At 39.6% G+C, this 72,089-nt stretch overlaps 4 protein-coding genes across 4 annotated transcripts; 2 read left to right on the forward strand and 2 right to left on the reverse strand.

The window, feature by feature from the left end:
* Nucleotides 1–950: 950 nt before the first annotated feature.
* Nucleotides 951–1,895, reverse strand: LOC101597646 (olfactory receptor 502-like). The gene has a single exon (XM_012950653.2). It carries the CDS (start codon nucleotides 1,893–1,895, stop codon nucleotides 951–953), a length of 945 nt encoding a protein of 314 aa, XP_012806107.2.
* Nucleotides 1,896–13,916: 12,021 nt separating this feature from the next.
* On the reverse strand, nucleotides 13,917–14,861 carry LOC101604801 (olfactory receptor 502). The gene has a single exon (XM_004650894.2). It carries the CDS (start codon nucleotides 14,859–14,861, stop codon nucleotides 13,917–13,919), a length of 945 nt encoding a protein of 314 aa, XP_004650951.2.
* Nucleotides 14,862–29,360: 14,499 nt separating this feature from the next.
* LOC123459500 (olfactory receptor 10T2-like) lies at nucleotides 29,361–30,326 on the forward strand. The gene has a single exon (XM_045146139.1). It carries the CDS (start codon nucleotides 29,361–29,363, stop codon nucleotides 30,324–30,326), a length of 966 nt encoding a protein of 321 aa, XP_045002074.1.
* Nucleotides 30,327–48,402: 18,076 nt separating this feature from the next.
* LOC101597060 (olfactory receptor 1030-like) lies at nucleotides 48,403–49,341 on the forward strand. Its single transcript, XM_004650692.3, has one exon. The coding sequence runs from the start codon at nucleotides 48,403–48,405 to the stop codon at nucleotides 49,339–49,341; it is 939 nt and encodes a 312-aa protein (XP_004650749.2).
* Nucleotides 49,342–72,089: the final 22,748 nt, after the last annotated feature.

The raw sequence follows: 72,089 nt of genomic DNA on the forward strand, positions 1-72,089 counted from the left end.
AGTCTCCCATGAGAAGGTGACTGTGGTGATGCAGCTTCCTATACTCCAGGAAGTAACCCCAAACTCCCTGTCCTTAGCACATCAATTTTTTTACAGTTGTCTCTGGTTCCTTTTTTTCTCTAATTTTTCCTCATAATACTTAAGCCCTTTTCACAAAATAAAATACCTTTTATTTTGACAGTCTTGATCCTACATTAGAAGATAAATTTCAACTTTGACTTGTCACTAGTTATACTCATGTCCTAGAAAAGTACTTGAGATATAAATATCATTCAATATAATTCTGGAAGGTATGAAAAACTCATGCTCTTGGTTCCATGGGGCAAAGATGGAATTTGTTTATAAAACACTAATGGAAAGTAAAAAGAAGTAAAATATGGTAGTCATCAGCACCTGAAGGTTTATTGTAGTCACAGTTTCAAGTGAGAAACAGCTAGTCTGTTCTAACACACAGAGCTGAATGTGGCTCTGACCATGAAGTCACTCTAATATTTAAAATCCTAGTGTCTGCAGAGACTGCATGACTCCAGTGAAAAGACTAACAGCAAGCCCTACCTCTTAAAGGGTATAGCAGTTCTCAAGAGTATCTCTCTAGGGAACAAAATTTTTACCAACCACCTGAACTTTTGGGGACACTTAAGAACCCATTTATAACAATATTAGCTTGAAAAACTGATAAAATTTAATAAAGCTTCAAAGATCTTTCAGCAGATTATGTATGTGAATCAACTTATGGTTTTAATTAAAAAATTAATTTGAATTTATTAAAGGTAACTTACAATGAACATCTTACTATATAATCTGAAATACAGACCCTTATGTTTATTGTAATGATCCTTCCTTGAAAATTATATATCAACAAACTAATTTCAACCATGGACACTTTCTTTTTACCATGATATCTATGGGATATAATTACTATATCAAGTCCTACAAAACAACTAATGTCTTTATGAAAATATTTTCCTGCCGAGTGCTCTTTTCAGAGCACCCTTAATCTCATTATTTCTCAGGCTGTAGATGAGGGGGTTCAACATGGGGATCACCACCATGTAGAACACGGACACCACCTTGTTCTGGTCAGTGGAGTAGCTGGACTTGGGCATCACATAAATGAACGTGATGGTTCCATAGAAGAGAGTGACGGCAGTGAGGTGGGAGGCGCAGGTGGAGAAGGCCTTGTGGCGGCCCTCCGTGGAGCGCATCTTCAGGATGGTGATGAGGATGTAGATGTAGGAGACGGCTATGACAGACACCGTGACCACGATGATGGAACCAGCCAAACATGAGGAAACACCTGCAGGGACACTCACATCAGAACATGAAAGTTCAACTAAAGGAGTAAAATCACAGAAGAAATGATTGACTCTGTTTGGTCCACAGAAGAAAAAAGAAAAGAAGGAAAGGCTATAGGAGGAAGCATTAGTAAAACCACCTGTGTAAGCTACTACAAACAACTGGACACAGACTCGTGTGGACATTTTGGTTGGATAAAGCAGTGGGCTGCAGATGGCCACAAAGCGATCATAGGCCATGGCAGCAAGAACAAAGCACTCCACTGTCCCAAAGAAAACAGCTGCGCCAAGCTGGATGCCACATCCCAGGTAGGAGATGGTGTTCCTCTCCACCAGGAAGTTCACAAGCATGTTGGGTGTGACAGAGGATGAATAGCCTATGTCAGCAGAAGCCAAGTGGCTCAGGAAAAAGTACATGGGGTGATGGAGCTGAGAAGAGACCCTGATGAGAAGGACTATGCAGAGGTTTCCAGACACAGTCATGAGGTAGATGCCCAGGATAAGTATGAAGAGGATGACTCGCAGGACTGGGTCATCTGTTAAGCCCAGTAAAATGAACTCCGTCACTGCAGTGTGGTTCCCGTCTGCCAGGAAATCCATGGGGCAGTGCAGCTGCTGCCAACACACGGCTGTGATGAACACATGACGTGAAAGCATTTATGAACATGTGGTTTCATTTTCATCAATATATGTTAAGAATTATTATAAATAAATATATTCAAGTGCCAGTATATATTTATGCAAAATTATGGGCCTATCTATAACTTAAAATCTGAAAAATATTTCATACATACAGAACCCATTTTTAATTTTTTTGAGAAGCTTCCATAGTGACTGAACTAGTTTACATTCCCACCAGCAGTGTGTAAGGAACAAATCCTTGCCAGCATTTGATATTTGTTTTCTTAGACCTAGCATTCTGAATGAGAGAAGAAAATTCCATTGTCATCTTGACTTTCTTTTCCCAAATTGCTAACAAAGTTGAAAAGTTGAATTTTTATATGTTTATTGCTCTTTTACATGTCATCTTTTGAGAATTGTCATCTCATTAGCCTGTTTATTGATTGGGTTGTTGGATTACTTGTTTGGTTTTCTGAATTCGTTGTATATTCTAGATATTAATCCCTTGTAAGTGGTATGCCAGCAAAGAAAGTCCTTTCACTCAATTATCTGTTTCCTTTGATGTTCAGAGGCTTTTTAATTTCATGAGGTCCTGTTTGTCAATGGTGGGCCTTCTTTCCTGAGTGATTACAGTCCTTTCAGAAAGTCCTAAGCTGTGCCTGTATCTTGAAAACAGTTCCATACGACACAGGTCTACTAATGGGTATTTACCTGAAGGATTCCAAGTCTGCATAGCACAGAAACACACGCAGTGTTTATTGTAGAGCTAGTAACAATATCTATGTTGTGGAGCAAATTTAGGTGTCAAAAGAGAGAGGAATGGACAACAAAATGTGATATATATGCCCAATAGAATATTTTTGGCATTTTCAAGAAAATGAATATAATAAGAAATAATCTTACTGGACAAATTTATCAGTCACAGAAAGAAAAATAGATGACTGTTCTCATTTGTCATGCCTAGATTGTATATAGGTACATAATACCATGTCTGTACATATGACAGGAATGAAAGTATCCAAAGAAATGAAGGCAACTGATGAGAGGAGGGCGAAGTGAGAAAAGTGATGGTAGTGAAAAGTGATGCTCTCAACATGCAATGTATGCGCTATGACAACTTAAATATAACTAAATATTTCAATTTCTTCATGTAATATCTCTTTTGCACCAGACTAGCTGGAATGTAAACTTTGGGATTCTCTACTCTCCAGACCCCATCTTGCCATAGGTGCATTGGGATTATAGCACCTCAGGTACATGTCTAGCTTCAGATGGGTTCACTGGAGGCAAACTCAGGTCATCAGGCTTGAAAAGCAAGAGCTTAACACATTGAACCATGCCCCTACCCCTGTATATTTAATATGAAAATATCTAAGAATTATATTTTGTATATTTGTATATATAATTAAGCGTATTTTCCTTTATTGGTTTTTTGGAGGTAGGGATATTTTTCATTAATTATGTTCATTATTATTTTATAAGTTAGTTGAGTATGAAAGAGATTGTGTAAACTGTACACAGTCACAAAATAAGTGGTAAAAATCAGGATCTCCCACTTCTTTTCAACTGTGTGATGATAAAGTTTGAAAATTATCATCATAGTGTCCTAAATATCCATCATTGAGAGGGTGGTAGGTTTTGTAAAAGCCTCCTGACTGCTAATGTCCTAAAGTTACCTATGATGTTATATGCTTTAAAATGTCTATCAATTAAATATGATAGTTTTTAAAAAGAAGTTATAAAATTAATCTTGACACAATAACCAGACAGAAATTTTATATTAAGGTTACCAATGATGTTACTATCTTCTCTCTCTTTCTCTTTCTCTCTCTCTCTGTCTTTTGTTTTTTTGTTGTTGTTTGGTTGGTTGGTTGGTTTTGGTTTTTTGAGGTAGAGTCTTACTCTAGCTCAGGGTGGTCTTGAACCCACAGTGATCCTCCTACCTCTGCCTCCCGAGTGCTTGGATTAAAGGTGTGCACCAACCATATCTGTCTCAATGCTACTATCTTAAGTTTATTGAATATTTATGTATTTGAAATACAAAATATTATTTTACCAAATAATTGACAATATCAATGTAACCATCATTGAAAAGTTCATTCAAATGAATTAAATCACTTCCTACTGTAGGAATTTTTATTTATTTATTTATTTTATTTATTTGAGCAAGAGAGAAAGAAGCAGATAGAGAATGGGTATGCCAGGGCCTTTGGTCTCTGCAAACAAATTCCAGAAGCATACACCACCTTGTGCATCTGGCTTACATGGGTCCTGGGAAATCAAACCTGGGTCCTTTAGCTTTGTAGGCAAGTACCTTAACCATTAAGCAATCCTTCCATATCCAGGAATGATTTTTAATTGGAAAGAATATGTAATGAAATAATGTATTTTCTTTTTTAATATTTTTTAAAGATTATTTTTTATTTATTTTTTAGAGACAAAGAGAGAGAGGCAGAGAGAGAGAGAAAGAGAGAATGGGTGTGCCAGGGCCTTCAGCCACTGCAAACAAACTCCAGACATATGTGCCCCCTTTCTGCATCTGGCTTACGTGGTACCTGGAGAATCAAACCTGGATCCTTAAGATTTTCAGTCATGTGCCTTAACCACTAAGCCATCCTTTCAGCCCCAAAATAATGTGTTTTCAAGATAATATATGACTGCCTAAAGTACATCTATCTTTTTCTAAATCTTGTCTTGAAACTACATATTCATGTGCATAAAAGGTTAGTATTCCTAAACCGGGCATGGTGGCACATGCCTTTAATCCCAGCACTTGGGAGGCAGAAGTAGGAGGATTACCGAGAGTTCATGGCCACCCTGAGACTACATAGTTAATTCCAGGTCAACCTGGACCAGAGTGAGACCTTACCTCAAAAAAAAAAAAAAAAAAAGAAAGAAAGAAAGAAAAGGTTAGTATTCCTGTAAAGACTTACATATTTCCACTTATAATTATATCTGTATCAGCAAATGCCCAAAGCAGCTTGATGCTGGCATGTTGACAGAAACCAAGTTTGGATAATGCTGAAGGACCATGTGAGCTTGTCTTATGTGGAGGTCAACAGCAGTTCTGGTAACTTGGGTTACAACTGTTGCTTGTGTAAAACTGATGGTGGAAACACAATGAAAGTCAGACAAAATGGACACTGATGATGCAATTACATCTGCCCTTCTCCTCACTATGACTGTGAGTACAGATAAGAGAGGAAAGTTTCCTCCAATGAAAAATAAAAATCAATCAGTCAGATTCATTAACCAAAGCCAGCCTTACCTCTTGAAATGAGAATTCATTCATTTTACAGTAGCAAATCCAAGTCATGGTAGCCATATATATATATAGTCACCTTTTACTTTTTGCTCTCATATGGGGACTAATCTCAGAAGATGCTAAAAATTCAGATGTGAATTCAAGAGCATCATTATTTTCTGTGGTGTACATTGAGCAAGTCAATTCACAAGTGAGAAATTAGCTTCCAAGATTTTGTCAATTCTCAAGTGGTCAAATTATTTATTCTTTGGCTCTACTCTAGGTGTCCATGAATAGCTCTATAATATTTAATATGTGCCACAGCCAAAACATAACAACTTGTGTAAAGGCCAAGTTCACTTTGATATTTATGATTACTAATTGATACTAAACTTTAGGTATAAAATACCAACCTTCATTTCAATTATTCACTGTGTATTTATGTGTCAGTATTTTGTGTTGCTATCTGCAACACATGCTGTTAAGTACATTGGAGGTACATGAGGTAGAGCTTCCTATAAAGTTGAATTTTAAAGTTCAGAAAAATTAAAACAAGTACATTATCATATCAGAAATAAGACCATGAATGCCTTGAACGTTGCATAAAGAAGGCCAGTTTGAAAAGAGGCACAAATAACTTCCAGAAGATAAATTGTGTCAAAGTCATTTTTTTGAGCATAGGTTAATCATGGCAAATCAATGGATAGTCAGCCCAAGGTAAGCTTGACATATGGGCTCAGACTTTAGGTTTCTGCAGATCACTCCTCTTTCTAGAATGTCTATTAATCTCCCTGAAGGTACCAGACTTGAGCTCTGTTTTCTGCTGACTGCAATTTACAATGCTGTTTGTGTAAAATGTGCATATTAGTGGGGGTCCAAGTCATGTTTCAGTACGTTACACATTGTGTATCATTTAAATCAGGTTGAAAATATCTATTCCTTTAGACATTTCTTTCTTTTTTTAATTTATTTTTTTTTGGGGGGGGGCATGCTAGAGCCTTTAGCCACTACAAATAAACTCCAGACACATATGCCCTCCCATGTGCATATTTGACATTGCACACTTGCATCACTGTGTGTCTGGGTACATGGGACCTGGAGATTCAAACATGAGTTCTTTATTAGGCTTTGCAGGTAGGTGCCTTAACCACTAAGCTATCTTAACCACTAAGCTATCTCTCTAGCCCTATAGAAAGGAGACTGATGATGGTACCAACATGGCTGTTTACACACTGAGTATGTATGTAACTAATAAAGAACAAAAGACATTTATTTCTTTATTGTGAAAATATTCAACATCATTTCTTTTATATTTGAAATGTGTGGTACATTGTTATCATTAGCGGGAGTCACCCTACTATAAATAATTCATCAGCAATTTTGCTATTATACACTATAAATTACTACTCATTATACACTATAAATTTCTACTCACGAATCACCCAATCTGTTCAGAGTATTTATCCCATCCTTTGAGAAACACTGTTCCCAACTAACCTTCCATGACATTAGCTCTTTTTGGATTTAACATATGAATCTGTTATTAAAATAGAAAACCCTTATATTTTATATGTTGCTCTTCTCTTGATGTTTTATAATTGCCTGCATTTAGAATCACCTACAAAATACACTTCTGTAAATGCCTGTAAGGAAATTAACTGGAAAGGGATGACCCACCCTGAAAAGGGTGGCAACATCCCAACATCTTAGAGCCCAGATTGAACGAAATGGAAAAGGTAGAAAGTCATCACCCCACTAACTCTATGGCCTCAGCTGGTGCCCAGGTGGGGTGAGCTGGGCTGATTCTCTCCTCAGGTGCTGCATCCATCTGAAAAAGAGAAACAAATTCTCCAATGGAGAGTGAGGTCAGTGCAAGATACATGGATACTCATTATTAGTTTAAAGATAATTTAATAGGTGTAGGCTATTTTGAGCCCACAATTGGTGGGAGCTTGATATTGCAGAGCAGCCTTATTTTTGGATATGGTTCTGACTTGTTTCCCAGAACCAGCTATGGGTTCTGTTCCACTGAGCAGATCTGTTAGCCAAATCAAGAGCAGTTGGTAACCCACCATGGCTGTGTGCCACTATTGCACTTGTGTGAGCATAACATCAGACTGACTGCTGCTGAGTAGCTTAGACCACGAATTACCTAGACAGATATTGGCCATTTTCCTCCAGTCACTCATATAACACCTTCTGGCACTAGACAAGCTAATTGTCTGGGGATTGACTCTCTTCCAGTTTCTAGCCAGGTCGCTCCATGTTCTGTCCCAATAGTATATGGTGTCTTCGGCAGTAGGGTCTTACCATTAACTTTGTTGGGTCATCAAGTACTCTGACATAATTCTTTCTTCTTTTGGGAAACCTTGTAGGTCTCTCTGGTCAACAGCTCATTGTGGATGTTACCCACAGGCTGGTACTGGGAGTTACAGGTCAGTGCCAAGGGAGAAGAAGGAAGTAAAATATAGGTAATATAAAAGAAACTGGGACAAAAGATAGAGAGAAAAACAGGAGAAGATTGAGGATAGTCTTTAACATACCCTCTACAGGCCCCTGTGAATTTGATGTTCTCTTTAAGCACCTAATGAAGGTTTGACTTTTTAATATGTCTTTTAGGATGTAGGATTTTATGGTACCATTTCCATTTAGGTCCAGTTTTTTGCACCTCTCTACCCTTACCCTCCCCTCTCACCCCACCATCCCTATTGTCCAGTCCTTGAGATGTTTATTAGGTATGTCAGCATCACAGGCAGATTTAGGTTAGGAGCCACAGATGAGCGACACCATGCAACAATTATCTTTTTGTGATTGGGTGAGTTCGCTGAGAATGATCTGTTCCTACCAGCTGAAGCCATAGAGTTAGTGGGGTAATGAGCAAGAGATGCTTTCTCAGTGAACCTGTTATCAGCACCAGGGTGAAGGAGACAGACACAAAGAACACACAACTCCTGCCAAATCAGAAATCTAGAGACACAGAGGCTCCTAATAGATCATCATTGAAGTAGACCTAAAATGAACCCAGCATGGCTCAGGGAAATTTGCAGAAGTAGGGGTGGAAAGATTGTTAGAGCCATAAGTTGGTTCATTACAGAGACATTGCCTCTCCCCCATAACTGAAGGCTACCCCCACAATGCAATACCTACAATCTGCAGGGGGGAAGGCTAATGATGATACTATCATGGCTGTATACACACTATGTACATAACTAATAAAAAAAAAGTAGAAAGTCAGACAAGCACCCACATTGGCGTCTCTCTTCTGCTTCCTGGTCTCCTGAGATGTGAGCAAGCAGCCTCCTGCCACCACAGACAGACTGATCTACCACCATACCTTCTGAGCCGTGATGGACTTGCCTCCTGAGCTGTGGGCCAAAATAAACTCTTCCTCCTTTAAGTTCTTTCTTATCAAATATTTGGCTACAGCAATGAGAAACCAATTAGTGCAACAATTCTCTAAATCATTTTTCTGTAACATTTGAGAGCCTGCTTCTGTATTATAGCTATGCTTATCACTACACCACTACCACCACCCCAAAGAGCTTGCTTCTGTCTCATGTAGATATGGTTTATTTATTTCCTTTAGATGGATGTTAGTTTTCTTTTGTTAGATGCAGTAAATTTTCTGTTATTTCCTTGAAGCTTTTTAAAAAACTATTTATTATTCATTTATTTATGAGAGAGAGAGAGAGAATGGGTATGCCTGGGCCTCTATCCACTACAATACAAATGAACTCCACGTGCATGTGCCACTTTGTGCATCTGGCTTATGTGGGTACTGGGGAGCCTCGAACCAAGGTCCTTAGGCTTCATCGGCAAGCACTTAACTGCTAAGCCAGCTCTCCAGCCCTGAAGCTTTTTACCTCTTTGGAATTCTCTCTTTTGAAACTCTGTGCCCTGAATATTGTTTTCTTCATGTTGTTCCAAAGCTCCTGTGAGATTTCCTTATGCCTCTTTTCTTTCTTTCCCTTTCTCTAACTTTTAACCTTTAGGTCATGGCTGCTTCCTTTCTTTCATCTACTTTGAATTGATGCCTTCCTTCTATCACATTTTTCAGTTGGTTTAACATGTACTTTGCAGACAAAGGATTTCTGTTTCATGTTGTCAAAACACGTCAATCGTTCTGCTGAGTGGCTAATGTTAAATCTACATTCCTAAATTTATATGGATATAAAGATGGTCATCCTTTTCATAAATTACTGATCACATTAGCTGATATACTATAAAACTTTTCACCTTAATTCTGCTTAAAAAAATTGGACTATAATTTCCTTTCTTTAATATTTTTTGGACTTCAGTATTTTTAAATGTTTTATTCATTTTTATTTATTTGAGAGTGACAGACAGAGAGAGAAAGAGGCAGATAGTGAGAAAGGGAGCCAGAGAGAGAATGGGCACACCAGGGCCTCCAGCCACTACAAACAAACTCCAGACGCATGCGCCCCCTTGTGCATCTGGCTAACATGGGTCCTGGGGAATCAAGCCTCAAACCGGGGTCCTTAGGCTTCACAGGCAAGTGCTTAACTGCTAAACCATCTCTCCAGCCCTGGGTTTCAGTATTAATATATCCCTGAATAATCAAAGCCTAAGATACATATTAACACTATGTCTCAAAAAACTAAAAATATAAGAAGGAGAAAGAGAAGGGCAAGGTAAAAGAGAAGCAATGACTTTAACACATCCCAAGTATTGAATTAACATGTACACTCCTACCTCCATGAGTTTGTACAATAATGGAAAGATCACTTCACTGAATGCCTTGAATATGTAGGTAAATGTACTAGAGAGGATTCCTGTGTGTGCTTTTTCCTTAAAGAAAGGGTTTTGTTCTCTCTCTGTGTGTGTCACTCTCAAATAAATAAATAAAAAATGAACAAAAAAAATTTAGGAAAAAAAAAGGGTTTTGTAAATGGATTAATTATTAATAATGGTCAAAGGATCTCTAGGTTGTCTTTTTCTGCTTAATTTTCTCTCTCTCTCTCTCTCTCTCTCTCTCTCTCTCTCTCTCTCTCTCTGCATGTGTGTGTGTGTGTGTGTGTGTGTGTGTTTAAGGGCACATGTATGCCATAGCACACACCTAGAGGTCAGAGGATAACCTTGGGTGTCAGTCCTCACCTTTCACTTGAGACAGGGTCTCTTGTTCACCAGTGCACACACCAGGCTGGCTGATCGTCAGATTTCTGGGATTCTTCTGCCTCCCCCTCCCTTTCCACCATAGGAAGGCTTTGATCACAGATACTTGCTGTTCTGCCCAGCTTCATGTGGGAACTAGGGATCTGAACTCAAGTTGACATATTTGAGCTGCAGGCACTTTTGCTCTGAGTCATTTCCCTATCCTTTGGTTCAGTTTTGTTAGTGGATGATTTCCTAGAAATGCTATATTAAATTATCAAAAAATTACATAATTTTTATAATTAATCTTGCATCCCCATCTACCAATATCTGGAAAATGTAGTCATAGTTCCTGTGATGTTTCTTATATTAGTCTTCAGTACTTTCTTTTTTACTTTTTAAAATTTTTTTTGTTTGTTTATTTTTATTTATTTGAGAGCAACAGAGAGAGAGAGAAAGAGGCAGAGAGCAAGAGAGAGAATGGGCGTGCCAGGGCTTCCAGCCACCGCAAACGAACTCCAGACGCATGCGCCCCCTTGTGCATCTGGCTAACATGGGTCCTGGGGAATTGAGCCTCGAACTGGGGTCCTTGGGCTTCATAGGCAAGTACTTAACCGCTAAGCCATCTCTCCAGCCCACTTTCTTTTTTACTTTTACATGATAGGAGCCAACAAAAATCACTTCATAGAAGCAAATATTTGGCTATATTGCTCTCCTAGTTGTAGATTGACTATTTCATTATTTTCTGTAAGTTTACTCTTATGCTCTTCTACACCATTAGTCGTATTTCTCCACATCCTTGCAAGTATTTGCTTTCCTTTGATCTTTTTTAATGTTTGCTATCCTTGCTGAGGTAAGGTGGAATCTCACAGTTGTTTTACTTTGCATTTCCCTGATGATCAGAGATGATGAACATTTTATTTTTTTCTTTTTTTGTCTTTTTGTAATCAGTGAATACAGTCAAGTTGGTACCATTGTTAGCCTCCTCCCTGTTCTCTCCCCTCCACAGGGACCCTCCTCTTTGCGGTGTATGGGTAGTGCATTTTGGGGTTAGCCTGTAGTTTGGGGTAGGAGGAAATGTCTCTGTGTGTCATGACCCAACGTGTGGTTCTGACATTCTGCCCCCTCTTCTGTAAATTTCCCTGAGCCATGTTGGGTTCATATTAGGTCTGCTTCTGTGTTGAGATCTTGGGCTCCTCTGTGTCTCTGGATACCTGGTTTGGTAGGGATTGATTGTTCTGTGTCTATCTCCTTCACTGTTGTGCTGGTTCCCAGTCTTAAGTGTGTGTTTGCCATTTGTATTCCTTTCTCTGAGAACTGCCTGCCCAGTTCTTTGCCCCATTTTGTGAGTGGGTTGTTTGACTTTTTATTGTTTAGGTTTCTCAGTTCTTTGTAGATTCTAGAAACTGGGCCTCTGTCAGTTGGTTCTGCTTATTGTATGTTTGTCTATGAAGAAACTTTTCACCTTCATGAGATCACAATGGTTGAGTGATTGTTTAATTTCCTGAGCTACTGAGGTTTTGTTCAGGAAGTCTTTTCCCATTCCTGTATCATAGAAAGTTCCTTCTATTTTTTTCTTCCAGTAGTAGCAGAGTTTCTGGTCTTATATTGAGATCTTTAATCCATTTGGGCTTAATTTTTGTGCATGGCGAGATGTGTGGATCAAGTTTCATTTTCCTGCATGTGGTTATCCAGTTTGTCCAGCACCATTTGTTGAAGATGCCGTCTTTTTTTCCAGCCTACAATGTTAGGGCCTTTGTCAAATATCAAGTAGGTATAGTTACTTGACCCAAAGTCCTGGTCCTCGATTCTGTTCCATTGGTCTAGAATCCTGTTTTTATGCCAGTACCATGTTGCTTTTGTCTTTGCAGCTCGAATGCAGAGGTTTCTTTGCCCACTAATTTAAGCATCCGTTCTTTTCTTAACTCTTCCTTCTCATCTACATATATATAACTCGTTTGCCTCATGTGGTCCAATGTTCACATTCAATCTTGTGAACTCCATCATTTAAATCAACTTCCCAAACAGCCATGAGGCCCATCATTTTTGTCCAGGCTATAAAGAGGGCTGCTCCGCACCCCGCTGTCACCTGCTCCGGCTCCGGGTGTGCGGTCAGTAGCTGCGGCTCAGAGGCCAGCATCCCGGGTGCTCAGTCATTACCCAGGGGCAACCACAACCATAACCCGCTCAGCTGCAGATGCCGCACTGTCCCCAAGAGTGATTCTTGATGTTTATTTTTATCTGTATATGCTAACTGTACATAATAACGGGGTTCATTATGACATTTTCATGGATGTAAACATTGTGTTGTTATCACAATGACTCCTCATTATCTTCCTCCTGTTCCCCTCTCATTCAGGCTGCTCCCCTTCCTTTTCCTAAGCAGCCCCTCCCCTTTTAACTCAATACTGATTCCTAAACTGTAAAATGCATCTGGATTGGGAGGACCATGCATGAAACATATTCAATTTGTATATATGATTCTCTGAGGGTAGTGACTTTATAACTATAAACAACCCTTGCAGGGGCCCTAGAAAAATATTCTACTTTAAGATACATTGCTTCCAGTGAGAGCCACAGGGCTTGAAAGCCAGGATGCTCTTTTTCCTCTGGTGTCCATGTCAATGGTAACTAAAAACCAGCGAGGACTGTGCTCATCAAACACAAATACCTGGTATTACTTCTGGCATGGTGCATTTTTCTGTGATGGAGTTCCATATGATTGCTTTGTATATTATGTAGTCACTGTTCTTCACTTTCTACTGAATATATTTCAAGTGTCTCTTTTTTTATCAAAATGTTACTGTGTTCTGTGTGTATTAATTCTTCTACCATCAAACCTTAGTGGTTTGCTTTCCACTAAATGTTGTATTCACTGGATTCCTTTCGGCTGGTCATTATTTTCTTTGCATTTAATATGAATACTTGGAGTTTGTGCAGCTTATTAACTTAATGCAACTGTAATACAACTTACTCTTGATCAGCTTACATCCCAGTTCAAAGCCTGAGAATCCCTAACCTCTACGGGAGCTGTGCCAGGCTTGATTATTTAGTTTCCTGTTTTCCTTATGATGTAAGTGATGTCTATATATCAAACCTATCCCATGAACATGTCCTAGTATTTTTTAACTTTGGCCCCTCTTACAAAAAAAAAAAAAAAAAAAAAAAAAAAAAAAAGCTATCCAGGCTGATAAAAATTTTGTTTGAATTTTTAAGCACTCTCCCTGAAAAAGAATTCATGAGTCTGATTCCCTGGGTTCACACACTTTTTGGGCATGCTTATAGAATGGTTATCCTGCAAATGTGAACTTAATGCTGAAAATGGACTTCATATTTTATTTATTCTGGTTGTACTCACCATGGTATTGATTAAAATGACGATCACCCATTCTCTCTCTCCCCCTCTCTGTCTCTCACTCTCTTTGTCTTCTCTCTCTCTTACAAGTAAATAAAATATATATTTTTTAAAGGTAATTTCAATGAACATTTCACTATAGAACCTGAAAATTGAACCTCAGTATTTATTGAAAAACTATTCACTTTCTAAGAATATATTAACAGACTTATATCAACCACAGACTTTCCTTTTTCAGTTATCTATGAGATATCGTACTATATCCAGTCCAGTGAAATAACCAGTGATGCTAAGAAAATACCTTCCTACCAAGCTCTCTCTTGAGAGCACCCTTAATCTCATTATTCCTCAGGCTGTAGATGAGGGGGTTCAACATGGGGATCACCACCATGTAGAACACGGACACCACCTTGTTCTGGTCAGTGGAGAAGCTGGACTTGGGCATCACATAAATGAATGTGATGGTTCCATAGAACAGAGTGACCGCAATGAGGTGGGAGGTGCAGGTGGAGAAGGCCTTGTGGCGGCCCTCCGTGGAGCGCATCTTCAGGATGGTGATGAGGATGTAGATGTAGGAGACGGCTATGACAGACACTGTCACCACGATGATGGAGCCAGCAGAAAATGAGGGAACAACTGCAGGGACACTGGCATCAGAACAGGAGAGTTTCACTAAAGGAGCAAAGTCACAGAAGAAATGATTGATTCTATTTGGGCCACAAAACAGTAGGGAAAAGAAGGAAAGGGTAAAAGAGGAAGCATTAATAAAACCACCTGTGTAAGCTACTACAAACAACTGGACACAGACTCGTGTGGACATTTTGGTTGGATAAAGCAGTGGGCTGCAGATGGCCACAAAGCGATCATAGGCCATGGCAGCCAGAAGGAAGCACTCCACTGTCCCAAAGAAAACAGCTGCGCCAAGCTGGATGGCACATCCCAGGTAGGAGATGGGGTTCTTCTCCACCAGGAAGTTCACAAGCATGTTGGGTGTGACAGAGGATGAATAGCCTATGTCAGCAGAAGCCAAGTGGCTCAAGAAAAAGTACATGGGGTGATGGAGCTGAGAAGAGACCCTGATGAGAAGGATTGTGCTGAGGTTGCCAAACACAGTCACCAGGTAGATGACCAGGATGACCATGAAGAGGATCACACACAGGACTGGGTCATCTGTTAAGCCCAGTAAAATGAACTCCGTCACTGCCGTGTGGTTCCCATGTGCCAGGACATCCATGGGGCAGTGCAGCTGCTGCCAACACAAGACTGCTATTAAGACATAAAATGAAAGAGTTCATGAACTTATGATTTCCTTTTAGTGACATATATTTTTATAAATAAAAATATTCAAGTACCAGAATATACTTACAGTCATGGGCCTGTATGAAATTTAAAAATTATTTTGAGGCTGGAGAGATGGCTTAGCGGTTAAGCGCTTGCCTGTGAAGCCTAAGGACCCCGGTTCGAGGCTTGGTTCCCCAGGTCCCACGTTAGCCAGATGCACAAGGGGGCGCACGCGTCTGGAGTTCGTTTGCAGAGGCTGGAAGCCCTGGCGCGCCCATTCTCTCTCTCTCCCTCTATCTGTCTTTCTCTCTGTGTCTGTCGCTCTCAAATAAATAAATAAAGTTTAAAAAAAAAGAGCAAACTTCTTTGTATTGTCCTTACAGTGAATTTCTAAAAAAAAAAAAATTATTTTGAAACATGAAGTATTCTTTCATACATACAGCACTCAGTTTTTAGTTTTTTGACAAATGTCCACATTGCCTCGACTAGTTCATATTCCCACCAGCAGTGTATTAGGCTCCCCCTGTCCACATCCGCACCAACTTGTTATTTCTTTTCTTTTTTTCTCACTTTTTTTGCTTTGCTTTTTCGAGGTAGGGTCTCACTCTAGCCCAGTCTGACCTGGAATTCACTATGGAGTCTCAGGGTGGCCTTGAACTCATGGCAATCCTCCTACCCCTGCCTCCTGAGTGCGGGGACTAAAGGCATGCGCCACCATACTTGGCTTTTTTATTTTATTAAGCATGCCATTCTGAGTGAGATAAGTTAGACTCTCAATGCCAGTTTGATTTTGTTTCTCTGATAGTGAAGTTGATGGTTTTTCTTGTGTTTATTGGTTATTTGTACTTCATCTTTTGAGAACCATTCGTTAATTTCATTAGCCAACACAGTTATTGGATTGTTTGATTTCTTGTTCTGTTTTTTGTGCTCTTTGTATTTTCTAGATATTAATCCTTATTCAGGTATATACTAGCAAAGACTCTCTCCAATTCTGTTGTTTGTCCCTTCTCCCAATTACCTCTTTCCTTTGCTGTGCAGAAATCTTTCAGTTTCATGGGGTCCCTTTTAACAACTGTTAGTCTTCCTTCCTGAGTGACTGGAGTCCTTTCAGAAGGTCCTCAGCTCTGCCTATACCTGGTGGTGATTTCCCTGCTTTTCCTCTAATCATTCCATAATACACTGCTGTAGTGCTAGCTATTTACCCAAAGGATTCCAAGTCTGCATATCACAGAAATAACTTAAGGTGTTTATTGTAGAACTCTTCATAACAGTTATCACACAAATTTAGATAATTATCAATAGAGATATTGACAAAAAATATGATATATATACAACTGAATAGTAGGATATCTTCAGCCATAAAGAAGAGGAAAACCATGTTATATTCAGGAAAATGGATGCAACCAGAATAATCATAGTAAGTGAATTAAGTCACAGAAAGACAAATACGTGTCTGTTTTCCTTTGTAGTTACTAGATTTTATAAAGACATAGATAAATAATAACGTGAAAGTAGAAGTGAAAATTCCCAAGGGAACAAATGGGACTAACAGAAGGAGGAAGCAGGGAGAAGTGTAATGGGTGTGAGGTATGAAAGGAAGTGTGTGCAACATTCTGTGCAAACTTGAATGAAAACTTAAAGTAAATAAAATCTTAAATTCCTTCTTCTAATATCTCTTTTGTAGGTATTTTTTTCTGAAAGAGTAGATTAAATGCTTTTAAAGTTACATAATATAAATAGAAGACAGACAAGAATAACTGTAAATTCAAATATATATGTATTGGATTTTGTAAGAAAAAACTTGGATAACTGTGAATATGTTATTATATACTTTTTATTGTGTATACTCATGTGCGTGAATGTTGGCATCCATGTACCATGGCACACATGTGAAGGTCCAAGGATAACTTCAACTGTTAGCTCTCATTGTCCACATTGTTTTGGGACAAGGGCTCTCTTATTGTTCACTGCCACATTCTCCACCCTAGCTGGCATGTAAGCTTTGGGAGGTTGGTATCTCTGCCCCTCTTCTTTTCATAGATGGACCTGAATTATCGACTCTCATGCTCTGTGAGTTCAGGGGATGTGAACTGAGATCATTAGGCTTGCAAAGCAAGTGTTTTAACCATTAAGCCATCTACCTATCCCCATATATGTAATAAGCGAACAGGTAAGAATAGTATTTTATTTGTGCACATATAATTCAGCCCACTTTTCATAAATTATTTTCATTATTATTTTATAGAAATTTTATAATATGAAAGAGATCATGTAAGTTGCATATCTTTAAATAGCAAGTGGAAAAAGTCAGGATCAACCATTTCTTTTCCAGTATATAATGATAAAATTTAATAATTATTACCATAGAGTCCAAAACATCCACCAACAATTGGATAAGAGAATTTTAAAACCTCCTGAGAGCTAATGTGTAAGAGTTACTTAGACTGCTATATGTTCTAGAATGTGTATCAATTAAATAAGACAGTTTATTTTAATCTCTATTTATTTATTTGCACACGTGTGTGTGTGTGTGTGTGTGTGTGTGTGTGTGTGTGACATAAGAGTGGTGGGGTCTCTGGGAACTTCAAGAGAATGTGAGATGCAAGCCTTACTTTGCATCTGGCTTTACATGAGTGCTGGAGAATTGAACCCAGGTCAGTAGGCTTGGCAACCAAGTGTTTATAACTACTGAGCTATCTCCCCAGCCATAATAAGACAGTTTCTTAAAAAGAAAAGATAACATGATTCTTGATACAATATTCAGGCAGATAGGAATTTTTAATTAAGATTATTAATGATATTACCTACTATAAATTTATTGGGTCTTTTTATATATTTGAAACTGAAAATGTTATTTTGACAAAATTTGAAATATCAATGTACTCACTACATAAAAATCTATTCAAATGAATTAAATCTTTGCAACTGTAAGAGTGACTTCAGTTGGAAATTATACAAAATGAAATAATATATTGTCAGCCTAATGTATAACTGAACAATATATACAAAGCTTTTTCTAAACCATGCCTTGCATTTAAAGCATTCATGTGAATGAATCTTTCTATAAAGACTTTTACATCTTAACACTTTTTTTTTAATTTTTTTTTTTAATTTATTTGAGAGCGACAGACACAGAGAGAAAGACAGATAGAGGGAGAGAGAGAGAATGGGCGCGCCAGGGCTTCCAGCCTCTGCAAACGAACTCCAGACGCGTGCGCCCCCTTGTGCATCTGGCTAACGTGGGACCTGGGGAACCGAGCCTCGAACCGGGGTCCTTAGTTTCACAGGCAAGCGCTTAACCGCTAAGCCATCTCTCCAGCCCTACATCTTAACACTTTTAAATCCTTGATTTAAATTTTCAAATGTCAACAAATGCCCAAATCAACTCAAAGCTGGCATTGACAGAGCGCCAAGTCTAGAGCATGCTGGAGAGTGTGGGTTTGTCTTATGTAGAAGTAAACAGAGATCTTGGGGTCTTGAACTATGACTATTTGATCCTGAGATACTGATGGTAGAAAGAACAAGTCAGCCAAAATGCTCACTACCAATGATGGGATTACATCTGCTCTATCTCCTTCTCACTATTACTTTCAGTACAGATAACTCAAGAGGGGAAAGTTTCCTCAAGTAGTAAATGAAAGTCAATCAGTCAGATTCACTAACCAAAGCCAGCCTTACCTCTTCAAATGAGAACTCACTCATCTTCAGTAACAAATCTAAGTCGTAGTAGTTATATAATCATCTATTAGTTTTTGCTCTCCTGTGGGGATGAATCTCTGAAGATGCTAGAAATACAGATGTGAATTCAAGAGCATCATTACATTCTGTAGTAGATATTGAACAATTCAGTTCACAAGCAGAGTGAAACGAAGCTTTCCATGACTCCATCAATTCTCAAGTGTTCAATTTGTGCTTGGGTTCTACTCTTAGTTCCCATGCATGATTCCATAATCTTAATTTAATATTTACAATGGCAAAAATACAACAAATCATGTGATAAGCAAATATTAGTTCTAAGTGTACTTTGATGCTTATGATTAAGAAATAATACTAGACTTTAGGTATAAAATGATAACCTTCGTAGAAACCATTCAATATATATTTATTTGTCAGCTTTTGTGAGGCAATGGTAACATAAGCAATTGAGGACGTTGGTAGAAAATAAGGTTGAATTTCATTTAAAGCTAAATTTCAGAGAAGAAAAAAATTTAACATGTATACATTATCATATCAGAAGGAAGAAAAAGAATACCTTGGAATTTGCATAAATTTGCATTAAAAGTCTAATTTTAAAAGAAAGTTGAATGATTTACAGAAGATAAATAATGTCAAAGTCACCTTCTGATGGATCAGTCATGGAAAAATCTTTAACCCAAGGTCTCAATGTTTACCTGTTTTTCTGGTTAACTTACTTTAGAATGCATTGTATCCCACTTTTGAGGAAGTGAGTTTACAATTATTTCAAAAATAGAACCAATATTCTTTCAGATCTCCCTTTATGCCAACAACTATGCTAAATGCTTATGGTCTATTTATATAAGTGGATTTGAAAGCTATAATAGTAATAACACAGATAAAGTCTGAGAAAAATAAATGTATAAGGTCTTAGGATCTTTGTATTTGTGTAATTATTACATTACTAACTGAGGTAAAGTATGAACATTAATAAGTAACTATTATCATACTGAAAGCAATTGTTTTATAAGTAGTATAAATCATTTTATAAGTAATTGTTTTATAAATATGCTTAAAATGACAGTAGAAAAATTCAAACAACTTATAAGGGCAAGAAATGGGAAAATAAAAAATAGAAGCGGATAAAGAAAAGCAATATCTTTTTTTTTTTTTTTTTTTTTTTTTTTTTGAGGTAAGGTTTCACTCTAGCTCAGGCTGACCTTAAATTCATTATGTAGTCTCAGGGTGGCCTCGAACTCTCTGTGATCCTCCTACCTCTGCCTCCCAAGTGCTGGAATTAAATGCATGTGCCACCATGCCCGGAAGCAATATCATTCTTAATAGTGAAATTTTAAATGATTTCCAGCAATGTTTGGGGACTAGGTAAAGAGATCCATCCTCATCACTTTTTTAATTCTTTTTTTTTTTTTGAGAGAGAGAGAATGGGGGAGAGACAGAGAAAGAGAAAAACAGCTTCTCCAGGACCTCCAACTGCTGCAAACAAACTCTAGATGCATGTGCATCTTGCTTTACATGAGTATTGGGGAATTAAACCCAGGTCATTAGACTTTGCAGACAAGCACTTTAAACACTGAGCAATCCCTCCAGCCTGATCCTCATCGCTTTTATTAAAACTTATAGTGGAGTCCCAGGTATTAAAATGAAACAAATAAAGCATCATTTTAAAACACAAATATAAGGCTGGTGAGACAGCTTAGCAGTTAAAGTGCTTGCCTGCCAAACATAAGGACCCAATTTCTACTCTCCAGATCCATGTAAGCCAGACACACCAGGTAACACAAGCGCACAAGGTCACACAAGCACACATGCACCTGGAGTTGGGTTACAGTGGTTGGAGCACTGGTGCATCAATTCTCTCTCTGTCTTATAAAAAAGGCCAGTCTGTTGGACTTGCCTCAAAAAAAGAAGAAAAAAATGCAAGTATAGGGGCTGGAGAGATGGCTCAGTAGTTTAGGCACTTGCCTGCGTTCTCTCTTTTTCTTCTCTCTCTCCTTGCAAATAAATAGACACATTACTTAATTAAACTAAATAAAAACATAAATATAAAAAAGAAGTCGGACTCCCCATTTTATGCTGCTGCTCATGCAATAAATTCTAGTAAATCAACAAAACACAGACTGTAACTAATTTAGTAAAATAAGAGCAAATAGAATGGAGAAGTAGAGGAGTGGAGGAAGAGTTAATCAGAATTTAAGATGTTATATATAAACCACATGAAAACCTACTTTTCATTAGCAGATTATATATGTGTTAAAAAAGGAGAGGTTTGAGCTGGAGAAGATGGCTTAGTGGTTAAGATGTTTGCCTGCAAAGCCTAAAAACTCATGTTCAACTCTCCAGATCCCATGTAAGCCAGACACACAAGGTGACATAAGCACGCAAGGTCGCACATGCACACAAGGTGCACATGAGTCTGGAGTTTGATTTCAGTGGTTGGAGGCCCTGGCATGCAATTCTCTCTCTCTTTCTCTCTCATAAAAAGTACAAAAAGAGAGAGAGAGAGAGACAGAGACAGAGTTGGGGCAGATGTATCCTATGGAGGTAGACAATGGTGCATCCAGAAGCCATAGACTGTTGATAGAAAAAACTTCAGTGTCAAGAGTTATGCATCTTCCAGTGAGATTTTGGCCAGGAAGACCCCAGAAACCCCTCAAATATTACAGGCTAGTGCCAGGGCTCCTGCTAGCCCACCAAAACTGAATAGCAAGCCCCTATCGCTGAAGACTCCACACGCTTGGGTGAAGATCACTGAAAAATCAAGCTTGCACTGTGAACTAAAACCCACTTCTGTATGACTTAGTGAAGAAGAGTCGGGGTAACAAAGGACAGACCTGAATCCAAAGGCAGAAGGTGAGAAAGAGTTTTGGAAGTCACGAGAGAACTGACAGGAGAGCTTAAAGACACCGAGGAACATGGGCTGTGAGCAAACACTATGAAATGCCCGGTAGCTCAGGCAGGCTCCCCAGTAAGGAGAATAGAAATCACACCCACATACACAAAGTAAGCCAATTATAAACAAATAAATATTTTTGTCTGATTTATAATATTTAAAATTTTTGCCATTTCTGGTTTTTCCTTCAATTTTTCACTATTCTTATTGCATTTCTTTTTTTTTTTTTTTTTTTCTCTTCGAGGTAGGGTCTCACTCTGGCTCAGGCTGACTTGGAATTCACTATGTAGTCTCAGGGTGGCCTCGAACTCTCGGCGATCCTCTTATTGCATTTCTGATCAAAGTTTGTTTTTGACTTTCTTGTCAAGGTCCTTAATTGGCTTCCTTATTCGACTCATCTATTTGTTTGAATCCTATTTGATTTGAGGTTATTGATAATTTTTCTAATGAGTCTTTAAAATGATTTAACTAGCATGTCTACTGCTGAGGAGAACCAATTATAAATATTTATAAATTAATTAAGCTAGATATAATTTTAATTTACAATTTAAAAGATACTTTCAAGTTTTCATGTTTTGTGTGTTTGTTTTAAAATAAGCTTAATTTAACTTTTTAAAGAAATGTGTTGACTGATTTGCTCTAAGATATGCTCAAGAGAACAAATACTGATAGATAGTACATTAGGCGGTAGAAATGTAAAAAAAACTTGAGGGACAGATGATTAGAGAGGCAGTTAGTCATAAATGTCCCTGCAGCAATGAAGTTTAAATAAAAGTGGATATTCCTTTTAGGCCAAATTTCCCACAATTAATGTCCTTTTGACAAAGCAATAACAGTGCTCATATTGTGTGTTTATTTTCTTCCTATCTTCTTTTGTTTGTACACATAATAGTCTCATGGCACCCCATTTCTTTGCCATGTAAATATGGTAGAAGAGACCTAAAAAGTTGGCAAATTTCCCAAGTTATAAAATCACTGGTATTATGTAAGAAGTAAATATACCCAATGGAATTTCATTCCAAGATAGTTTTTAACAAATCAAATTTCAGTCAATTCCAATTATTCAGAAGGCTAAGAATAAAGATATACAAGTCCCTATGCTATGTGAGGGTTTAGAAAGTGGTGTTTTGGACACGTGGTATTGGATTATAGATCCATCCATAGTCCCAGGATTTCAAGTATCTGAAGCAGTCTCAAGCTAATTATCTCCAATGGCCCCAGGACTCTCATTAAAATCTCCATTATTCTGAGTTCCACCCTTACGGAACGGTGAAGATGCCACCTTTATATTATGAGACTCCAATGTCAGAGGGAACCAGCCATCAAAAAGGGGAAAATACTTTAGATCTTATCTAAAAATTATGAAATAGAAGAAATCACATAAAGACCCACAGAAAGTCACCTGAAGTGAAATTCTTGCTACAGCTTAATTTCTTCATAATTTTAAGAAACCAGAAAGTGGTCCCCCTTCTTGGTGATACAGGAGGGTTTTCCCACTGCTTACCGTGACCACAAGTTTATGGCTTTTAGTAATCAAGGTGCTTGTGATAGTTTATTGCCTGATAGAAGATATTTGGAGTAAAATGTGGGCAAAAATAAGCTAGAAGCTAAGAATGTTGCCACTTCCTCATTTTTTGTAGAGATGAAACAAAAAACTTGCTCAGAGTAAGATTTGAAAGCAGCGAACAGGATAGTAAAGGTCTAATGTAGTCTGGTGTGGTTCAGGGAAAACAAATGGAAGAGTTGGCACTATATTGCAAGCATCTAGTTCTCCAACGCTTGCCAGGGCTATGGGGGGACATTGAAATGATGTCATACTGACATAGCAACCATCACTTCAATGATGCTGTATTTGAAGAGTTTGAGGAATTAACATCACATTTATAAAAAGTATCATCAAAATCAAAGACCACCAGCAAATGTGACTGAGGAAGATTGTTCTAACTACACATGTCCTTTACCCTGATTTATCTTCTTGGAAACACCAGGAACACGGGGTGAGTATGAGTAGAAATGGGTTGTTTAGCACAACTATTTTAGAGATTCTGATATGTCTCTTAATAGACTCCTTTTGTGGATCAGGTATGATTTAATATTATAGCAAATAGGAGTAGTGTCTAGATTGCAAAAATAGTTTCCTTCTAGGTTCTAGGCAACCACTGCTAGCATTTTAAGAAGCTTTATGTTACTGTGTTCACCATTCATAAATTCAACTAAGCAAGACTGAGAAAAATATCTACACTTTCATTCATATTGCTAAGTGTGATGATTCTTGAACTCTATTAGGAATACCAACTAACTTCAGTATGTGACAGTAAACAAAGGATATACTAAATCTATCAAAGACTGTGCTGGGGAGGAATTAGTAAGTATACTTGAATAACAATCATGAAATTATTTCTGTAGACTAGCTTTTTCCTATAGCCACTGAACTAATCATAGGTAAAATCCTACATTGTTAGGCTTAGGAAGTCAAATGGAAGATATAACATTTGATGATTTGTTTCTTCCATGCCTGCAATGGAGATCAAGCTTGTAAAAACAATAAATAAATCTCATCAAGACTAAGTAAAGTATCATTCACAGCAAAAATAAAATTAAATTAAATCTCATCAAAACAAATTGGCAGGCTGGAGAGATGGCTTAACAGTTAAGTGCTTGCCTGTGAAGCCTAAGGACCCCGGTTCGAGGCTTGATTCCCCAGGACCCATGTTAGCCAGATGCACAAGGGGGTGCACACATCTGGAGTTCGTTTGCAGTGGCTGGAGGCCCTGGCGCACCCATTTACTCTCTCTCTTTCTTCCTCTCTCTCTCTCTCTCTCTCTCTCTCTCTCTCTCTCCTTCTTTTCTCTCTGTCTGTCACTCTCACATAAATAAATAAAAATAAACAAAATAATTTTAAAAAACAAAATGGCTTGATAATCCAGACAAAGAAATTATTAACACCACAAAATTAAATTTAGTGGGCCTTCTGGAGGGCAAGTGATATTTGGGTAGTCTTTTCAAGACAGTAAGATTTTTAGCAGGAAGAAAGGATGTTTTAAGTAAGACTGACCACATGTGCAAAGTAGAATGTGTTTGTGTTTGTTATATGTGGGAAACAGTAGAAGTTTTCTCACTATGGGGAACCTGGCAGCAGTAAGAGCATGCAAACCTTGGACTCATGATAGAGCAGTTGCACTTTGGAAAACTGTATAATCAACTAGATGGGCAGTTGTTCTCTAGTCTCTCAATGCCTTGCTGCAAATATAGCATTCAGGTGTACATACTGCCTATATCACCTTGGCAAATCAAGTACCTCTCTGAGCCATGGTTTGCTCACTAGGAGAAGAGCATTTTATTTTCTGGGGGGGGGGGGGGGGTTGTGTTGTTTTTTTTTTTGTTTGTTTGTTTGTTTGTTTGTTTGAGGTAGGATCTCACTCTGGCCCAAGCTTACCTGGAATTAACTATGTAGTCTCAGGTGTCGGGAGCCATTTTGGCTGGACTTGTATCCATAGCTCTGGGCTTCTGGCAGCAAGACATTAGCAAAACTATAGCAGCCTACATGTAAGCAAGATTATGTATATTCAGCCATTTGGCTGGTCTTTTGTACTGAGAAGTGATTGAAATGCAAAAACTCTGTAACAGGAAGGTTTTTTGATAGGAACTTGAAAAACTCATAAAATCTTTGTTCATGGAAAAATTGTTTGTAAAAAGATATAAAAAGGAATGTTATGAAATAAACTGCGTCTTCAGTCCTGGCTTGAGGCCTTGATTCAGCCCTGGACTGGAGTCCTAGCTTTCAGTCTTTCCTTAATCCTCACTCCATCAGGCTCGAACCCTTTCAGCTGGCAGGCTCCAGCACTCAGGGTGGCCTTGAACTCATGCAGATCCTCCTATCTCTGCCTCTCAAGTGCTGGGATGAAAGGCATGTGCCACCATGCCTGGCTAAGATCATTTTTACAGTACTTATCTGTTAGGATAGCTATGAAGATATATGAGTATATAACTGAACCATTGAATAAAAATTAGAAGCATTAACTGTGGTTTATCTCAATTGCTAGTTTTATTGAATGAGAACTAGAAGATTGCTAAAGCACCTTTCTATGTCTGTGAGTGCATTTCTAAGAGCACTAATCAAGAGGGAAAGACCTATCATGATGGTGAGTGGTACCATCTCATAGACTTGGGACCTGGATGGAATAAAAGAGGACAAAACATGGAAGCTAAGTGAGCACAGGCATCATTTCTCTTCTTCCTATCTACCACAAGGTGAAAAAGAACCTCTTCCACCTGCTCCAAACATTCTGGTGTTCAACCCTGTCTCAGGCCCTCAGAATGGAATCTAAAACCATGACCCAAAATAAACAATTACTCCACTCAATTTGCTCCCTGTAGTATTTTGGTCACAGCTATGGAAGGCTAAGTAATCCACAGACAGATCTAATATATAAGCAAAGGGTATCCAAGAGACTTCTATAATGAAAATCAGTAGCATGGTGATCAATTTGCTACAGAAAAACTCCTAGTTAGTAAAGTATCGGAGCGGGAGACCAGAGACTACAGGCTGTTACAAAAAATCTAAAGAAGTGGGCTGGAGAGATGGCTTAGCGGTTAAGCGCTTGCCTGTGAAGCCTAAGGACCCCAGTTCGAGGCTCGGTTCCCCAGGTCCCACGTTAGCCAGATGCACAAGGGGGCGCACACGTCTGGAGTTCGCTTGCAGAGGCTGGAAGCCCTGGCGCGCCCATTCTCTCTCTCCCTCTATCTGTCTTTCTCTCTGTGTCTGTCGCTCTCAACTAAATAAATTAAAAAAAAAAAAATCTAAAGAAGTGCTAAAATAGAATGGAGATGTTTATGGCTAGGATAGCAAAGTCTGGAAGACATGGACAGCAGTACAGAATGAGCCATCAAAGGAATAGCACCAAATGAATTAGAAAATGTATAAAACACTAATGAAGGAGAGGAAGGTTAGGCAGAGAGAACACTCTATGCAAAGCATAGAAGCGTAAAGGACCAGGGTGTTTCTGAAAAACCAAGGGTACTATCTGGATTGGGTTCAGTGTAAGTAAAATAAGCTGCACTAAGGAAATTTTCTATTCATTTGTAAAGAGTATTGAACCTCATTCTGGGACATTTGTATTTCCTCCTATAAACAGTGGACACTTCTGCACTATTTTGACACTATCAACTGATATATCCTATATGTAAGAATCTAAGCATGCGGTCAGATAGTGAGTAATGAAATGAAAATTAAGCATGCTGTGACTAATAAACTAACGGGATGCCATATTCTCCTCTAGAAATATCCAAGGCAATAACAAATTTAAAATAAATGTAAAGAATATAAACATCTAAATTTTTTTTTAATTTATTAGTTTTCTTTTCAGTAAATACAAGCAGTTTGGTACCATTATTTAGGCTCATCTGTGATCTACCCCCTCCCATTAGACCCTCCTTGTTAATGAAAATGGGTTGTGCATTGTGGAGTTAGCCCCCAGTTATTGGTATGATAAATGTCTCTGCAAATCTAAATTTAAGAAAAGATTTACTGGCTATAAAATTGAGAAAGGAGTAAAAACTAGCCATAGATAGCTCTCTGATGACTATCAATAACTCAAACAGGACATATAGGAGGAGCAATATGGTCAGTTACACTCTGAAAACTTTGTTTTTAATACTTGGAAGACATTTTGGCATTGGGGATGATCCAGAGAAATTTTGTCTTTTTTCCATAAAGATTAAATTATAATTATAAAAGGTAAGTACTAAGCGAAGGAACAAAAATTGAAAATATTTTCTGTTAGCAGTAAGTGCAGGGAAAAGTCCAGAGGAAGGCGTCTATGGCAGGGGCGCTCAATGATAAGCCATATCCATTTCAGTGAAGACTGCTTGAGATTTGTGCCCACTCTAAAGCCTTTGAATCAGCTGGGACCTGTGTCTGTGATGTTCTCTTCCTTATCTTCACACAGTCTTTGCAAACTGTCACTCTACTCATCATTGAAGTACCTTACGACCTCACAGAGTGATTTCTCGGCTGTGTAAAAACAATATCCATGATCTAGCACATCACAGAGATTCTACATGTTTGCTCCATGCTCTTTCCCCATGTCTGGTTCATCATGAGTATTTAGTCAATACATGTTGAATGAATTCATAATTTCTGAGAATCAATCAATAATTCTAACAAAACTTCCTTCTTTTGCAAAATCAGTGATTGTTCCTACCACATATCCTTGTGAATGTTTTATGAGACAGCATGGTCTGACCTCAGCCTATTTTGTAGCACATTATTAGTATTAAGTAGGTTATGGTTACCAAGCCTGACACCTATTATATTCTGTACCCAAACTACAATATAAATATCAAATAGATACTTGAAATAATAGAATCATCTGTTATCATCTTTTTTTTTTCTTTTAATCTCTATGAATACTACAGAATAATTTCCAGCTAGCACCTCTTTCCCTATCTGTTCTCCCATTTCTTCATTTTCTACACCTGATTTCTTATGGCTTTTCTTCCCATTTACCCTTAACAGTGACTGAAGTTAAAATCAAAATTCTATGGAGCATTGACCAATTATTTTTTGGTTGTCAACTTCTGCATGGCCTGGAAATTTAATGAACACATGAGTCATAAATATGATGTGACCTGAGGAATTTGAGATGAGTCTTTCAGGTATGTAATGAAAAGAAAATATTTAAGTATACTAACTGAAAAAAATGTCCTATAAGTTCAGTTAAAAAGTCAAAAGTTGGGGCTGCAGAAATGGCTTAGCGGTTAAGGCATTTGCCTGCAAAGCCAAAGGACCTCAGTTCAATTCCCCAGGACCCACATAAGCCAAATGCACAAGATGGCATATGCGTCTGGAGTTAATTTCCAGTGGCTGGAGGCCCTGGTGTGCCCATTCTCTCTCTTTCTCTCTCTCTCAAGTAAATAACCAAATAAATAATAAATAATGTTTAGAAAACTCAAAAGTTGAACAAATAATTACAACCAAAATTTGACATTCTGGAGTGTCTTCAAAATCAGTTACCTTATCACATTGTCTTATGTAATTGTAAAAGAAGTTCAAAATTATTGAGAACTACAGACACACCATATCACAAGCATTAGCATAGATTTAAATCCAGCTGAAATTACTTGTTAAATTCCTTTATTTCATCTCGTTAGTTGCATAATTATCACCCTTGGAACTAAGGAATGCTAGGGATCTCAGATAGAAATACAATTATAAAGAGAAAATTGTCTTTTAGAAATTTCCATTGTTTCTCCAAAATATGTAAATGTTATGTTAATTTTACATAATTTAATGAATGGGTTTTTATTTATGCAGTCTTGAGCATGCCAGGGTATCACTGAACATAAAGTGCATTTAAAAAATATGACATCAAAAAATCCAGTGAGGCTGGGCGTGGGCACATGCCTTTAATCCCAGCACTCGGGAGGCAGAAGTAGGAGGATTGCCATGAATTCAAGGCTACCCTGAGACTACATAGTGAATTCCAGGTCAGCCTGAGCTAGAGTGAAACCCTACCTCAGGAAAAAAAAAATCCAGTGTGTAAGAATACAGCAATTAAGTATACTTCCTCTCTCATGTACATCCTGATTGGAAGAAAGACATAAAGACTAGTTTCGTAAATAGAATCTAAGATGATACTTCTATGGAGTTTAAACAAATTCTCCTCATCACTTAGGCTCCTGACCTTGACTTTAACCACATGCATCTAGCTCCTTTTTGACGAACACTTTCATTCAGCTCTCTTACACCAGCCCAGGGGCTCCTGATGAAGGTCCAGGTGGCATCAGTGCAGAAGCTGTCCGCAGTCATCTGAGTCTTGACCTCACCAGTACTGTCCTGTGGGTGCAGCTGCTGGCAGGGGGAGGATGGGCAATCGCACAGCAGTGAGCACTTTCCTTCTGTGGGGATTCTCCAGCTTCCCAGAGCTGCAGCATCTGCTCTTTGTCGTGATTTTCCTTTCCCACATAACCATCCTTCTAGCAAATGCATCCATAATGGTGACCATCAGGCTCAACCGCAGCCTCCACAAGCCCATGTACTTTTTCCTCTTTGGCCTGTCTCTCTCTGAGACCTGCACCACCATGGTCATCATCCCCCGCATGCTGGTGGACCTGCTGTCAGCGAGCAAGACCATTTCTCTCCCCGAGTGTGCCACGCAGATGCTCTTCTTCTTCGGCTTGGGAGCCAACAACTGCTTCATCTTGTCTGCCATGTCCTATGACCGTTACACCGCCATCCGCAACCCACTACATTATCCCATCCTGATGACCCAAAAGGTCTGCTTTCAGCTCATGGGGGCTTCGTGTGTGCTCGGCTTCCTTATTTCTCTGTGCATTGTCATCATAGTATTTAACTTGTCTTTCTGTAACTCCAATATCATTCAGCACTTCTTCTGTGACATTGCACCTGTGGTCTCCCTTGCCTGTAACTACACCATCTTGCAGCAGATGGCTCTCCTTACATTCACTGCCTTTGTGTTGGTGGGCAGCTTTAGTTTAATTATGATTTCTTATGTCTTCATTGTGGCCACAGTTGTGAAGATGCCCTCTGCAGAGGGGAGGTATAAGACCTTCTCCACATGCTCTTCTCACTTCACGGTGGTGTTCATACATTATGGATTTGCTTGCTTTGTCTATTTGAGAACTAAGAACAGTGACTCCTTTGGGGAAGATACACTAATGGCAGTAACATACACAGTCCTGACCCCTCTACTCAACCCCATCATTTACAGTCTAAGGAACAAAGACATGCAGACAGCCCTAAGGAAAGACCTAGGCAATGTAATCAGGTTGTTCCCTCAAATAGTAGATAAACGAACCCAGAAAAATTAAAAGATTTATTTATACAGTGTTGGGAAAAACAGAGTACTTACAATTAAAATCATGAAATAGCATACAAAGCAAGTATTAGATTGTTCTCTAGTTCCCTAATATTTTCTAGTTTTAGTCTTCCTACTACAAAACCACATAGAATTTTTAAAATACTAAAATGTCATTACACATTTATATGTACATATATACACATGTAAATATACATATATGTACATACTAAACATATCAAAACATGTTTTTAAATACTATAATTTTATATGATTGACTCTGTGTAAGTAAAATATTATGCTAAAAGGAAAGAATGATAGTGAAAAGAGGAGGGAGAGGCAGGCAGAAGAGAAAAATGATAAGTAGAATAGAAAGATAACTGTAGTAAAAAGAGAATGAAAAGCTTCCCAAATTTAGAGTTTAAAAAGGTAATGATCACAACTGAGAGAAATTTCATTCAACTCAATTCCAGCAAATGATGAAAACAAGGTTAGAATGAATAAATTTCGAGCCGGGCATGGGTGGTGGTGCACGCCTTTAATCCCAGCACTCAGGAGGCAGAGGTAGGAGGATTGCCATGAGTTCAAGGCCACCCTGAGATGACAGAGTTAATTCCAGGTCAGCCTGGACCAGAGTGAGACCCTGCCTCGAAAAACCAAAAACAAAAAAAGAATGAAGAAATTTCTAGAATAAGCAAACTGTCACAAGGGACCTGAAGAAAAAAGACGAGCTTGGCATGATAGTGCATATCTGTATTCACACTACTGGGGAGGAAAAGGCCAGAAGACTGTGAGTTTGAGGCCAGCCTATACTACATAGCAAGTGAGAAAAACAAAGGGAGAGACAGATAGAGAGGAGGAAGAGAAAAGAGATTTTTTAACATACCACATTCTAAAAAGTATGTAGAAAAATCTGTCAAAAACTCCCTTCTCCAACAAAAGATTAGATTAGGTGCTTCATAACTGACTTCTTCCAGACTTCATATAACAAGTAATTCATGCTGGAGGTAGAGCCCTGCCTAATACAGTGAGGTCCTAGATTCAATCCCTAGCACCAGAAAATATAATAATTCTAATGTTATTAAAGTGAGTTAGAACCCAGATAATGATACATAGTATCCCATTTTTGAAACCTAGAGAAGTACTGTATGTAACTACAATCCAAGTAGAAAAAATACTTCAGTGAGGGTCTCAAATGTGTTGTGAGAAAAGCAGGTGCTGTGAGGAAAGCTAAGCATTTTTAGGTCACATAGACAAATGGCTCTTCACGTGAGGAACAATGCTACTAATTCTGTGACAGGACCAGTAGATTGATTTGAGTAAAAGAGCCAAAGCCTTTAGCACAGGCTTTAATAAGTGAGAAAAAAAAATAGTTGGTCAATAAGAGACTCTGACATCAATGGTCTTTTAGTTTATATTTGTAGCTAGTACTGGCATCAATAAAAGACATGTTTTGTCATAAAGCTGGCCAATAGAGGCCTGGAGAGATTGCCCGGTGGTTCAGAAATCTTCCTGTGTAAGCATGAGGGCCTCAGGATACTTGAGACTGCCTGAGTTTGATTCCCCAGCACCCATGTAAACAGCTGCACATGGCCCCATACATCTATGATCATAGTCTTGTGGGAGGCAGAGACTGGAGACTCACGAGGCTTATGAAAACAAGCCCTAGAATCAGTGAGAGATTTCTGTCACGAACACATGCTAACGAGTGATGCAGGGGGGGGAGGGGATATCTGATGTTCTCCTCTTGATGTGCAAGCCTAGGGTGCCCCATATACACATACACTGCACACACCTATATATGTACATATTACACACAGACACACACACACAGCCCAATAAATGATTGAGAACTATGGTGAAGAGCCAGGAGGATGTCAACATTGGTTGCTGGTGCCAGGAACACAGGGGAGTGAACAGCATCTCTTCAACAGAGCTGAGAAGACAATGTGTTTTTCTCTGAAAACCAGACTGAGTTATGACTAAGAGATGGCGAATATACTCTGTGAAAGTTTATGGATTCCAGAATAAAAGGTGCAGAATTTGAAGAGCCATGGCCAAAAAGGGAGGATCCAGGGCTGGAAAGATTGCTTAGGACTTACGGTGCTTGCCTACAAAGACAAAGGGCTCAGGTCTGACTTCCCAAGACCCGTGAAAGCCAGATGCACAAGGGGGCACATGCATCTGGAGTTTGTTTGCAGTATCTCTCTGCATATATCTGCCTCTTTATCCCTCACAAAAATAAATGAATAAAATAAGATTTTTTTCATTTTTGTCCCATCCCGCGGGACCTAGTTATTCATGGGGGCGAGGAGGGCCCTAACCTGAAATAAGATGGGCGAGAGAGAGGAAGAGACTCAAGCAAATGTACACTTGTCAAGAGTCCCATTTTATTGAGCCACAGCGGCCTTTTTAAGGGTTAGGGTTAGGGTTAGGGTCTTGGGTGAGGGGGGGCTGGAGGAGGCAGGTGGTGGAAAGTTACAGAATCTTCTTGGCCTTTGGCCTAGGACACTTTGCGGTTATTCCAAGAATTCATAGTACAGTTCTCACATCTCTGCAATTGCCAGGCAGGGTGTTAATTAGTTAGGTGTGGTGGGGTGGGGGGATGGAATCAATTAGGTATGGCAGGGTGGGGGGATGAGGAAAGGTCAGAAGTTGCTCAGGGCAGAAGTTGCTCAGGACAGAGGTTATCTCAGGGCAAAGGTCTGTTCAGGGCTCATCTCCTCATCTCCAACACATTTTTTTGTATTTATCTATTTGAGAGAGACAGACACAGAGAGAAAGGCAGAGAGAATGAGAGAATGGCCATACCATGGCCTCCAGCCACTGCAAACGAACTCCAGATGCATGCGCCCCCTTGTGCATCTGGCTAACGTGGGTCCTGGGGAATTGAGCCTTGAACTGGGGTCCTTAGACTTCACAGGCAACGCTTAACTGCTAAGCCATCTCCCCAGCCCTAAAATAAGATTTTTTTTAAAGGAAAATCCAAAGAAAGAAAGCAGAGTGTTGCCCTGGTCTTTAGATCATCAGCTGAGACCAGTGTTAAACACAGATCACGTGTCACCTCCAGCCCCAATGCTTTGTTCAACACTGAATTACAATCTCTTTAATGTTCTCAATTCATCCATTTCACACATTCCATCATTTTATTTTCCCAACATCCCCTGCTAAGTATGAAAATATGTACTTCCCCCCATGTAACCATTTTTAGCTTTTTTATCTAATTATTTTAAGGCTTATTTTGAAATGTATCCAAGTCTTTTCCATTCACATAATAATGCATCTCAAAATAAATAAGCAGAGCTACAAAGAAAATTAATCAGGCCCGGTATGGTACTACATACCTTTAATCCCAGCACCTAGGAGGCAGAGGTAGGAGGATCACTGTGAATTCAAGGCCACCCTGAGACTACATAGTGAATTCCAGGTCAGCCTAGGTTAGAGTGAGATGCAACCTTAAAAAACCAAAAAAAAAAAAAGAAAAAGAAAAAGAGGGGCTGGAAAGATGGTTAAGCACTTGCCTGTGAAGTCTAAGGACCCCAGTCCAAGGCTTGATTCCCCAGGACACACATAAGCCAGATGCACAAGGTGGCACATGCATCTGAAGTTCATTTGCAGTGGCTGGAGGCCCTGGTACACCCATTCTCTGTCATTCTCCCCCCCCCCTCTCTCTCTGCCTCTTTCTCTCTTTGTCTGTCACTCTCAAATAAATAAATAAAAATAAACAAAAAAAGTTAAAAGAAAACTAATCATTAATAAGTCTGGCTTTTCATTTCTTTATGGCATCTCTAAAAGTTGCATGTATGAATGGGGAAAAAATGCTCAGAGTTATTTAACTAAAGCTATCCTTGGCTCTAAAATACCATACAAATCTGTAAGTTGTACAGAACTTCAGCAAGGTTTTGAAGTTTATTTTATTTTTGTATATTTAAGTGAAAAATTTTAAATACTGAAACTACCATTCTTTGCAAGTTACAAAACTGTAATTTCAAAGGAACAGAGACAATATTCTTTTGCCTGCCTTCTCCAAAAACATTAAGTCCAAGCTTCAACTTGGAATGTAACCATAACTTTTTCTGGCTACTTCAAGATAACAGGCATCCTATAACAAGAAAAAGAGCCAGTGGAGGACTGAGGAAATAGGTAAGTAGGTAAATTACTTTCCTTGCAGCATGAGGACCTGCATTCAATCCCCAAAACCCATGTTAAAATGTGAGGCGCGGTGATATCCACCTGCAAAACCAGCTCTGGAGAAGTGGAGACACAATGATCCTTGGAGCTCACAGGCCAGTGACCTTAGCTTATTTGGTGAGCTCAAGGAATGCCTCAGAAAGACACCTGAGATTGTTGACTGGCTGCTGCACAAATGTGCACACGCGCACACACACACACACACACACACACACACACATACACACACTTGTCCACACACAGGAATACCCATATTCGAGCATACTAAATACATGCATGTAATAAATAAATATCTAAGTAAGTAAGAATCATTTGGGTAGAGCTGGAACTTAGCTGACCCTGGAAATGGGAAGGCTTCCATAAAGATGGCCACAGACTCTAGCTGAAATTGAATATGTTTTCTTGGTAGTTGCAGTGATTTGATTCAGGTGGCCCCCCATAAACTTAGGTTTTCTGAATGCTAGGTTCCCAGCTGATAGAGATTTGGGAATTAACACCTCCTGGAGGCAGTGCATTGTTGGGGGCGGGCTTATGGATGTTATAGCCAGAGTCCCCTTGCCAGTGTTTATCACACTCTCCTGTTGCTATTGTCCACCTGATGTTGGCCAGGGGGTGATGTCCACCCTCTGCTCATGCCATCATTTTCCCTGCCATCATGTAGCTTCCCCCTCAAGCCTGTAAACCAAAATAAGCTTCTTTTTCCCACAAGCTATTCTTGGTTGGGTGATTTCTACAAGCAATGGGAACCTGGCTGAAGCAGTAGTCTTAGAGGTGATGAATAATTAAGTGTGAGGTCAATCAGCAGCCATTCTTATAAATGTCCATGTACAAAAGCAGGTGGATTTTCCCATGGAGAAATCATGCCCACATTCAGACCCTCACTGACACTGCTGCATCTTCCTCCAGATCTCTTCTGCATCTGTTTGCATGCTTTTTCTTTCTTTTTTTTGGCCAATTTTTTTAAATTTTATTTTAATTTTGTAATTAGTTTTCTATTCAGCAAATACAGGCAGTTTGGTACCATTATTAGGCTCCCTCCCCAAAGGGCCCTCCTTGTTGATGTATATGGGTCGAGCATGTGAAGTTAGCCCACAGTTATTGGTACGATAAATGTCTCTGTATATCATGACCCAACATGTGGCTCTGACATTCTTTCCGCCCCCTCTTCCGCAAAATTTCCCTGAGCCATGTTGGGTTCATTTTTGGTCTGCTTCAGTGATGAGGTGTTGGGGGCCTCTGAGGCTCTGGCTCTCTGAATTGGTAGGAGTTGATTTTTCTCTGTGTTGGTCTCCTTCCCCCTTGTGCTGGTATCCGGTTCATCAGGAAAACATCACCCTTGCTTGTTTCGCCAATTTTCCTTACTTTCACCTGGGGCCTTTTTGAGGTATGATGGGGTGGCTTTCTCCTTAGGATCTACATCTATCTGAAAAAGAGAAGCAGAGTCTCCAACGAAGAGTGAGTTAGCACCAGGACAAATGAGATAACCCTTACTTTTTTAATAGAGAGTTTAATAGGTGTAGGCCCTCTTGTAGCCCATGATTGATGGTAGCTTGATATTGGAGAGTGGGCTTATGTTTCGATATGGTTCTGACTTGTTTCCCAGCTCCAGCTATGGGTCCTGTACCACTGAGGGGATCAGTTAGCCAAATCAAGAGCAGTTGGTTCCCCACCATGGCAGTGTGCCACTATTGCACTTGTGTGGGCATCACAACAGGTTATTTGCTCCTAAGTAGGTTAGACCATGAGTTGCTTGGACAGATATTGGTCATTTCTCCCAGTTGCCCATGTAGCACCTTCTGGCACTAGACATGCTGACTGTCTGAGGACTGACTCTCTCCTGGCCTCCAGCCATGCCATTCCATTATACTTGTCAGCTGCATATGGAGTCTTCAGCAATAGGGTCTTACCACTGACCTTTGGTGGGTCATCAAGTACTCTGACAGAAGTCTGTCATTCTTTTAGGAAACCTTGTAGGTTTCTCTGATCAAAAGCTCATTGTGGATGCTTGTACTGTGAGTTACAGGTCAGTTGCACGCTTTTTCCATTCAGTCTGCAGTGCATATATGGAAACAACGTTGCATGGATCTACCAACTATGGGGAATAAAGTTATAATTTATTATAGATGTTACAGTCTGCTTGCAAAGGTTCTTTCCACAGTCATCAGCACATGTTAACCTATAAATGTACTTATGTATGATACTTCCCACTGAGGATTGAAGGTCTTGCTCAATTTTTTTCTCCCACTTTCTTTAAAAATAATTGCTCAGAGCTGTCATTCTAACTGGAGCATTTTTGCTTAACTATTGCTGCCTCTCTAGAGCTTTAAATCATTACAGTGGGGTCATAGCAGCTAAGTATCACCTTATTAATCTGCTTCTGCGCCATAATCTGTGCTTCTCGCCTGGGTCTTCACTATCTCGACATGTCTGAAAGGTCTAGCCAAAACTCTAGGCTATGCAGGTGACAAGGAGGGACTGTCCTTTCGCCTCACACAGGCTCTGCAGGACCCAGGGGCTTGGTGGTGAGGAGGTGGATCTCACGAGAACCTTGTGGCAGACTTACCCAAGCTGAAGGTCTACAATGACTAAGGACAGCTTTGTGCTCCTTATTTTTGTTGTTGTTGTTTTGTTTTTCTTCCTCCTCCTCTCCCTACTTTTTTAAACAGTTATTCCCAGCCATATAAGAAGCTTTCAGAAACCAGCATGGATCTACCAAGTATGGGGAATAAAGTTACTGTCTTTGCATCTTCACATCCTATAAAATACACAAGCAAAATTGTAGCATGATGTGAAATGCCCTACGTCAGCCTAAATATTTGGGAGTTTTTGTAACTTATCGCAATTACATGTTTGTGTTACTTTTTTTTTTTTTTTTTTTTAATTTGAAACCTGCTTTTCTACCTTTGAAAGGGAAGCAGTTGTTGATGGGGAGAAAGAACACACTAACATTTGAATGGCTGTACTGTGACTTTGTGAAAGTGGATTTCTTCTTCAGTAAGAAGCTTTTTTTTTTTTTTTGATCAGTGTTCTATTCTTAAATCATAAATGGTTGAACTATTTTATTTTTATGAAACTCCACCGTTTTATCCTCTCATGGAGTAATTCTGAGTTACTTCATAAGCAAGAAGTCACAGCTATCCTTCAATATGTTCATCTTCTTTGCCGCTTTATTCCTGTCTGCTTCCCTGGTGAAAATGTTGTGAAATAGATCTGCCTCTTGACCTGTAATGTGGAGCAGGAGACCCATGGGAATAGGAACGCTTTCAGAACCATAAGGTAAGTGACATTAAGTAGGGAGTAAGGCAGTACCTGAGGGGATCATTCACACTCTAAATAAATTTGAACAAACCAAATTTTAACTACTTGGTTTGTTTTTCAGATGAAAACAAACTGCTATGGTACAGTATTTTAATACTGTGCTATATTACTGAATGATCACAATACCATATTGGAAGAAAAACAACACTTTATGGCCACTCCAATGAGTTCTAGAATCAAGAGCAAGATGGCTGAGTAGAAGATTGTAGCTTTTGATTTCCCACCAAAACATAAATAAGGCAGCAGCTGTCTACAGATGAAAAGACCTTGAAGGGAATGAAAAGTCCAGTTAAGAACACATAGCAACACAGTATAGATTAGAGGGAAGGAGACAGGGAGAAGGAGGAAGGAAGAGAGGAGAGAAGGGAAGGTGGAAAGAAGGAGAGAAGGTCCCATAGAATGGATGACTATGGAGAATGTCCAAGTAGATTTACATGGAGATGGCAATGAAAAAGGGAGATGGCCATCTGCACACACAGTGGGTGTCATCATGGTTCCAGGTTTGGAGAAAGATTTTACCTGCTATTATTACTGAGGTCTCTACCATCTCTCAAGTCAGCCAAGAGCTTTCCCACAGCGTTCACCAAAGACCCTGCTATGTTCTCTGCACTGACCTTAACACTCTGTTCTCTAGAGGACACCTGTAGCTTTAACCAGTGAGGTCACCAGCAGTAGTTGCTACTGGGCCTTCAGGGGAAAGAGGCCATCGTTGTACAGACTCCAGCTAACATTGTAAGGCTCAGGAACTAGAGCTGCCATGCCCTGTCAGCTTTATGTTCACTGGGACCACAAACTGCATCTGGTGTGTGTACCTGCATTTCAGACAGCCTCTTCTCTGTGTGTGCCACAGTCAGTCCAACCCACATCTCAGCAGCCCTTCATTGCATGTAGGTGGGGTTAACCCAATCTTTTGACTGCTCCACAGTTACCCACCTATCAGACCACCACATGAAGAACCACAAACCAGACATGGTATTGAGGTGTGATTACTCTCAGTCATGGCTTTCATAGCTAAAAGAGAGATCAAAAAGTCCACAGAAGCCTTCACCATTAATGGAAATGCCTACAGACATGGCCACTGAGGACCCAGTGTTGATTTTAACTGAAGAAGCAACAAGTTGCATGGAAACTGTAGAATTGGGCAACTCCCAGATCCATACATAACAGCCACAGTCCACCCGGCCATTCCCCTTTAATCCAGAAGGTTTTAATCCACCAAAATCAGCCCATAAATGTGTAGAAGAGCTGAGTGCTCCATTAAGTGTGCATTTATCAAGACAAGGCTATGAGAAACATGTAAATCGAGGGCATGTAATCTTTATGAAGCTGATTCAAAAAAATGGGGATCTGTGAACTGAAAACAATTCTTTCAAGGAATCTCAGCAAGCTATACAAGGGTATATAACCCATGGTGCCAAGAAAACAATATACAAAATAAAAATGTTCAGAAGATAGAAAAAGAACATAAATGATCCATAAAACTTAAGCTGGGGTTTTTTGTTTGTTTGTTTGTTTGTTTTGGTTTTTCGAGGTAGGGTCTCACTCTAGCCCAGGCTGACCTGGAATTCACTCTGTAGTCTCTGGGTGGCTTTGAACTCACAGCAGTCCTCCTACCTCTGCCTCCCAAGTCTGGGAATTAAGGCGTGCACCACCACGCCCAGTTCCTAAGCTGTTATTTTTCAGAAAGGAACAAGATCAAGTTTTTCTAGGCTTATCATATATATTCCATATATGTAGCCCACATATGCATCCTGAAGAGAGTTCAGAAATCTCTTTCATGGCATTGAGAGATGAATGGGTGAAAAGGCATAACTATTTTGAGAAGTGCTTGAGTAGCCTGTAGCCCAGGAATGTGGGTGGGAGATTTCATATCTAAAACAGGATCATATTTTAATGATACAAAAGCCCTTCCTAGGCTTAACAGCACCATATCAAGGTTGATGGGGAAATCATAATACGGTACCTGTATTAGTTACTTATCTCACCACTGTAACAAAATACCTACCAAAACCAACTTAAGAAGGAAGGTTTTACTTTGGGTAATGGTTTATAAAGGGATAGACCAGGGCCTTTGGGGATGGCTACTACCTATCACTGCTAATTTTCTAATCATTGCTGTTCGGTTCTACTAGCAAGTTAAAATAGGGACTAACTTACTATAATAATAATCAAATAAATTTTCAAGTTTACGAAAACAATTGCTATTCTTTGATCTGAGTCTAGACTTGGACTGCGCATTGGTGGCCCACAGTCAGTGGCCTGGCAGCTGTCTGGGGGCCAGACCAGCATTTGCTTATTTCGGTCTTAGGGATGAGTTGAGTTTGAGGACCAGGCCATGGATTTGCATCTCCATGCTTACAACTGAAGATGAGATTCAGAGGACTGCTAAGTGAGGCAGCATCTCCATCCCTCCCTTCCTCCCCAGAAGTAACATTTATGCATCTGCAAGTCAGCCCATATCCCTAGATAATGGGGTTGGAGAGAGCAACGAGGGATGTCATTAATGCTTAACCTCATTATACAGTCACCCCTTGATATCCATGGGGGATTGATCCGCTGGTCCTCCATGGATACAAAAATTCACAAATGCTCAAGTTCCTGATATAAAGTGATATAGGATGTACATCTTTCTGTATACTTCAGCTCATGTCTAGATCACTCACAATACCTAATAAAATGCAAATGTTATATAAATTGCTGTTGTTCTATATTGTATAAGAACTGGTAAGAAAAAAAGTCTATACTTATTCATTACAAATGCATTTTTTTTTCCAAATATTTTGGGTCTGGAGATTTAGCCCAGTAGGAGAGTGCTTTTCTAGCATACACCAGGCCTTGGACTCAATATTTAGTACCACCAAAAACAATTCAGTTCATAGTTGGTTTCAGGCATGGATCCAGAATGAAAACAATGGTAGGACCAACTATAATGTGTGTTTATACATACAAACATCAATCATAACTTTGAGAAATATGCTTTTCCCCTGTAAGGGCCTGAAAAATACATGACTCTTAAATTAAGCAAACATGTCATTATTAAATAAAATTTCTCAAATTTCTGCTGTCTTTATGGGGGGGCAGTAAATATCATCTGAATCAATGAAGCACAGACTTTTCAAGTTTCATTCAGAAGTCTATGCCAAGATTAAGACTGATTTGTTAGTTCAGCTATAATATGAGCAAATATGAGAAATAAGGAATATTATAGAAAGAATAGACACATGTTTCAAGCAAATAGATTCTGATTTGTAAATAATGAAACTAAAACACTCTGAAGGAGACTTTTGAAAAGCATTTTAAACTCACATTAAAAAAATTTTTTTTTAAATTTATTTATTTGAGAGTGACAGACACAGAGAGAAAGACAGATAGAGGGAGAGAGAGAAAGAGAATGGGCGCGCCAGGGCTTCCAGCCTCTGCAAACGAACTCCAGACGCGTGCGCCCCCTTGTGCATCTGGCTAACATGGGACCTGGGGAACCGAGCCTCAAACCGGGGTCCTTAGGCTTCACAGGCAAGCGCTTAACCGCTAAGCCATCTCTCCAGCCCTAAACTCATATTTAAGAAATACTCTTTGTAGAAATAACTCCTAACCAAAAAGATATCATAATTTCTATCTTATTTCGTATAAAATACTTAAACCAAGGGCTAAAGATGTAACTCAGTGGTAGAATGTTTTCCTAGCCTGTGCAAGACCCTGGTTTAAGTCCTGAGCACCTCAAAAAAAAGAAATGGGCATAGCAACTCATGCCTTGAGGATAAAGTAGAAAGATCATCATGAATTCAAGGTCAGCACAGGTTACAGAGTGAGTTCCAGATCAGCCTGAGATGAAGTGAGACCCTGCCTCAAATCAAAATGAAACAAAACAAAAATGCTTATACCTCAAAGCAAGTGCAAGAGCACCTTAGCTACTTCAGGACAAATGGTGTTGTAATTACCTTCTCATTGTTAGGAAAAAAACATCCAACCAAAAGTAGCTCACAAGGAAGAGGAAAGGATTTATTTTCATTTACGGTCTCAGGGGGAAGCTTCATGATGACAGAACAAAGGAGGTAAAGGAGAGGCTGGACATCACCTCTGCCGCAGCAGGTGGACAACAGCAGCAGGAGCGTGAGCCAAACTCTAGCGAAGGGGAGCTGGCTACAACCCCTGTAAGGCCGCTCCCAATAACGCACCTCTTCCAGCACGGCTCCACCTCCCAAACTACCAACAGCTGGGGACCAAGTATTCAAAACACATGAGCTTATGAGGGAGCATCTGATTCAAACCTCTACCCATATTTTTTTTTAATTTTTTTAAATTTTTTATTTTTATTTATTTGAGAGCAACAGACACAGAGAGAAAGACAGATAGAGGGAGAGAGAGAGAATGGGCGCGCCAGGGCTTCCAGCCTCTGCAAATGAACTCCAGATGCGTGCGCCCCCTTGTGCATCTGGCTAACGTGGGACCTGGGGAACCGAGCCTCAAACCGGGGTCCTTAGGCTTCACAGGCAAGCGCTTAACCGCTAAGCCATCTCTCCAGCCCTCTACCCATATTAATTCAGAGCTTACTTCGCAGTCCTAAGCAAGTATCACCAAATCTATATCGGTTCTTAGTTGTGGCAAAACAAAGCCTGGTTCCTACAAACCCAGCCTTTAGAAGACCTGGCTGGATTTTCCACCAGATATACCCTATTATTGGCCCGTTTTAGAACGAGAATTCCATTACAACTCAATTTTTTTAAAAAATACATTAAATGTCATCTGATCTGGGAATAGATAGTGAAATGATAATGTGGAAATGGGATACACATGGAAGAAGTCCACTGACTCCTTGCTGCTTGTCTCCTACACCATCCTGTTACTCACTAGCCAAGACAGGTGTATACTCCCAGAGACTCCAGACACACAAGCCCTGTTGCTTGCTATAGTAGCCTGGATTGGCCCACATACAGCATTTGCAAAATTGGTCTTCTCCAGCTAGTAAATCAGTGTTTACTCTCCCATATATGTACCCTAGAAATTCTCCACTCTAACCAGAATGGATAGCCAGGGTTCTACCTGCTACAAGTTTTTTAATATGACTAAGTCCATGAGAAAAGCCCAGTAGAACCACACCTGCAGGTCTCACTCAAATGTGCTTCCAGTTCCTCCCCATTTTGATCTGAATTTATGAACTGTGGAAATATTAAAGGATAGATGATGTGCTTTCTAATTTGAGAAGGTTCTGCCTTGCTTTGAGTGTCAAAGCCAAGGACCATATTCTTTGCATTTTAGAGCTGTGCTAAGTCACTTTAATTAGTGTTCTAGAAAACCCAGTTCTGGGGCTGGAGAGATGGCTTAGCGGTTAAACACTTGCCTGTGAAGCCTAAGAGCCCTGGTTTGAGGCTCAATTCCCCAGGACCCATGTTAGTCAGATGCGCAAGAGGGTGCATGCATCTGGAGTACATTTGCAGTGGCTGGAGGCCCTGGCGCGCCCATTCTCTCTCTCTCTCTCTCTCTCTCTCTCTCTCTCTCTCTCTCTCTTTCTCTGTCTCTTTCTCTCTCTGTCGCTGTCAAATAAATAAATAAAAATAAACAAAAAAAGAAAAAGAAAGCTCAATTCTGATCCTTTTGCCCATGTGACTATGACACATTGAGAAAATGACCTTGCCTACAACAGGGACATTAACTTGCTCACTGTCAATTCAGAGAGGAATGTGGAAAGAGGAGAGACAAGAAAGGAGGTCTAAGGGGCCATTAAAGCATTGAGCATGTGACCTGAGAGATGACTCAGTGGTTAAAAGCATTTACTTAGAAAGCTTATTGGCCCAGGTTTGATCCCCAAGTACACATGTGAAGCCAGAAACACAAAGTAGTTCATGCATGTGGAGTTTGTTTGCATTAGCAAGAGACCCTGGTCTTTCTCTTTCTATTTCTTTCTCTCGCCTTCCTTCTCTTTCCCTCCCTCCTTTTCAAATAAAAGTATTTAAAAATAAAGAACATTGGGTATATGACCTGTTTTGTAGTATGACTTTATTCCCTCATTATCATTCCTTAGTTTGACTCAGTGGGAAATATATAATAATAGGACTAATGTTTACTTTTCTCTGGCATTATCTTTTATGATAACATGATAGTTGTGATCACCTTTTCTTTGTAAACAAAAGTGTGCCTCTTAGCCATATAACATTTGTATAATCTTACCTGGTCCTCCATAAAGCATTCTCTGGACCTTCGCCCCCTGCTGCAACCTCAAGGCCACCCACAGCAGGTGTCCTGGCAAGAGGAAGAGAGCTGTATCTTAGCATCACATTGAAGTGTCAGGATTTAGGAGTTATCCTGAGAACAAGCCCCAAAGCTTCACACCCTGAGTCATCATTAGCTACTGGAATGACTCAGGGATTCTAATTCCCATGTGGATTTAAGACAAATGGAAAATATCTAACAGAAGCCATTCCTTGGAGACCAGGAAGATCTGGAATAACAAGAGATAACAGACTCATTGCACTTTAACTTTATAAATACTCACAGGTTTGAGAACATAGACTACAGAAACCAAGACTTGGAAGCAAACAGACATGAAGAGAATTGGTTGTGGGGCAGGATATACTCTGGATGCTTCCAGCACACTGGGAATCCTAACTCACTGCCCATTAGGTGCTTGGTAAGTTGTATTTACGGCTAAGACTACCATAACAAACCCACAAAGCAGCCGAGAATAGGGTTTTGGTTCTGGACTGTGGACAGCAGGGATGTTTCCTTTCGGCCAGAGGTGAAGTGGGAAAGGTCAGTTGACTTTTCTCTTTTGCTTGCATGCGATGGTGTGTGTGTGTACGCTGGCCTTCTGCAGCTGGCACAGAGGCTGCTGTTACAGCACCTCCGCTCTTCTACTCATCTGAGCCAGAGTCTCTTACTGATCTAGGAGCTTGCTGTTTTCTTCCCTTTCAGCCCCAGTGATTCTAGGCTTTCTGCTCCCCGGTGGGACCAGGGTTACAGATGCACATGACACGAGCAGATGTTTATGTCGGTCTTGGGGAACAAGCTGAACAAGCTCTAGCAGTCTCTCAGACACCCTCAGACCCTCATGCTTGTACATAAAGTGTTCTTAATGCTGGCTCATCTCTGCATCGCACAGTTGACTCACTTGAAAAAAATTAAGATTTTTTTTGTTTGTTCTTTATTTTTGGAATTGGGGGGTTGTATTGTCTGGGAGTTTTATTGTTTTGTTTTTGTGTTTTGGTCAGGTCAATGCCTTATTCTTTTTTTATTTTTATTTTTATTTTTTATTTATTTGACAGAGAAAGAGAGATTGAGAGAGAGAGAGAAAGAGAGAGAATGGACATGCCAGGGCTTCCATGCCACTACAAATGAACTCCAGATGCTTGCACCCCCTTGTGCATCTGGTTAACAGGGGTCCTGGGGAATCGAACCTGGGTCTTTTGGCTTTGCAGGCAAATGCCTTAACCACTAAGCCATCCCTACAGCCCAATGCCTTATTCTTTTAGGAAACTGCAGCAGGAACCTGATAAACTCATGAAGCTCTGAAATCACCTGCAAAATTTTGCACACATCAAACTTCCCTAGGAGTAGATATTTAGTTTTCCACATATTCTCAAAGTAGTTTCTGTGCCCCTCTTTTTCCACAGGTTAAGAATATCTCTTAGGTCAGTCAACACAGTTGTTTGAATTGCTCATAAATAATAAAAACGGTCAGTCCTCTACTTAATACACTCCCTTTTCTTCCATCCATCTATCTCTGAGTGTCTCCTACCCAATGTACTCATCACTCAGCTTCAATAATTATTTTTTTAATATTTTTATTTATTTATTTGAGAGCAACAGACAGAGAAAGAGGCAGATAGAGAGAGGGAGAGAAAATGGGCACGCCAGGGCCTTCAGCCACTGCAAACGAACTCCAGACACATGCACCCCCTTGTGCATCTGGCTAATGTGGGTCCTGGGAGTTGAGCCTCGAACTGGGGTCCTTAGGCTTCACAGGCAAGCACTTAACTGCTAAGCCATCTCTCCAGCCCAGTTTCAATAATTATTAATACCTGGCCAATCTTCCCTCATCCCCACAAATTTACCTCCCTATCGTTTGGTTTTGGCTTGAAGAAAGCCTGCAAATAAGATGCTCACATTCTTCTGGTGGGTAAAAACTCTTTAATCTTTCTGGCACTAGTTCAGTTGATTTCAAAGGCTGCCTATGCCCTATAGGTAATCACCCAAATTCCTTAAAATGGGACATAGATCCTCAAATTCCGAAAGTACACATGCAATTCTATCCATGTTTCTTATCACTCACAGGCAATATTAGCTTAAGATGCAAACATTTAAAAATACCTGCTTTATCTCTGCTTTTAAAAATCGTTTTGTTTTGTTTCTGGGTACAGTGGCACATGCCTTTAGTCTCAGAGCTGGCGAGGCAAAGGTAGGAGGACTGTTGTGAGCTCAAGGCCAGCCTGGGACTACAGAGTGAGTTCCAGGTTGGCCTGCGTTAAAGTGAGAACCTACCTCGAAAAAAAAAAAAAATTGTTTTGGCTAAGGCACTTGCCTGTAAAGCCAAAGAATCCAGGTTCAATTTGCCAGAACCCCTGTAAAGCTGGATGCACCACCAGATGGCACAAGTGTCTGGAGTTCGTTTATAGTGGCTAGAAGCCCTCGTGTGCCCATCCTCTCTGTATCTGTCTCTCTCACTCTCTCTCTCTCTCTCTAGCTCCCTCTCTCTCTCTCTTTCTCTTTATAATTTAAATATCAGTTTTAGGCACTACATAAGACATGAGACAAGGAGTATATGAAGGCAAAGGATGTGCCCACCCATCCCCCTTGTAGACCACCTTCCAGCTAACAGGACCCTTGTCTAAAAGACTCCCAGCATACCCCCAGAGTCTACAAGAGCCTCTTCACCATGTTTCTCATACCTAGGCTATCCAGCTGAGAGTTCACAGTTTGCAGGGACAGGGACAGTGTTTGTGCTTCCCTTGCCATTGGATTCCAGCCTAGTACTCAGAGGATCCCAAGAATTCTTTCCAGGGCATTAGAGAAGGGTAGTTGCTAAGAACAGAAGATAGAAAATATTTTATTAAGTTGTTATATTGCTGTTTAATTCGTAAATATTTTGGCATCTATACACATATGAGCCTGCATTTTGAATTCTTGCTTTGGACATTAACAAAGTCAATGGCAGAATCGTTCCTAGGAAGCTGCTACCTTTGCAGTTCTTCAAATGTTTGGTAACCTTGTGTTCACTACTCCTGCTGACTGCAATGCCAGAGACTCTCCCTTATAATTCTGAATCATTCTTCAAGAGATAAATGCAAAAATTGCTATAATAATCCATATTTTAACATTTCTCTGGAAGCATAGGCTATGGAAGAAGAAATAATATAAAGAATGAAGGAAATTTTTGTAGTTTTTTCATATTATGTGAATGTGCATTCAAATACCTGAGAGGATCAACTAAAAGTTAATTTTAAAGTGAAGGATATTGTGTTAAAGATAGTTGTAAAATTAGTTTACAAAAATCAATTGCAGGGCTAGGGAGATGATTCAGTGGCTAATGCTTGCAAAGCTGCCAGCCTGGGTTTGATTCCTCAGTACCCACATAAATCCATATACACAGGGTGACACGGACATCTAGAGTTAATTTGCAACAGCAAGGGTCACTTGTATGCCCACATGCATTATATAATATTATATATATGCATATATATAGGCATATATATATGTATATATATATATGCCTCTCTCTGTGTCCTTATAAATAAATATTTTAAAGACAATTTAAAAAAATCAACTGCTATTGCTTTTTCCTAGATGTAAATACTTAAAGGAACCACAAATTGAAAATAATTAAGACCTTATTCACAGTAATAACAAAAGTTAATGCCAATGAGTGTACTTTAAAGAATTATAAACAGTATAAATTTGTAAAATTTACAGAAAATATTCGAACTCTACCAGGAGAATCTGCAGTAAGTGTGCTTATATATCTTAGCTATAAAAAAGATTTCCAAGTTAATGTCAGTTAATGAAATAGCATCCCAAATGCAAACATTTTTTTTTCTAGATCTTGATAAAATAAGGCTAAGGCTTGTCTAGAGAATTATATTATGAGGATAGCCAGAAATTTTGCTGCTAGACATTAAAATGAAGTTTATTGTACTTAATGTTTGGTCCTGGGTTTGCAAGATTCTGTAAAAATTTCAAAAATTGACACAAGGACTTAAGAATGTTTTAGTAGACCTTAATAGAGTTTTAAATCAACAAATGTAGTGGTAAAATAACTTTAAAAAATTGCATTAGATCACCTGTGAGCCATTTGAAGGAATAGAGTCAGACTGGAGCGATGGCTTAGCAGTTAAGGTGCTTGCTTGCAAAGCCTAAGGACCCAGGTTTGACCTCTCTCCAGATCCCAGATAAGCTAGACAACACAAAGGTGAGGCAAGCACAAGGTAGCACATGCTCACTAGATGGCACAAGTATCTGGAGTTCGATTGGCGTGGCTTAACTTTTGACACTGGGTATGGAACAAAGACGTAAGGAGCTTTTGTTTTTAAGAATCTCATCGTCATTTTGAACCATATTATTTTTCTTTTCACAACAGGTGAAAGAACAAAATGGTGCGAGATAACCATACCACAGTGACAGAATTTGTCCTCATGGGACTCACAGACCTCCCTGAGCTTCAGCGCCCCCTCTTTGTAGTGTTCCTGGTAATTTATCTCATCACGCTAGCAGGAAACCTCGGCATGATCCTGCTCATCAAGGCAGACTCTCGGCTGCACACCCCCATGTACTATTTCCTCAGTCACCTGGCATTCATTGATTTTTGCTACTCCTCTTGCATTGGGCCCAAGATGCTGCAAAATTTATTGGTGAAGAAAAAGACCATCTCCTTTTCAGGCTGTTTTGCTCAGTTGTACTTCTCCAGTGCATTTGCAACTACCGAATGCTTCCTCTTGGCCACCATGGCCTATGACCGCTACATGGCCATCTGCAAGCCCCTGATTTATACAGCAATTATGACACAGCGGCTCTGCAAGGAGTTGGTGATAGGAGTCTATACCTACGGCTTCCTGAACTCAGTAGTACAGACAGTGCTGACGTTCCAGTTGTCTTTCTGCGACTCCAACGTGATTCACCACTTCTACTGCGCTGACCCCCCTCTCCTTGCCCTCTCGTGCTCAGACACCCACAACAAAGAGAGGCAGCTCCTGGTCTTTTCTGCAGTGAACTTCACTGGATCCCTCCTCACCATCCTCATCTCCTACGTCTGCATCCTCTTTTCCATTATAAAAATCCAGTCTTCCCAGGGCAAGTGCAAAGCGTTTTCCACCTGTGCCTCCCACCTCTCCGTGGTCATCATCTTCTATGGAACACTGTTTTTCATGTATCTGCAGCAACCAAGAGCAGGGAATTCGTGGAATTATAGCAAAGTGGTCTCTGTGTTTTATAGTCTTGTAATCCCCATGTTGAACCCCCTGATCTACAGCCTGAGGAATACAGATGTAAAGGACTCTCTGAGAAAGATGCTAGAGGGCAAAGCTTCATGGTGAGTGAGTTACCAGTATGTGGCACGAGGAAACAGGCCAATTGCTATCCAGTCAGGAACCAGTTAATCTAATTGTGGGATTTTAGTACCAAAAATACCTAGCCACTTGATTAGTAATGTTTAGCACAAGCATTCATCGTGGGCTGATTTATAAGCTAGAATGTCAATAATTATTCCCTTCATGTGTTGAAAATGAAGGAGCTTACTCCCCACTTGATAATAACTTTAGCTCTAGATTCATAAAGATATCAAAAACAGTATACTTTTGTTTAACTTCATATAACTGATATAAAACTCACACATGAAAATCTATAACGAGGAACATTTTTCCAGCTCAAAGAAGGTGATATTGGAGCAAGTTATTTGTTAATGTTTAAGAATATTCTTTTATAGCATTGTTATGGTGGTGGATATATTTCAAAACAACTCACAAAAGCATATTTAATCCTAATGTAGTTAAATCCTTTAATTATAATAAATCATAAATAATGCTGTAAATGAACAATAGAGAAAGTACTATTGTAGCAATAAGAAAAGGAAAGGAAAAATGTTATTCAGTTGAATGAGGAATTTGTTCAGAAATATAGGTTTAATTAGAGATAACAATAAGATTTAGGATACTTTAAAGATATTTAAAGGGGTGCCCATACTGATCTCTCTCTCTCTCGCTCTCACTCTCACTCTCTGCTTATTTATTTCTATCTTTCTCTCCCAAATAATTTTTTTTAATTTTTTTGTTGTTATTTTTATTTATTTATTTGAGAGCAACAGACAAAGAGAGAGGCAGAGAGAGAGAGAGAGAGAGAGAATGGGCGCACCAAGGCCTCAAGCCACTGCAAACGAACTCCAGACATGTGCGCCCCCTTGTGCATCTGGCTAACGTGGGTCCTATGGAATCGAGCCTCAAACCAGGGTCCTTAAGCTTCACAGGCAAGCGCTTAGCTGCTAAACCATCTCTCCAGCCCAATAAAAATATTTTTAAAGCTGGGAATGGTGGTACATACCTTTAATCCCGGCATTTAGGAGGCAGAGGATCACTGTGAGGTTGAGGTCAGCCTGGGACTACAAAGTGAATTCCAGGTCATCCTGGCCTAGAGCAAGGCCCTACCTTGAAAAAAAAATTTTTAATAAAAAGTAGTTTAAAAAATAACGCAGCTCAACATCAGGCATGGTAATATACAAATTTAATCTTATCACTCAAAAGGCAGAGGTAGGAGGATCATTGTGAGTTCAAGACCAGCCTGAGATAACATAGTGAATTCCAAGTCAGCTAGTGCTAGAGTGAGACCCTACCTCAAAAAAAAAAAAAAAAAAAAAAACCTGAGAAAAGGATATTTTTTGAGAGTTGAGGTATCATTTAATTATATGGAAGCCCTCAATTTTCTACAAAATAATATATTGAGCCCTCAGTCTTAAACACTCACTGCAGAGTCCAATTGCCAATTGACTCTCACTGGAGGTGTGAACAGCCTGTTTCTTCTCTTGCATTAAAGGCACACGACTTGACAAACCAGTCTGTCACATCTGGCTTGCCGAAGCCATGTCATCTTCTTATAACCTGTGTGCTTCTCTTGTTTGCCTCCCACTGTGGAACATAGCCTGTTTCACTGGACCTTCTTTCAGCTCCACATAAAAGAGGACAGACTCTTAACACACTGTAGAGGCATTTCAGATCAGATAATACTTTCTAGAGACACGTGATGCTAGTTTTAGCCAGAGAATTTCTTAGAGAATTCTAGTTATAATGTTACAGCCATAAGGATGGAAGAGAAACAAGGCAAGCACGTGGCAAGCATAGATGGCAGGGCAACCCTCCCTACCAACACTTCCTTGGAGTTCACAAAGAAACTGTAAAATACAGTGGGCTAAACCACAGAATGGTTTCATATGCCCCTCTTAGTTTGAGAAAGTAAAAATATTTAAGGAATCACGAACTTCAGACACGTTTATTATTTTAGTTAATTTATAGTCCCCTAACATCAACAATACTGAAAGGTATATATTGAATGATTAAGCAAAGTAACCAATCAGTGACACCAAAATAATAATGTGTTCTAAGCTTTCTAATATTTTAACATATTCTGATGCATGACATTAATCGTACTATATATCTATACTCCATAATGAAAATTTTTGTTTGTAATGCAGGCTGACTTTGAACTTCTGATTTTTCTGCCTCTACCTTTAAATTGCTGGGATTATATTGCGCTCACCACGCTCAGATTGAATATTTTTTTCAAGGCAGGATCTCACCCTAGCCCAGGCTAACCTTGAACTCCCTCTGTAGCCCAGGCTGGCCTGGAACTCATTGTATCCTCCTATCCCTGCCTCCTAAGGGCTGGGACTAAAAGCGTGTGCTAGTATGCCTGGCTTTTATTTATTTGTCTGTTTATTTTTTGTTTTTTGAGATAGGGTTTCGATCTAGCCCAGGCTGACCTGGAATTCACTATGTAGCCTCAGGGTGGTCTTGAGAGAAAAGGATATTTAGGGTAGTCGTGTATTAGATAGCCAAGGCTTAATTTTCCTAGTCTCTTGGAAGCACATCTACAGTAACTTTTGCTTGCTCTCTCACTCTCTCTCTCTCTCGTTCCTTCTTTCTTTCTTCCTGCTTTTCTTTTCTTTTGTTCTGTGGGTAGGACAGGGCATAGGGAGGAAAAGGATGGCTTTCTGGGTAACAAGGCTTGGATATGCAGGTTTCTAAGAAAGAAAATAATTGTATTCAGTAATTTGATGATACAGAGATATACTTTAGTTTTAGTGCTCCCATGTTCTGTATTTCTGTTTCTACTGATTTGATATTCCAATTTTCTAGAGATAAATCAGTGTAAGTTCTTGTCATTTATAGAGTTAGGTGCTAGAAATCCTTTTAGTTTTTTTTTTTTTTTTTTTTTGGTTTTTTTTTTTAGGCCAGAATGTGAACACTACAATCTTCCTTAGTCTCAATTCTAAATTTGTTTAAGACTAATTCTTAGACATGTGAATCTTTCATAACTTTTCCCTACACTGTTTCCAAAAGCAGTTGCTGTTACTTAATTTTCAAGTGGTTAAAATAACTCACCAATTAATTGTAGTTTAAAGTTAATCAAGAAAATAAAGGGTCCTGATTGTCCCCAGGTGAGCTCTGAGATATGAACACATAATCCATTTCATTGTTGCTTGTGATTGAGTACTTTGGGTAAATACAAATAGTTAAGTGTTTAAAGTTGTATGTACTTTGTTCAGAAAAATCTATCTGAAGAAGTGAGTTTCATGTTCGATTCCTAACTATTTGGGGAAAATAGAAACACTAGGACAGAGTGAAGAAAGGTAGGAAGCAAAGAGATAGGAGAGGCTGTGAAGTGATAAGAGGAATAAGTGGAATAGACAAGGTAAATCTGAAGGGTGACAGGATCCTGGACGACTGGAGCTCCTGGAGAATAAACAGGCTATCTTCTCATTTTCACCTACCACAGTTTCAGGCACAGAGCAGACACATCACAACTGTTTGCTGCATTGACTTGAACTCTTCCTTATTTGTTCCTAATTCCAATGGGTGGGTGGGCATGGTGCCCAGGAATGGCCCTGTGGTTGGGAGATGATATAGAAAAGGAAAGGAAGTTATTGAAGTTAAGGGAGAAATGCTATTCTTCAATATTCCCTCAAGAAGTTTAATACCAGGTTAGAGAGATAGATTAGTGTTAAGGCATTTGCCTGCAAAGGCAAAGAACGCAGGTTCAATTCCCCAGGACCCATGTAAGCCAGATGCTCAAAGAGGCACATGCGTCTGGAGTTTGTTTACACTAGCTGGAGGCCCTGGTGCACCCATTCTCTCTCTCTCTCTCTCTCTCTCTCTCTCTCTCTCTCTCTTTCTCTCTTTCTCTCTCTCTTTCTCTCTCTCTCTCTTTCTCTCTCTCTCTCTTTCTCTCTCTCTCTTTCTCTCTCTCTCTTTCTCTCTCTCTCTTTCTCTCCCTCCCTTTTTCTCTTTCTGTCTCTCTCTATCTCTCATAAGTAAATAAATAAGGTTAATACCTGTAAAGAAGGAAGGCATAACAAAGCAGCAACATGACTTGAATAAGTAACAGATACTCGAGGGAAACTGATAACAGGGGAGATGGCAGGAGCTGGATCGGGTGACAGACCACAATACACAGGGACCTTTGCAAAACAAGGAGGTGACTGAGAGAGGTAAAGAAGATGAGGAATGGGCTGGAGAGATGGCTTAGTGGTAAAGGTGCTTGCCTGCAAAACCAAAGGACCTAGGTTTGAGTCCCCAGGACTCAAATTATACTAATTCTCTCTCTCTCTCTTTAGTAAATAAAAATAAAATAAAAAATAGAAATAAAATTTTAAAAATAGAAATTTTTAAAAAGATGAGGGGGAAAAAAAGAAGATGAGCAGGAACCAACACTGAAATGGAAACTTGTGTTCTCAATCAAAAGCTACACTTACTTCTTACATTTTTCTCACACTATTTCCAGGTCAATTTATCTTAGAGAAAATAAACAGTAATACATACATCTCAGAAAATTAATTATATTCAAGTTTTCAGAGTAATATCCTGTATAAGTATTTAAGTTCTACAGTTCTCTGACGAAAGTGAAGCTATCATGAAGCCTCTCTCTAATACCTTCCCTGTTGCTGGATGTGTGTACATTGCTCAACACATGTTCTTGAGTCTCCTGTAAAACAAAGCAGAAAATGACTAATATTGTATTTATAAACTATAAAGCATATAAATCCGTATTTTGCAAAGTTTCCAGATGACCTGAAAAGCAAAGAATTAGGTATGGAGAATCAAATAAATTTTGAGGGTTTTTTTCCTACTTTTTTGTATTTTATTTATTTATTTGCAAGGAGAGAGAAAAAGTGAAAATGAGCATGCAAGGGCCTCTAGTCACTGAAAAAAAAAAAAAAAAAAAAAACCACCTCCAAATGTATGTACCACTTTGTGCATCTGGTTTTACACGGATACTGGGGAATTGAACCCGGCTTATGAGATATTACAGGCCAGCACCTTAAGTGCTGAGCCATTTCTCCAGCCCATTTCTACTTTTTTTTCTCATTCAGATTTCTTAGTCTTTTATAGCTATCTCCCTCATTCTAGTCTTCTAAAAAAATATGAGGGCTGGAGATAGTGCACAGCTGTTAAGGTGCTTTCCTACAAAGCCTAAGGACCAGGATTCAGTTCCCCAGTACCTACATAAAGCCAGATGCTCAAGGTGACACATGCATCTGGAGTTCATTTGCAGTAGCTAGAGACCCTGGTGCACATATTCTTCCTCTTTTTCTCAAATAAATAAAAGAAGAAGAAAAAGGAAATTATGATGTGAAGAATTCTCTACTAAATTATGTCTATTTTTAAAAGCTTATAAAGTAACATTTATCTGATGATATCTAAGCTATAAGGATAAATTATCTGGATTGTGCAATATGATTATGCATCTCTGTCTGCTTATAAAGTGAGGTTGCTTTCATCAGTACACATAAAAATTATACTAATTCTTTTGAAAATATAAACTTGAATAAAATGATGGAATTTCATTAAATTTTAAGAGTGTAATATGTCCTTGAAAGTGAAATGACAGCTCTTCTCATATATAAATAAGATACAAATTCATTTTCCTCATAGTAATTCCAAAACATGAATACATTTGCTATCTTTCACCACATAGGCAGTTTTTACTCACACATCTAATCTATAGCTGAAATACATTATATTTGCATGTGTATATGTAAACTTATACTCCTGTGCACACAAATTGCTGAATTTTTCAATGAAGGTAGATTAAAAGTTCCTATTTCTCACATTTAATACTATGCCTGGAAGCATACCAAGAAGATTTTTTTTATTATGTTGATCATAAAAAGAAAACACAGGGGTCAGGGAAATGGCTCCATGGTTTAATGTGCTTGGTTCAATTCCCCAGCCACCAACATAAAGCAGATGCAAAAAGTGAAACTAACATCTAGTGTTCATTTGCCAAGACAAGAGGCCTAGGCACACCCAAACACACACACACACACAAACATACACATACAAATAAATAAATAGGAAAAAAAAATAAAACATGAGAGCGCCAACAACTATTCTTTTCCATTTTCCTTCACATTATTTGATGCTTCAATTTTCAAATCTCAGATGTGTGTCCCACATTTTCTTTCTGACCTGGTTGTATAGCTCCGGCATTCTCTGATGAGCAAGGCAGAACAGCAAAGGGTTAACTCTCACTGAGAATGACACTGCCTGCAAGTAAGTGGCCCTCCCACATCTGGAGATGCATCACTGAGGTCAGAACTTAGAGTTTAGGCTCCTGGGAAAGTGACAGATTTAGCCTTCCCCTCTGCCCAGGTTGCTATAAAAATATAAACAATTTTATGAATCACCAGAACTTCCATTTAGGTTAGGATAAGGCAAACTGGAGAATTTAATAGATAATCATTATTTTTTATGGTTTTTTTAAAATTTTTTATTTATTTAAGAGCGGCAGACACAGAGAGAAAGACAGATAGAGGGAGAGAGAGAATGGGCGCGCCAGGGCTTCCAGCCTCTGCAAACGAACTCCAGACACGTGCACCCCCTTGTGCATCTGGCTAACGTGGGTCCTGGGGAACCGAGCCTCGAACCGGGGTCCTTAGGCTTCACAGGCAAGCGCTTAACCGCTAAGCCATCTCTCCAGCCCAGATAATCATTATTTTTTAAATCGAGTAAGTAATGCTTTTGAAACAGCTTAATTATCCTAATAGTTTCCAAAGGGTTTTATTCTGTGGCCTGAGAAAATAAAATTGATTTGTCCCCCCTATCTTGATTTCTATGTTTGGGTGTGTTCACCTGTCAGACATCAGGCCTCAGTCTGCTGCTTCTGCCCCTTGCTGAGCACTTGGGCAGGTGACCAGGCCAGGCTCCAGCCTTCTCCAGCCCACCTGTGGTTCAACCTCACGCAAGTGCCTCCCCGTAGGCAGCAGCTCAGATTTAGGCAGCACTGTGGGAGCCTGTGGTCCATGTGTGGGCTTCCTCAGAAGACCTTTGGTTCTACCTTTATGGTCTTTTATCTTAGGGGAAAAAAATCACTTTTAACCCCCTTTATCTCTTACCATCCTGTTTTATGTGAAAGCTGTTGTCATCGATACCTACTTACAATTTGCCTTTGCAAAACCAGCAACTACCTTTCCCTGGAAATCTCTCACATGCAGAGTAAGCTAGTGTCAATGATGCCAAAATAATTAATGTCATTGGTATTGATGAAAAGTCATTTCGTGAAAAAAAAACAACATTGAATTACCTTTTGAATTTGGGGAACTATCCTTCCTTTGCTTACTACAGATCATATATGAGTCCAAAAGTGGACTCAGGTCCAAAACAGCAACTCCATCAGCTTCAGTCCAGGAGCACAGTTCCCTGCTTTGCTATCAAAATACTATCTGGTAAGCTTCATTTCCCTGTATATTGCATTATTAAATTTGTGCCCCCCAAATTATCTTTATATGATCAAACCTATAGGTTACTCTTGATAATGCCTACAAAGCCATAACTGAGAAATGCATATAAAGGTACAATAATAGACCCCTGCTTGTCAAGCAAGCAAAATAAATCATGCCAATCCTGAAAACCATGCATGGTCCAGAAATGCATGGATCTAAGAGACGAACATTTTCCTTATCAAAGAAAAAGAAGTGTGTCATCATGAATGCATCGCTATGGAAGAAGTGATGGCAGGGAGGGGCCTGGACAGGGAAAGTCAAGGTTGGAGCTTGAGTTAGTTCTGCTCTGAACTACGGTATCAGGTAAGAGGTTTAACCTCTTTGAGCTTAGCCTTTTCAACTGAAAACTAGGGAAAATAATCTCTTGTAGTTATTGTATGAGCTACTAAAGGGCATGTTAACCTGTTTTTTATACATTGTAGAAGAACATTTGATTTTATAAGCACACTGCCACTTCTGAGTACTGCCCAGTCTTCTGAGTCTCTTGTTTAAAGCCTCTCTTTGGAAAACATCTGTCTGGAAAAAAATGTTTTTACACCTGTATGGCAAAATATGGAAGTTTTATAAGTCTCCAAAAATAGAATTTCTTCATCTCACCTGCAGGGTCTAGTTAACAGTAGTATACCCATTTCCTCCAGACAGGAGCTCCAGGCCCAGTCAGCAATTTAGATCAAGGACAGTATGTCCTGGAAACAAAATTACTTTCTTAACTTCTAATAAGCCCTCACTATCCTTTCTTTGACCCAGAACCACTGAGGCTCACATGTTCCCATAGGATAAGATTCTGAAGCTCCAGAGTGGGCCACTAGGAGCTCCCCTTCAAGTGACAAGTGCATTGGTCTCCCCTGGTCTGTGACAGCTCTGGGCTTCTGCTGGCCTCACCACAGCCTATGAGAGCAATTAGAGGCCAGCTGTCTGACCAAGCCATGGTATTTTGTGGGGCAGCAATAGAAGGAGCACCTGATTCTCACCTGCTCCTTTTCCTTGGCTTTTGCTTGGACCAGGAATAAGCTCAGGAGAAGCTGAGATGAAATAACAAGCCAGTGTTCTGCAGACACCTCTTCTTCCACTGCCCTTTCCTTCCAGTGCCCTCCCCAGTGAAGCTGCTGGAATTCAAACTCCACTCCTCTCTGAGGCTGAGGAGGTTCCAGGGGCCGGGTGTGGGAATCCAAAGCAGGGTAGGAGAGAGAAAAGAGGGAAAGGGAGGATCAGGAGAAGAAGCCAGCATGCCATGCTGACTTTCCGTGGAGATGCAAGGCTTTCCTCTGTGGAAAGGGTAAAATCTTGCACATGTGCACAAGCCATCAGGAAAACGCGGAGTTCTCTTTTCAATATAGTCAATATCTAAGAAAATTAACTATATCATGGTTCTCTTCCCTTTTCTTTTCTCTCCTTCCTCTTTCCTCCTTTCTCCTTCTTCCCCCGTACACACCACTACATAGGTCCTCTACTGAGGACGCAGACTCAAAATTTTAACAATTAATTGATGATCATTATCTACTTCACAGCCAGAATGGCCTTCCTCATTAATATTCAAGACACTTTCCCTAGTTATATATTTTAAAATAACTATAGTTACTTTAATGTCTCCTTATGACCCTCACATCTCAAAGAGAAGACAAGACTCATCCATTATTTGTTTATGTTAATTTATTCTTCCATTAATGTCCTTCCTTCCCATTCCTATTACCTCCCTTAACATCATCACTTTGTTACATGGGCTTCCTGGTGTCTCTGCTTTTACTTTCCCTATATCAAAGATCCTTAGTAGATTTATATATGCATGAGTATGGAGTAAATACTCTATGCATTATATATATGCACCATATAAATGCATCATAAAAGTGAAAGGGTAGATTTGTCAATACACTAAAGCAGCAACTGCTAGCAGATGAACAATTATATATCCTAAACCTTACATTAAAATAAATTTAAGGATGATCAAACCTTAATATAATAACTGAAACCTTAAAAGTCACTGAAAGAAAATTTGGATTAATATTAGGCTGTCTTTTCTAAGGAAAGAATCAAAATCAGAAATTAAAAGATAAAATAATAACAGATTTGATGAAATCAGAACCTTAAGTTTTTATTACAATATTCATAAAACTGAGACAGACATCAAATGTGGAAAATATTCATAAGACAGATTTGATAAGGACAAAATAGAAGATATATCAATAAAAGTATAAATGTAAGATAAAAGCATACAAATGTACAAATAAGAAATATAAATGGCCTAAAATGTACAAAAGATACTCATTCTGATTGGTAATCAAAGTGTACAAATTAACTCAAGAATGTGATCACTTTTCAGACTAGCAAAAATGTTTAAAATATATATCACTAACCAAGATGATGATACAAGGAAAGAAAAGATACACTTATAGGCTGCCTTGGGAATGTCAAATGGCATAAAATTTCCAGAGGGTAACTTGATAAAGTCACTAAAAGCCTTAAAATTAAACATCATTTGATTTAATGATTGCATTTGCAATAAGGTTTTTGATAAGACTACTCCAAGAAATTCACAAAGATCTATGTATTTAGTTATTTGCTATAATAGTTTTAATATAGTGATATAAACAGCTACCAATGAAGAGCTGTTTAAATAAAAACATTTATGATATAGTAACATATAATGCAATGTCTAAATGACTATGTAAACATCTTATTTTCCTGAAAATACTTGTGATATGAGTAAAGGGTATTTTTGATAGATATAAGATATTACAGGTTACTGGTAAGAAATGGTATTGGTTATTTCTGGAGGATAAGATCCCAAATGCTGTTAATGGATGCCATTGTTTAGAAATAAAAGCTGAGAATTCAGTGCTATGTAAGAAATAGTGTTAAATCCTTAATCAAGATAATACCCTACATTATCAACTCCAAGTTAAATTCCTGGAGTCCAGTGCCAAATCCCAAAGTAAAAGAAGATAACAACTTTAATCTCAAAGTAGACAGAATGAATAATGATAGTGGAAAGACCGAAGAAGAAGACGACAGAGCAGTGTGGATAATGCTGGCATTTAAAATCAATCTCAGGTGAGGACTTTGGTATAAAGGACAGAGCACTTAGTAGAAAGTCTTTAAACACCACTCAGCCTTGAACACAAATATCACTCAATAGTTTTTAGTGGAAGAATGAAGCTCTGTTAAATCCTTATCTTGGGAACTGCATCTGTGCTCCATCCAAAATATTTTCTGGACATACAAAGAGAAGAAAAGCAGTTTGAAGCAATAAAAGAAGGTCTAGAATTGATAGATCTTTGGGCAGGCTTAGGCACCCAAATGAGCACCCCTTCCCTCTGCCTAGGAGTTATCTTATTCTGCACAAAAACTTGAATGTCACTTTTTCAGATAAGTGTACCCTGACTTCCAGCCCTCAAGAGAGAGAAACAGTTGGGCTGTAGGGATGGCTTGGCAGTTAAGGCACTTGTCTGCAAAGCCAAAGGACTCAGGTTCTATTCCCCAGGACCCACATAAGCGAGATGCACAAGGTAACATATATTTGGAGATTGTTTGCAGTGGCTGGAGGCCCTGGCATGCCCATTATCTCTCTTCCTTATCTGACTCTTTCTCAAATAAATAAATAAAAATATTATTTTACAAAAGAAAAAGAAACAGTCCTCTCTCTGGTTGTCAGAATCTAGCTGGTGCCTAGGAGCTCATAGATCTCTGCCCTCATCTGAACTTTCCCCAGACAGGTTTTCTTCTTTTATCATGTCTCAACCTTAACTGACAGGTAAAACTGAGGAAGGAATCTGCTCAGAATAGTCCAGGATATGGGGACAAAGATCTAGGCCTCCATGAAGTCATTTACCATGCACTAGGCTACCCCTACCCTCCTGGCACGATGCTCAGCACTTTGCATACCTGGGTATACCTCAGTTCACCCTCTCAGTTAGCAAACACCATGATAATTAACCAGATCACAGATGAGCGAAGTGGAACATAGGCTGGAGAGACGTCCTGAACCACACAGTGGGCAATGGGGAAGTTGCAGGGTACTTCTAGGATATTGTCTTCATACTGGAACCTTTTCTTTTTTTTTTTTTTTTTTTTTGCTCAAGTTTTTTTTTTTTTAACTTTCCTTTACTCTACAATATATGCATATGCCATTTCATGACATTGTAAATCTTAACTACATAAACAACTTTTATTTTTCAATGAACTATTTAAATACATGTATATGGGAAATGCGTTGATCTAGGAGGCACGTTACTGGCACGGAAGCTGGATATAGCACAAAGCCTTCTGGGTTATGCTGAGAGTCTGAAAGGGTGGGGCTACTGTGAGGTGCAAAGGACTTCTCCGGAGCAGTGGGGTGGGCTGTGGCCTGTTGCTCCTATGCCTACAGGGTCCGAACTGCTTGTCTTCCTGTTTTCACCATGGGAAAGCCCAGAGCTGGGCTGGGCACAGGAGCTGAGCACAAAACTGGCCGGAGCTGTGCTCAGCGGCTGTCACTACACAGCAGAGCTGGTCACACTCAGCCTATCCTGTGCGCCCACTGTTAGCCCGGCCGTGCGGTGAGCTCTATGTGGCTGTGAACCCATAACGTAATAAGGAACAGGAACTGAACTAGGTACCTCTGTGGACTTCCCGCCTCCTCCTAGATCGTCTCCCAAGAACACATGCTGAGCCTCTTTCTCCAAGTGCTGACTTGGACTTGCTTTCCTTGACCGCTCTGGTGAATAATGCATTTCAGAGTTGATGTCTGAGCCCTACAATTCCTTTTATTTCCATATTCTCTATACTCTTAAGCTTCAGGATCAAATTACTTCCATGGTTTAAAAGGCACTAGAGTGGACCCAATTTTTTTGACAACTTAAATCCTATTTGAACCTTTCAGTTTAGTAGTGAAGCCAATTTTTGAGATGTGAAATATGAAGACCTAATAATTTCTAGAAATATGAAATAAGGAGAAAAAAGACAAATAAATTGCTGCTGAAACTTGAAAACCTTGGCTTGATTGGTGAAGTAGCAGGAAACAATTCAGTGGCCCTTGCCACAAACACTGTGACTAAAGCATTTGCTTTAAAAGCTTTTTAAAGCATTTTCTTTAAAAGAAAGTCCAAGTTATTATATCCTTCAAAACCTGGTAGAATTCAAGCACATTATTGAAAAAAAAATACTGCTTTAAGGGTCAATTTGAATGAAACTGTCAGGTATATTACATATTCCCAGTGAATTTTAGTCTGATTTTTTTAACTTCCTTAAGCCAGATGTAGTACCTGTGAGTTCTAACTTTCAAATAACTTTCTGCAAATCTGAGGCATTAGTGCTGGAAGCCACTTACTTGCACATCCTTGCTAGCTTGAATGTCTGTTCGCAGGTTTGCCCTGTGATATAAATGAGGGGAGTTTATTGAGACTGACTTTTAAATAACTTGAGAAAATGGGTTCTTGCGACTTTCCCCGGGGATCTAATACTAATCCTGTTGTTGAGAAAATTGCAAGGATATTCTTAGGAAAGTTAGAGTTTGCAGACACACACACACACACACACACCAACACAGGATCCCTGCGCTCAACATTCACGTTTGTCTTCCTAACCTTTACAAACTTACATAACTCGCACCTTATATTGCCACTGGCAGATAGTTTTATCTGTATTTCTTTCTTGGTCCTAAAAGCAGTGTGCCACTGAAAGGGCAATAGAAATGACACAGAAAGAAATTAAGCCATGTCAAACAGAAATTATTGCTGTCTGTCATCCACAAGACTTCTCCATTGTGCCCACCACCTGGGTTGACAACAATTGTTTATGTACCTGTCACCGTCCCCCCGACTGTACCTTCCTTGAGGACAGAAAATGTGCCTGCGTCATCCCTGGATGCGCCTCTCCTCTCGTTTCCCTTGCGTTCAGTTCCTCCTCTTCTCGCGTGCCGTCGTCTAGTTCCTTACAGGGTAGTACACAGGAGACTTCGCGCTTCGGAAACTGTTATTCAGGTCAAGAACATGTCAGCAGAGGAAGAAGGGAGGTCAGCCAAGATCACATGCAGCAGTGTTACCTGAAACTCTCCATGTGAGAGGGAGCCTGTGGGTCTAGCCCAAGTCTATGTCACTCCTGATTTGTAGAATGTTCACCGCAAGATGTCCGAACCAGCCGCATTGAACACTACACCACAGCAGAGCTCCCTGTGTAGATGATTGACTTCTGGGCTCACTAACTAAGCAGGTGGGAGCTTCTGAGTCACTTAATCTTAAATCCCTAATATTTCTTATTGTAATAAACTAAGTTGGGGTAACTTTGAATGCCTGAATCAGAAACTCTGAGACCAAGACTGAGTACCTGTGCATGGAAGGCTAAAGACCACATCATTGGATAATAATGCCTTCACAGCTTGGCTCCTTTAGGATGATATACCTACTTCCAGAAGCATTCTCTTACTCCTGTTCTGCCTTTTGTAACATGGTCTGTGGTAGTTTGAATTTATGTTCCCCCATAGACTCTGGCTGGAGGAAGTGTCACTGCAGGTGGATCCTGGGGTCCAGCCCTAAGGAGTTATGAGGAGTGGATCTGATTTCTAGCCTAAAGGTATCCAGAGAGCTCGAGCTCTGCCTGGGTCCCTGTTGTTTTGCTGTTGGTTTTGGTTGTTGCTCGTTTGTGGTGCTGGTGGTGGTTTTTCTCTCTGCGTGGATTTAGTAAAGGGGGCCAGCCCCTTCTAAGAGTGTGGAACTTCTTTCCCCTGGGTCTACAAGCCTAAAGTTAACGCCATTCCTCCCATCAAGTGTGTCTGGTTTGGAGGTTTGTCCCAGGAGCATGGATCTGAGGATGACAGGGTCTTTCTTGTTCTGCCCCTATACGCTCCAGTCAAGCCAGCTCCCATGCATCTGGATTCTCCTGGACGGGCCTCCCATTACCAAAGGCTGGAGACAGGAGCGTGCGTGGTGTCCTGAAAGAACAGCGAGGTCCCTAATGTGTGGAGCTAGCAAGACCAGGGTTAGACCTTGAGACATAGCAGAGGGTCAGTGTCTTCAGAGACTTGTAGGTCATGCTCATGACTCTGAATTACTGATCTCTGCCTCTTCATTGTTTGCCATGATGTCACATGACCTCCTCCCATTCTCATTAATTTAACTGCAATTCTTTTTTTTGTTTGTTTGTTTTTCGAGGTAGAGTCTCACTCTAACTCAGGCTGACCTGGAATTCACTCTGTAGTCCCAGCGTGACCTCGAACTCATGGCGATCCTCCTACCTCTGTCTCCCAAGTGCTGGGATTAAAGGCGTGTGTCACCACGCCCAGCTTTAACTGCTATTCTTAATGTCATCTGGACCAACTTGTTTTGTCAGGCAAGACACCACAGCCTATAGAAGGCACAGCCTTGGTTCAGAGGCCCATTTAAGCTCAAACCATTTTACCAAATGAAGAGATGAAGGAGGATGGCCATGTGCAGCTTCCTTGAAAGGTTTGTTTGGTCTTGCTCTGACTCAAAGTTTTCCATGAATGTTTTTAGAATCCACAAAAAAAAAAGCTACATCATAAAATGTTTGACTTTCCATGTCTGTTTCATTTCACTAAAGAAAATCCCTTCATTTCCACTGATACTTCCACAAGTGGCAGAGTATTCTTTCAAGGCTATGTATTATTCCACAGCATCTGTACAACTCATTTTTCTTTATCGATTGGTTAGATTGTATTAACATTTTATTATGAAAGAACCAGATTTATGGAACTATAGTTTTTTTTATAACTATAAATTTATATATATATATATATATATATATATATATATATATAATATATATTTATAACTATAGTTGAGAATGTGATGTGTGCTACACTTCTACTCCTTGGAATTAACTAACATATTCTCTGTGGATTTTAGGTGGCATCATGTGACCATTCTATTTCTTGGAATTAAATTTCCTACTTGGCTATTGTATTAACCATTTTTTAGAAAATAATCTTAAATGAATATCTATTTGAGTGGCAAATATTTTGATAAAAGTATTTAAAAAACAAGTGTCAGTTATTCAAGTACTTTTCACTTCACTCAATTTTAGCTAATTTATGAATCAAATATTGAGAAAGTATATCAAAATCCCCCATCATTATACTGAAATCTGCTTCATTATTCCTATTATTTCTATTTTATTATACTTCATTTTCATACATTTTGGGCCACAAGCACTATGCTTATTGAGTCACTGTGGAGGCTAAGTGTTGGACATAGCAACTCATTGCAACATTCTAATTTTATATCAATGTGAACTTTTCCACCTTAAAAAGAAGATGATATTCATTGGTTTTCCATATCTACTCTGTGTTGTAACATCAGTGCATACTGAGCAAAGGTTGGGTTTCCCCAGAGGCACAGCCTAAGTACACGTAGCTTGGTGGGGGCAGGGGGACGTTCACACCCAAGTACACCTTGGGACCAAGGGAGCCATATGGTGATGATAAAGAAGCAACAGTAACCTCTGCTCTATCAGGGATATCCTCTGGAAAGCTGCATCATCATTAATGGTATTATGTTATACATATTGATTATTATAAAACATAGAAAATAAAAACTGCATGTATTTAATTCAAAAAGTTAGAACAAAGCCAGACGTGGTGACACATGCCTTTAATCTCAGCACTTGGGAGGCAGAGGTAGGAGGATTGCCATGAGTTAGAGGCCACCCTGAGACTCCATAGTGAATTCCAGGTCAGCCTTTGCTAGAGTGAGACCCTACCTCGAAAAACCAAAAAAAAAAAAAAAAAAAAAAAAAAAAAAAAAAGTTAGAACAAAATGAAACATAGAAAGTTATAACTATGCTATTGTAACACATCTGTAATCCTAATACTTGGGAGTCTGGCACAGGAAAATTTCCTTGAGTTATATAGCAACAACCAGGCCAGTCCAACCATGGACACATGGTGATATTATGACTCAAACAATAATAAAGTAAAATACAAGCTCATGAGGTCAGAGACCTCATGCTAAGGCCCAGCAGTCACTTCCCTCACCCATACACCAGACAAGAGAAATCAGAGACCATATGCAGTAGACTGCTTCCCTGGCTTCAGTTTATAGATCCACTGTCAATTCACAGCCAGGATCACCTCCGCTACCACACTCAGTCTCTCCATGACTGAACTTTGTGTACACCTATCTAAGCCAATACCAGATGAGCTAAGGGAACATCAAAGAACAATATGAATTCCCACTTAGTGAAACTGTGCATGAATATCATTCAAAAAGGTAGAATCAACTTCCATAACCACTTCTAGCCACCAGCCAGGGCCACAGTCTGATCCGGAGACAGAGAGCCTGAACCAAAGCCAGAGCCACAGCAGGAGGCAGAACGAGAGCCAGAACAATATTTTATTTAGAGATAGAACCAAAGACAGGGACACCCAGAAGTGGGAAAGACAGGCTGGAGACCATGAATTACTAAAGAACAACTCCCAGCAGTGAGGCAGGATCTGGGAACCAGGAATGTGAGAGATGCCAGACAGAATCCAGAGATCAAAGGGTCTATGCCTGATTCACTTCCATAGCATAATATTCATAATTGAGAAAAAGCTACATGAGAGAAACACTAAGTCTTATATAAAGATAAACCCATCAGAATAAAATGTGATTTCTCAGCAGAAGCCAGAATGCTTAGAATAATGTATTTCAAGGTCATGAAAACCATAACTGTCAACCCAAACTACTATATACAGCAAAATTATATGGCAAATTTTTAACTCATTTTTTAATTTATTGACAAATTGTATACATGTATATAATGTATTTTGATTATAATTATCTCCTACTACCATCTCTTGTTTTCATTCCTCTCCCACTTAACTCCCCTCTTTCAGTTATTCCTTCTTCTACTTTGATATCACAGGGTGTGTGTGTGTGTGTGTGTGTGTCTGTGTGTGTGTGTGTCCCACTCAATTTAACTAGGGCTATTTGCATGAGTATGTATATGTACAAGAGCACATGCAAGTTACTACTTACTATCTCACTGAAGAAAATACCTTCCCTTCACCAGCAACCAATAATGGCTAATAAATCCTCAGGGATAGATTGAGGTCTCATGCCCACTTCCACCATCCATGATTGGATATTGATGGGCTATCCAGTATTGTGCAGGTCTTTTTTGGGTAACAACAGCCATGTCATGTCTGGAAGACAGTATTGCTCAGCATTCCCCCTCATCCTTTGTCTCTTATGTTCTTTCATCTCCTCTTCCAAAAAGTTCCCTGTACCTTCTAGAGGATGGTATAGATCTCTTGTTTAGCACTCAATGCTAAATGACCCAGTAGTCACTACCAAGTGCAAAAACAGGCTTCTCTGACCAAATCTGATAGGAGCACCAGTCTATGTACATACATGTAAACATTTAGAAGGTATTTTACACATGTCCATTTAGCAGTTTCATGGGCACAACATATCCATTTAATCAAACAGTAGTACCCTCCCCTCCCAGGACCTATAACTCCCATAACCACAATCTCTGTACCAGGTTTTCAGTACCATACATGCACTGTCTCCCATGGAGCATGCCTCAAACCCAATCAGAAAATAGTTACCTTCGTAACAGTCATTGCACTGTTGCACCAGTGAGCACACCTGGCCCAGGTGCTCAGTTGTGTAACACATAGGGTCCATCACTGGGTAAGACTGTCGATGACTTTTATCCCTCAGCAACCTGCATGGCACCCTAAAGCATTGTGAAAGCTAGCCAGCAGGAAGGAAGTTTCCTAGCTCGGTTCTGTCTTGACTTCTCTTTGTCTTGCAACCAATGTATGTGGTGTCTTCAGCAACATGGTCTTGCCGTCTAGTTCTGGTGGAAAACCAAGAGTGGTAGCAGTAGCCTATACTGCTTTGAGGGCCTTGATACTTCCATTACCAACAACTCACTGGGAGGCATCATACCCTGGCACTGGGATTGTCCTGTAATAGCTAAACATGTATGAAAAAGTCACATGGAAGCCTACTTCTTCGATTGCTAATCTAAAATATGATTTAACAGAATTTTCCAACTAGCCCTTCTTTTATTTTTGTGACTTTTTTGCCATTTCTACATTACATGATGGAATACTGATAGACCCAAAGGAGTTTAGGAGAATGGGGGCAGAGGAGATGGCAAAAGAAGGTAATAGAGGAAGATTATGATTAAAATGAATGTGTACATGTATGAAGTTTGTCAGTAAAATAAAAGTCTTTATAGAAGTATCACACATGGATGGATAATGCTACTCCCAGAAGCCATAGGTTTTTGTATATGTTGTAACTAATGAAAGAAAATATTCCATGATAAATTCAGGATAAGAATTTATGACTGCTAAGTCAGCTCTGCAGATGATACCAGAAGGAACTTTGAGACTGAAGAGGATAATAAACACATCCAAGAATGTGTCAACAAAGAACTCAAGAAAGAAAACTTTTTTAATCCTAGCATTAAATGAAAATGAAAACACAGGACTAGAGAGATGGCTTAGTGGCTAAGTGCTTGCCTGTGAAGCCTGAGGACCCTGGTTCTAGGCTCGATTCTCCAGGACCCACGTTAGCCAGATGCACAGGGGGCACATGTGTCTGGAGTTTGTTTGCAGTGGCTGGAGGTCCTGGCATGCCCAGTCTCTCTATATATCTGCCTCTTTCTCTGTCTGTCTGTCGCTCTCAAACAAAAATAAAAAGTATTTTTAAAAAACATAAAATGAAAACACAGCAAAATCTATGGTACACAATAAAAGCAACCATAAAAGTTTATAACTTTAGGTACTGTTGTTAAAAAATTAAGCAAGATCTCAAATAACTAACTTAATGCACCCTATGGCACTGAAAAAGAGAATAAACTAAAAATAAATAAAGAAATGAATAGTTAAGGTCAGGACAGAGATTAATGCAATAGAAACAAAAATATACACAGCTTTCAAGATACATGTAACATACCAAACCTAAACAAAAAAAAAGATTTAGAACTTATACTGATATATAAGTATGAGATTTAAACAAATATAAAATTTCTACCAACTAAAAAAAGTCCAGGCCCAATTGGATTGAGCATAGATTTCTACCAGACTTTAAGGAAGAGCTAAAGTCAACTCTTCTCAAATTACTCCACAGAGAGAGTGTAGGGGAGGGAATTATCATGGTTTATTGTCTATAATTATGGAACTTGTGAATATAAATAAAATTTTAAAAAATTTACTCCTTAAAAATAAAACCAAAGGAATTCTTCCAAATTCTTTGATTAAAGCCAGCATAATCTTGGTAATAATGCCACACAAAGACACACACACACACAAATAATAAAAATACAGACCAATCTCTATGCTGAACATAGATGCAAGACTTCTCAAGAAAATAGTTGCAAAATTAACTCAAGAATACATCAAAAAAAAAAAATCGCTCACCATGATCAAGTTGGCTTCATTCCAGAGATGGATGGCTGGTTCAACATATGCAAATCAATAAATATAATTCATCACATAGGTAGACTCATGGACAGAAATCACATGTTCATCTCAATAAATGAAGAAATGGCTTTTAACAAAATCCAGCATCACTTCACGATATAATCTTGAAGACACTTGGAATAAAGGAAACACATATCAACATAATAGAGGCTATTGTTGGGCTGGAGAGATGGCTTCGCAGTTAAGGGACATGACTGTGAAACCTAAGGACCCAGGTTCGATTCTCCAGGTCCCACATAAGCCAGATGCACATGGTGGCACATGCATCTGGAGTTCGTTTGTGGTGGCTAGAGGCCCTGCTGTGTGCCCATTCTCTCTCTCTCTCTCTCTCTCTCTCTCTCTAATAAATAAATAAAAATAAAATTAAAAAAAAGGTTATTGTTATATAATAAATTCCTCTACATTGAAACTATTACCAGCTTTATTAAAAATTGGCTGGGACAACTCATGAGAAAAGGGTATGGGGAGGGTCATCGGACCCTCACCTGAGATCTCAGGCATTGCCTGTGTCAGCTATATGCCATGATGCATGAGATCTTGTGGCCTCGGGGAAGAAGGAGTACATAGAAGGTAAAAGATCAGGAGACAAGTAGCCCCGCTGAAGCACTGATTGGGGTCTCCATGCTCTGTACACCCCCATCGTTGGGCTGAGGGAAGAGCATCCCCAGGAGTATTCCAACACAGTTCACTTCACCTAAACAGCCATGAGGAAGTCTTCATCCATGATGAGATGAGACTTCGTGGTACTACTGCTCCGGGCTCTCCACGCTTCGGAACAGGGACGAGGAGCTCCTTGACACAGGCACAGGGCAGTTATCATCCAGGATGAAATGGACTTCTTGGCCTGGCTGCTCTGGGGTCCCCATGTTCCATAAGTAAGCACTCACCCTGAGGCTGAGGAAGGAGCATCCATGGAAGTAGTGTTGACACAGGGCCTTTCCTGAAGCCCTAGGGGTGTCATGTCTGCTGCTGTCTGACTAAATGTACATACTGTGCTCACCAAACTGCTCAGTAAGCACTTCTCTCAATGTTCATACCCATATACTAATGCTACTCTCACTTTTGGTTAGAGAAGCTTCTCTTTTCAGATGGCAGTGACCTTGGGATGACTCAGAAAACACCATAGTACTGAGAAGAAGTGACAGGAGTGCTCAGCACTGAAACATCTCTATCACACCTTCCAAGGCTCAGGGTCCATTGCAGAAGAGTTGGAGGAAAGAATGTAAGAGCCAAAGGAAGGGTAGGACTCCTTACAATGCACTTCTCCAGACACAAAATGGCCTGGATATGCATGGCCTCACAGTGCCTGACACTACCTACACAAGACCATCATAATAGGAGGAAAAGATGATGACATCAAAATAAGAGAGAGACTGATAGGGGGAGAGGGATACGATGGAGAGTAGAGTTGTGAAGGGAAAAGTGGGCAGGGAGGGAATTACCATGGTTTATCATCTATAATAATGGAAGTTGTGAATAAAAATAAAATAAAATAAATTTTAAAGAGAACAATGTATTTTCTTTATTGGATCTAGAACATATAATAACAATTGTGATGTAATAGTTAAAACAGTATACTGCAGTGATATTGGATAAATGAAAGGTCATGAAGTATCACATTACTAGTTATATTTTTAAATCTTTAGAAGTAAAAAATGTTTTCTGACCATGCTTTCAAGGGCAGAACTATGAAGTCACCATATTATAGATTCAACAGTGCCATTACAAATATTCTGTATGCTAAGTAATGAAAAGGGTAAGTGTCCTTAACGCACAGAGAGTTCTCACCATGTGAAACTAGGGTTCTAGCTCCATAGGCTACTGTCACATCCATGATCCCCAGCGTAAGGCAACTGTCCCTGGCTCACTCTTCCGACCTTCTGACTCAGGTGCTGTAGGGTTAAAATTCAGCCTACACCCTGGCTTCAGCTATCTGGACTCCAATTGTGCACCAGTTTTCCTCCTCCTGAACACAAGACGAGCTGTTCTTGCCCATTCTGCTCTGTGTCCCAACAGTCTGTGAGAGGTCACATGCCTGTATACACATGTACATACATGCACATACATACAAAGCCTCTGTCTTCTAGCTGGAGCTGGCAGACCTACGGGACCCACAGATTAAAGAGACAGAAGAGCATCGGTTGAGGCAGGTTTTCTCTGGATTTCTCCCTGCCCTTGCACCATAGTTCTGGAAAGGTCTGGTTCCTCAACCACTACTGCTCAGGTCAGCCTGCCACATTCCCATAGTTCTGGTAACACTCCTCTTTGCCATTTCAGACCTAGGAGGGTTAGAGCTACTTTTTTTTTTTTTTTTTTTGGTTTTTCGAGGTAGGGTCTCACACTAGCCCAGGCTAACCTGGAATTCACTATGTAGTCTCAGGGTGGCCTTGAACTCACAGCGATCCTCCTACTTCTGCCTCCTGAGTGCTGGGATTAAAGTTGTGTGCCACCACGTCCAGCACAGCTACATTTTTAATTAATGTTCTTTCTAACTTAATGCCTCAACCTCGTCTTTGCCTCCCCGACATGTGGTGAAATGGCCCCTTTAAAAACTCTCTCCTTTTAAGTACACCTGCTATTTTCTAGAGTCTGTGACTGAGAGTGGAAAAGCAATTTATCAAAATTTGCAAAGACTGGTATGGTAGTGCCCACCTTTAATCCCAGCACTCGAGAGGCAGAGGTAGAAGGATTGCTGTGATTTTGAGGCCACCCTGAGACTACATAGTGAATTCCAGGCCAACCTGAGCTAGAGTGAGACTCCACCTCAAACAAACAAACAAACAAACAAACAAAAAATTGAAAAGACTGTGTCTCCTGAGGTAGCTTCTTAAGAAGAATCCTTAGAGGTTCCCTCTCCCCAGTTGACATCTCCTGAAGAGGAA

The sequence above is a fragment of the Jaculus jaculus genome, chromosome 3 (genome assembly GCF_020740685.1).
Source record: "Jaculus jaculus isolate mJacJac1 chromosome 3, mJacJac1.mat.Y.cur, whole genome shotgun sequence".
In the NCBI taxonomy this organism is placed as follows: domain Eukaryota; kingdom Metazoa; phylum Chordata; class Mammalia; order Rodentia; family Dipodidae; genus Jaculus; species Jaculus jaculus.

Coding starts and splice junctions, on each gene's coding strand:
- LOC101597646 (XM_012950653.2), bottom strand. CDS start 1,895: ATGGATTTCCTGGCAGACGGGAACCACACTGCAGTGACGGAGTTCATT.
- LOC101604801 (XM_004650894.2), bottom strand. CDS start 14,861: ATGGATGTCCTGGCACATGGGAACCACACGGCAGTGACGGAGTTCATT.
- LOC123459500 (XM_045146139.1), top strand. CDS start 29,361: ATGGGCAATCGCACAGCAGTGAGCACTTTCCTTCTGTGGGGATTCTCC.
- LOC101597060 (XM_004650692.3), top strand. CDS start 48,403: ATGGTGCGAGATAACCATACCACAGTGACAGAATTTGTCCTCATGGGA.